At 34.1% G+C, this 72,089-nt stretch overlaps 3 protein-coding genes across 10 annotated transcripts; 1 reads left to right on the forward strand and 2 right to left on the reverse strand.

Moving 5' to 3' along the window:
• Nucleotides 1-1,898: 1,898 nt before the first annotated feature.
• On the reverse strand, nt 1,899-11,653 carry LOC101251877 (uncharacterized). 8 transcript variants are annotated; one of them, XM_069297141.1, is made up of 12 exons: nt 11,463-11,653; nt 10,983-11,082; nt 8,832-8,959; nt 8,607-8,757; nt 8,357-8,466; nt 7,200-7,283; nt 6,918-6,966; nt 6,715-6,806; nt 5,157-5,289; nt 3,862-4,885; nt 2,680-2,790; nt 1,899-2,579 (listed from the first exon to the last, which is right to left on the reverse strand). In XM_069297141.1, coding segments are annotated over exons 1-12 (2,580 nt in total). In that variant the 5' UTR covers nt 11,465-11,653; the 3' UTR covers nt 1,899-1,983. The 8 variants fall into 8 exon arrangements, with proteins under 8 accessions (XP_069153242.1, XP_069153241.1, XP_069153240.1 ...); XM_069297140.1 differs by having other exon boundaries at nt 5,151-5,289; XM_069297139.1 differs by having other exon boundaries at nt 6,906-6,966; nt 11,463-11,630.
• Nucleotides 11,654-27,377: 15,724 nt separating this feature from the next.
• Nucleotides 27,378-28,292, reverse strand: LOC138348125 (uncharacterized). Its single transcript, XM_069296735.1, has one exon. The coding sequence runs from the start codon at nt 28,290-28,292 to the stop codon at nt 27,378-27,380; it is 915 nt and encodes a 304-aa protein (XP_069152836.1).
• Nucleotides 28,293-40,423: 12,131 nt separating this feature from the next.
• LOC101252383 (protein RETARDED ROOT GROWTH-LIKE) lies at nt 40,424-49,607 on the forward strand. Its single transcript, XM_004237478.4, has 7 exons — nt 40,424-40,976; nt 41,049-41,160; nt 43,312-43,471; nt 44,597-44,745; nt 44,832-44,983; nt 48,793-48,907; nt 49,151-49,607. Exons 1-7 carry the CDS (start codon nt 40,579-40,581, stop codon nt 49,286-49,288), a joined length of 1,224 nt encoding a protein of 407 aa, XP_004237526.1. The 5' UTR covers nt 40,424-40,578; the 3' UTR covers nt 49,289-49,607.
• Nucleotides 49,608-72,089: the final 22,482 nt, after the last annotated feature.

Genomic DNA, 72,089 nt, shown 5'->3' on the forward strand with positions numbered 1-72,089 from the left:
TCAATTTTGAACCTAAAGATGGATGAGAAGGGTATTTTGGAGTCAATAGGTGGAGGAGAAGGGCATTCTGAAGCCAATAGATGGATGGAGGATAGTTTAGTACCATTTCCAATACTTTGAGGATATTTTAAGCCATTTTGCTTTATTTTTTACATCCTTGAGTTAGTATCTATTTATCATGAAGCTTTAAACATTTTATTTTTTTTTATTACTTTTGTATTAAGTTGAGGCGAGTACTCTTCTAGTCTTGTTATTACTTGTATGTAATTATTTTCTAATAGTTCTTCTATATGTATTTTGAATTCTTTAGGTCTTGTCCAGCATCCATCTTGAACTATAGAAGTTGCATAGATAGTTGAGGAGTCTTTCCGTAATTACATGCTCTTGAGTTGTTTTACAAAATATAAACATTGTTATTGAGTATTTTCCAAATGTTATGAGTTGAGTATTGGAGTTAATGGATTTAATTCAGATTTAAGCCTATTATTACTTGAATAAGTTTTTCATTTATAGTCAATCAGAATGAGGGTTCGCTTAGAACCAACAATAGTCTTCGAGTGTTAGCCACGTTCAGGATGTAGGCTCAGATCGTAACAGTAAGACAAGAGTCATAAAATATTTTATAAATCAAACAATAAGATAGTATCATTTTTTTCATGGAGCATAACTTGTTATTTTGAAGTTCTTGATCTAAGTCTTACGTCTAAAGCAAGAGTTACGGAACATCACATAAATCAAAACACAAAAAGGTAGTATCAACTCTTACACATGGGACATAACTTTTTTTTAAAAGTCCTTGGACTAAATATTGCCTCTAAAACAAGGTATATATATATATCAAGAAAGAAAAAATAAAGATAACAAAAAGGGTAAAAAGAAATATTCTAAAGAGAAAAAAGAAAAAGAAAAATAGAAAATAAAAGGAAAAAGATGATAAAAAAGAAAACCAAAGAAAAGAAGGTAAAATAAACGCTTCTAAAATATAGAAAAAGAAGGGGAAAACCAATCAAAAGCTTCTTATGAATAGCAATTATTTGAACAAAGAAGAAACCATAAAAACAACAATTACATTTCTCTTTCATCATTTTACACATTATTACAAATTATTTTTGACAGAAATCTCAACATTCAATAATCAATTATATTGACGCATTATTAACATCAAATTGAGAATACCCAAAAGCCAAATTGAAGTGAAAGTAAGAGAAAAAATATATAAGAAAAAATCAACCCTACCTATCAACGAAGAATGTCATGAAGATCAAAGAACACAAAAACAAATAAAAGAAAACAAAGAACACCATTTTTTAATTGGCTTTTTGATCAGAGATATTTTCTTAAGTTATTTTTCTGCTATTATTAGTTTGAAATATTTTTAAAATCTCTTTGTTTACTTCATAAGTTCTGGTTAATACTCTTTTGAATGGAGTAGAGAAAATAGAAAAGGAAAACGGAAAATTTCAAATGACATGTAATTCTATGTGAATTCGTTTGTATCACATGCACATTTATCGGATGAAAAAACTGATTTAAAAGATCGAGTTTCATTGGATTTAATTATCCAGTTGACAAAATTATGAATAGAAGAGTCTAGGTGACAATCCAATCCAAGTATAACGAACTCAGATCATTCTACCTAATATTAAATCCCCTTTAATTTGTTAGACTTAGAAGGCAATTTTGTCCAAAAAATTCATAAAATGAATGAAAATTACTTTTCTAAATTATGGAGACAAAGTACCAGGGAGCGGATTTATGAACTTAACCTAAAGTTGACCCAGAGTTTGAAGGGGAGGGGGTAAGTAGCCCTTAAACCCAGAAGATATATAAGACCTCTACCACTATACCCACCCACCCACCCATCCCCAAATAGAACCCAATAACAGCCAACAACAATGTTAAGTATTAACATATTTATGATTTCCCCACACTACATAGCAATAGAGTAACTAGAACAATTTCATTTTTCAGAGGAGAGATAATTTACATCCCAAAAACCCTGGCAAATACATCGCCTGACCCAGACCCCTGGACTGTTTGATTTCCATACCCATTATAGTATTTGTTGAAACCTAACCTCTCATTTCTCTGGAGTTCTGCCATACCATCCACCTCATTTCTACATTGGAAATTTCCCAACAGGTCATGCTGAAAGCCGTTGGAAATGGGACCATTACCAAACTTCTGCGGGGGAAAATGTGTGTACAAAGATTGGTCAAAGTTTTGGCCTTGATCCACCAGCCTTGGTCCAAACTTCTTCGTGCCAGTATGCTCATCTTCACCATTAAACCTCTGGTCCTGATATGCAGATGGAGTTTGTGAAGCATGAACATGAGACGACTTCCCATCTTGATCAGCATGTTTTCGTTGCATCAGAAGCCAGAGTCTTGCCTCAGCCTCCAAAGCTCTACCCTGTGACCCAATTTCCAGACCTGAGATACATAAACCATTTGTTGTTTTGCCTTTACCAGAGCTTAATATGGCAGGGTCAATAAAATCAGTGTCACCAGCACTGCTAAAGCTTCTCATTGATGAGGGGTAGTGAATCAAACTTGATGAACTATTTACTAATTGACTTCCTGCATAGATAGAAGCAACAGAAATAAACTACTTTCAATTATATTTAAAACAGAAGAAAGCTTGGAATTAAAATACACAATGCCAGGACAGGTGAGTTACCAGAGAGTGTACGGGGGAATCCACCAATTTCATCAGACAACGGAAAACCAGGAGGCAGCTCCCTAGAGGATATTGAGAAACCAGGTGGTGCCATACCTTTTGGTCTTGAGACTGTTAAGGCAGTTCAGCAAATTCAATTTGAAAAAATTAGTTGCGTGTAAAACTTATCAATGCTCAGCAATACCATGGTACATGTTGGTAAGTTCCATCACATAAGTCATGAAATGCACATGCACAATTAAGTAATATGTGGTTCCTAATTGGAGTACAATTTGCTGTACTGACCCCTACCTTGAGATCTATTACCAAGCAGAACCAGAAAAACGATGTATTTTTTTTTTTTACATTCCTTGTAGTGCTGTCAAGAGTTTTAACTTGTTGAATGAAGAAAAGTGACAATCAAAAATTGGGTAAAATGCTTGTCAGAAACATACCAAAGCAAATTAAATTTTGAGTGCCAAAAGAATAACACATATGCAGCAGTAAGGTTAGAAAAAACTAGTTTATCCCTGGTTTAGAAAAACGTATGCATGGCAATTGGGATAGGCCAATGCATTTGCTTCTACCAATCCCACCCCCACCCCCTCCCTCAAACTGACACCTCCTGGGTCCCCGCCCCTTTGACTCTTGCTAATTGTATTGAATACTTAAAACTCTGTTTCCTGAGTTGAGCTTGGTCCTTTTGGCTCAATCAAGACATGGCAGGAAGAACAGAACTTTATGGTCTAGAGTAGTGTATAGTATGCTTGAAACAGCGGTAGATGGAGTTTTAGCAAGCAACAGTGGCAAATGAGGAACTTGAGAAGGCACGGCCTGAGAATAGTCGTAATAACTGAGTCCTGGTTCAATTTTTACATCCAAATATTTCCTTCAGGGCCTTACAATTTTGTATACCCAAACCTGTTCTCCACCCCTCTCTACAACTGCAGGAAAAGAAGTTATTCAACCTGGACCAGCCCTTCAAGTCACTCCCCATCCCTGCTGGCAAGTCCAAGCTATTGCAGCCCCATTCCCATCCCCGTAGAAATCTTGTCTAATTGGTACAGAAGAATATATCATAAAATAGTAAACAGTGTAGGACATAGCCACTTGAAACCAAAAGGAAGACAGGTCCATGAATGAAAAACTGAGGCAGCAAAGATCAACTACTTTAGTCATAAGGAAATTTATGTTAACTCTTACTCTGATACTGAGAATCAAGCATATGCTGCTCTTTATTTTCTCTGAAGTCATCAAGGATGGATGCCTGTTTAGATATCAGACTGATATTACTAGACGAAGAATTCAAATCAGCCCTTTGACCTGAAGATCCATCTTGCTTCATAAATGAGAATCCTTGACCACTGTGTAAGAATTTCCAGGAATCATGCTGCCCATTAGGTTCATTACACAAGCCAGTTATACTGTGACGCAAGGTCAAGGAATCGTCACGTGAACCAAGGTTCATAGCTAAAATGTTCAAATTCATACTGTTCTTCGCAGGACTGAATGCGGAACTTTTATCATAATTATTCAAACAATCATTTCTAGTCCTTCGCAGGTGCTCTACTATTTCTTCATTGGAGAATGAGTTAGAACCTCTATAAATTGTATCAGATTTGACAGAACTTTGAAATTTCAAATCATGTAATCCATCAATCATTGTCGAATTTACACATGAAAGTGGAGGAGAAGCTTCTTCCACTTCATTATGTAAGGATCTATGCACTGTGCCATTATTACTCAGGCTACATGTCCTCCTGTGCATTAGCGAATGGCCACCAGAATCCCCTGTGCATTTAGCAGAATGAGAGGACATAAGGAACGCCCTTTGGTTAATACTATTTAAATCCTTCAATCGTCGACTGTCAATAGATATAGAGTCTTCCCTGAATGGTTCATCTGAAATTTCTATTGAATTTTGATCCCTTGGCAAATGATTGACAAGGTGGTTAGAAGATGGAACTTCAAAAAGCAATGTATCAGAATATGGCTCTTGAGCAAGATTATCTTTGTTAATTGTTTCAGGAGATAAATTAGAACACAAATCCAAAGTTCTACTGTCCCCACTGCAATTTCTAACTTTCTCTGCACCAGAACTATTACACAGTCCAACATCTACAAAAGCTGACATTCTGTTGGGGTCACCAGCATCTTCATACTTATCACTACAAGGGATGACACGAGCCATATAGCTATTGTGATTCACTATATCACTGGCTGCACCCTAAAATCGCACAAAATAAAAAACATCAGGTGAGATTGTTTGCAGGTCAAGCAACCAGATATCAAGAAATAGTAGCTTCCATAATATCAGAACTTAATAGAGAAAATATGTGGGACCACACTGGGTATTGCTGTTTTTCTTGTTGCTGTTATAATAGAGAAAAAATATAGCATACTTCACCGAAAACTAGAGCAACTGGTCGCCTTAGATGCTTTGATAAAGCAATTTACAACCAACAAACATAATTAAATTCCAAAATTCTTACACTTACTGCACTTTGAATGGTAGAACTCTCAGTAGAAGTAAAGCTAGTACAGGATAATATATTAATTGGAGGTGGCAAGATATTTCCTGAGCGCTTCATTGCACTACTAGACGCACCAACAATTTGTTGAACTCTGCTCCTGTATAACCACCAAAGTGAAAAACCACCAGTTAGCTACACCCATGGGGAAATTAATCACCCAATTAAGATGGTATACAATCAATCCTTCATCTATGCAAGTAAAAGCCCAAAAAAAACAATAAGATTCAACTTCCAGAACCACTGAGGGTCCAATTAAGAATGATGTAAAAACATTCAATCAGAGATTTATGCAAGATCAGATCTCCAATTACCACAACATCCATTTAGCAAGAGACTTTGTAACTTCCTAAGAGAAGACAGCAATATATTCTGAAAAATGAGATCAAAGCATACTGTGACCTCATTATTGTTCCAAAGTAGTTTGTAACTTTCTAAGACGAGACAGCAATATATTCTGAAAAATGAGATCAATACATAGTGTGACCTCACTATTGTTCCAAAGAGTAAAATCCTTCCATGGATGAACCTAAAAATGCAAAGGGGAGTCAGTTTTAGAGCCTTGGCGGATGAATTGATGAGGCAAATCCAAGGTAAAGTCCCATGGTGTATGTTATTTGTGGATGGTATTTCTGTTCGACGAGTCTCGTGGTGGAGTTAATGCTAAGTTAGAGGTTTGAAGACGGACCCTGGAGTCGAAGGGGTTCAGGTTGAGCAGGACGAAGATAGATACTTGGAGTGCAAGTTCGGTGACTTAACGCATGATGCTGATGTGGAAGTGAGGCTTGATACACAAGCCATCCAAAATAGAGGAACTTTTGAGTATATTGGGTCGGAAATGGGAAGATAGATGAGGATGTCACTCACTATAATGATGCAGGGCGGATGAAATGGATGCTCACACCTCAGGGATGGCCCATTTGGTCAAACTTTGTATTGCTTTTTGTGAAAAGAAAAAAAATCAAACCTGTTTGTTTATACATTTTTTAACTCCAAACTTTAAAGAAAAGAAGTTTTCAATGAACCAATTTTTCAAGTACCAAAAAAAACACAGCTTCTAACAATTTTTCAAGAGAAATACATGTCCAAACACAACTTCAACTATCAAATACCCTTTTTCAACTAACTTCAAAAACTACTTTTTTTTCAAATATCACTCGATTTATGTCCAAATGCCTACTTTAAATAATCTTTTACATGTAGTTGTACAATATAATATCTATTTGGATAAACCAGAAGTATCTATCTTGTCGAAGTCAGCAGCTAGAAAACATAATAATGTAAATTTTGCAGGATTGGATTTGGACAGATCAATTTCACTCAGACAATCTGAGATTCAATGTTTCTTTGTGTTGTGTTGTGTTGTGTTGTGTTGTGTTGTGTTGTTACCACAGGGATCCAGTAATATACCGCTCTCAATCAACTTTAATTTGAGGATCACAGAAACACTTCAATCAGAAACAGAAATACAACCAAGAAAGCATGTCTAAATTTGGAGGGCAGCAAATGTTTGCATGACCAATACCTTGTATGAATTGCAGCTACCTCATCTTTACCAAAACTATCTTCATCGGCACCAAGGCTATGCAAATATAGACAGGAAAGATTATTGCAAGGCTGGAAAAAAGAAGCACCATGTCAACATTTCTATTGTGTTGGTCGCTTTCATATTCCTCAGCAAAGGGCATAACAGTAAAAAATGAGGTTAAGAAGCACCATGTACTGTACCGTGTTTCTCAACCAAGCATGACAATATTTTGCAGTCCCAAACGATGCTCTGCAAGGGCCATTTCACATTGTCAATAAATTAAAATCAATCAATCAACTAGCCTTAACCCGAAACCTGCTAGAGTGATATGAATCCTTTGTATCTACTCCGCTCTATTTGAGCTTTTTTCAATAATAAATAACTACCTTTGATAAGACAAATTAGAGGTTCTCTAAATTGCAACTCTCGCTTTGTCACTAAAGAATAAATTTGACGAAAATTTACGACGGGTAAGTCCTTACCTCAAATACATTCCTTCCAGAACAAAACCATGTACAGATTGAATACACTGTATGGCCTCTTCCTCTTTAGAATATGTAATATATCTGCGATTAAGAAAAGAACAGAAGAAGAAAAACAACTATCAGAAAGGGGAAAAAAACAACCAAACAATAATTGTAACACAGGTTGCGATGTCACGCACACCGTAGAAATAGACAAGTCCAGACAACATGGATTTTATCATGTGATTATCATCTAATAAAACCTACAGCTCAACCCTTTTGACTTCCATAAATACTGGACAAACTACAAGTATACATCTAATCAAACCTTCCATTGACCACAATATATTTTATTGACAACTCTAACAATCAAATTTTTTTATAAGTATTGACAGCTCTCACATTCTATCATGTAAAACATTTTAGACTCCCTACTACAACAAAATTCAAACTGCATGATTCTGCAAAATTACTTTTTTCATCTAAGGTAATAGAGCAAAGCCACTCATTTAGATGCCTTCATAGGTAAAAACTAGAGATCTGCATAATACAGCCTAAATAGTCAGGGTTTCCAGTGGAAATCAACCAGAACATCACTGTTGTGATGTGTCATAACCACTGAAATTATAATAAAATGGTTTTCAATTTCAGAAACAGGTTTCCGTAAAAGAAATTTGTATGCCAAAAAGTCAATATATTCAACTTATATCATAGCTGTTTTGAAATTTCCATATTGCAATCTACCATTAAAGCCAGAGATAAAATGCAAAGAAGTTGGGTCAAAAAATATAAGTCCCTTACAATTGCAAGGTTTCACACTCTAGAACTGTGTTGGAACTTGGAATCCAGATTTTAAAAGAATAATGTAACCACATCAAACTAACACAAGAAAGAAAAATTCTCAAAAGGACCTAGAAACTAGAGCCAGTAAACTGTCAAGTAAGGTTAACCTTTAAAATCCTGATTGCAGCAATAAGATTTGCACCAGGAAAGAAACAAAGCAAAACGAGAAATGAAAAATGAAAAATCTGAAGACAGATGACAGCAAGCAAATGAAATTTCATCACTTGTGACAGCTGGAAAAGTTGCATCATCCAAAAGGAATAAACAAATCCAAGAAAACCCATCAGTTATAACAACACAAAACCAAGATGATAGATGTATGTCAAACTTACACACTAAAAGTATCATTGGTAAACAGCTGGATTGAACCACCGGCAGTCCTAGATAGAGAAACTTTAGAAATTTTCCCATATTGCCCAAAATATTCTTTCCGTTGTAACAGCTGCCCAAGAAATATAAGACTTTTTCTTAATACATGAAAAATTTAAGATATAGAAACCTTCTTCAAGCTAATGGTAAAGAAGAATTCAATGAAGTGACATTTAAAAGTAGCAAGCGGATAACAAGATAAAAGTTCCATACATCTTCATCCGCAATACCAAGAGGCAGCCCAGTCACATATGCCATTTTACGTTGAATGACCCGAACATTTGTAAGATCCTTCCTGACTTCATTAGCTTTTGTCTTTGCCTTTGGTGGTTTACTTTTCCGGTTCACATTTGTGTTCCCTGCCCTGTTTTAACTAATTGTCAATTCCATTCTGTCTCCAACACCTTGAGAAGTAAATTAGTCAATCAAAGAAATTACCTTTCAAAATTTGCTTGCATTGCCACAACTTTATCCTTTTCATATTTAGTTCGACATGCAGGACATCGTCCCTCTGACACATCTTTCTCTGCTATGTCCATTATGTGATGCCAACACCAAACACACACCTATAGTGAACAAAAGTTAAGAAACCCACAAAAGCAGAATTATTTTGACAATCTTGATACATCAAATTTGATGTTCCTTTACTGAAAGCAGGTTGTCTCATTAAGTTCCTAAATTTCCCTGAATAACGAGTATGACATCTCCAGAGCTATTTGGGAAAATGGCAATCAACTAAGAGGCTTGAAGAAGACACAAACTAGTACAGCCTATTCACAAATGAACTATGCTAGTTAGCATATAATCAAAATGTAATTTCACATACATAGCTAAAACTTTTGGACTAGATCAAAATTGAAGTATGAAAGCATCATCTGCACTCCCCAGCACAGAATATCTCCATTCCAGTCATAATTATACGCTCAAATGTCTCCTTCAAATATAAGTCTTTACTCGATCAACATTTGAGAGGACTCTATGCCCAAAAAGATACCCCACCACACTAGTGCCGACTAAGATAGATCTCACATAATTCAACTTCCAATCCACTACTCATTTATAGAGTAGACCTACCATTGATTTACCCACTAATAGAGATCTTCCAAAACTGGCAATTTTGTGAGTTCAGGATTATAGTTTATGACAATAAGGAGACTCACAGAGTAAGTAGGACCATCCTTATGTGGACCAGGATAACATGAGTACATGGAGAATGACATTTTACAAACTGGCACAAAAGCCACTCTGATAAATGTCCATTGACCCATCCATATTGATTCGTAAGTAGCCCATTATGAAAGTATTTAAAGCAATAGTTTGAATTTGATAAAGACATTTTTCGTCGCTTAAAGAGAGGAAGCAATACAAAGCTAGGGGTGAAGCTGTGGCTTCAAACATCAGGCGCACACTTGTCCAAATGAGAAGCAGTCGGTCCTTTGAATCTCAACTTTGAGGATTTCGACTAATGTTAGCATACTATAAATTAGATGCTCAATTAGGTGTATTAATTGTAATTTAATTATTGTAGTAGTAGCACAATGAAATTCATATGTATTTGGTACTTAAGTTCTAAATTTCTGTGCACGTCTCATTTTCATTTTAAGCTCATGGACCCTTTTTATTTTTTGGCGTTTTTGCTTTTAAAACACTAATCTGAATATTCACCCACTTGGATAAGTTTTATTAGAAGCACAAGAACTAAACAGAAGCTATTTTGCTGGACTCATCAAGATGTTGTTTTGTGGGTGGGAAGTACATGGCTTTGTTTTTAACAGGGCAGTACATGGCCGTTGTCGGATGACATTTATAATGCTTAAAATTTGAAAGAAAGGATGACCGTTGGGTGCGGTATTTGCTAGAAAAAGATGAAAATTTCTACTTTCCTTGACATTTATCTGCATCCCCATCCCATCTATTAGTTATCATTTAATCAAAACAAGCTCATAAAACATTTATTTTTATCTTCTACAATCTAAAAAAAGTAACTACAACTAAAAAGTTACTGTGACAAGAACCAACCTTTTTTTGAAACTGGTAACATGTGACAAGAACCAACCTTGATCAATAATTGTTTAAGATACTATTCTATTCATTGATCATTGAAGAAAAAAAAATGATACAGTTCTACTAACAACAAACATCAAATTTCCAAAGCAGTCAAAACATGTTCGCAAAATTTTTCATAAACCAAAACATTGCAGACTGTCATAATACATAAGAGTTTGAATTAAAGAAAGGAAAAATAAGACCAGAGCTAAAATTCAAAAATGGGTGATTTCTTCTCATTTGTTCAAGCTTTGTGGACAGAATTAACATGTAACTGTGCTGGTGGAAGGTATAAGATACCCCATAGAATTAGTCCAAGGCCTAGACACCAGGGTTATAACTTGAAAAGGCCCAAAATTGAAATTCAGCTGATCTCTAGGTTAATTTGAAGTTGTGTTCTATCCACCATCTATCAAAACTTGAAACACATATTAAAATAAAAAGACCCAGCACAACTCTTTATTCTATCATTTTCAATTCGACTGAAAAATGGCAGGAACTTATAAAAGGAATATTTCAGAAGAAAAAAAAAAGAAATAAAACCTGATAACCGCATTTGCAAGGCTTAAATTGCTGGTCGGTCCAGTCCATTTCTTCAGCACAAAGAGGACACCTTTTCTCTTCTTCATTGCTCATCATTGTCCTGTCATGCAATAAAATTCAGTCATTGCTACACATAAACAAAAAACTCAATAACACACACCTAAAATTCTCCAACAAACCAAATTCCAACTCTTACAAACCGTAACCAGCAAATAACATACAACGAGTCAAAAAAATTCTGATATCCAAATTCATAGAATTTCCAAATTCCGAACATGCAGATGAAGAAAAATACAATATTTTCCATAAACACAAAGGAAAAGATAACAAAACAGTGCATCAACATACATTTTTGGCGTCAAATGCAGGTAGTTTGAAGAAAAATGAAATGAAAAAATTTGAATGGAGATTAGGGTTTTTAGATAAAATGTTTTTGGGGTAGTGATAGAAATATTTTTAGAACCAAAAAATGGAACTTACATATTTATTCTTTATGTGAAATGAAAAAAGGGACGCGAAGAACCAACAGAGGATTGAAAGCCACAGGTTTTATGGATGGATTTTGATGTTCCTCTTTATATATTTTTCATTTTCTATTTTTTCCAGAAATCTAAAAATAATAATTCTAAGAATTTTCTCCCACTAACTAATCTAGCAAACCGACACACACTAATAAATAGTGTCAAATTACTTTTCTTTTTTATTGAAAATTGAAATGGACATTTTATTCTATTATTATGCATCTTATTGTATTAGGTCGAATTAACTAATCTTAGTAGATAAGTCAATTCTAAACCTACAAAATCATAGAAGGTAAGGTTGATGTCCCTCTTTTTGTAAATTTTGATTTTATAAATATTATGGCCTGGGGGTGTAGCTAAGCCCCTGACCCACCACAAGAGTCGTTTACCAAAAAAATATAATGATTTAGAATTTTTTAAAAAAACTCACTTTATAATGTAAATAAAACTTTTAATCCGTATCATTATTTTTAAATTATTTATATCTCATATAATAATCATTCTCACCAACAAAAAATTATTATTACTTTAAAATTCAAACAAATTCTTACTTTACCATTTATATTGATCAAATGTATTTACCAATTAATGTTCAATTTTTATTTTTTTATTGAATTAAGCTTTATCAATAAATATTGTATTTTAAAAAAAGAATAGTTTTGTGAAAGTATAGCATGCGAATTTACATATTTTTGTTTATTTGGTTAAATTGTATAAAGATTTGGACAATTTTAATAGTTTTACAACTTATAGAGTTTTAATGTTTATTAGAAAACATACAACAACAAAAAATATGTTCAAACAAAATTTCAACTTCATCTCATAATTTCATATCTTATGGTTAAACGGGTTAAGATAATCTCTCATAGATAAGGATGTTTTACTAGGTTTAATGCATTTGAGCTTTTTTTGAAGTAGTAATAAATAGCGTACACTTCATTTTATCCATACCCCACTTAGTAGAATTTCACTAGATACGTTACTTTTAGTATGATGTCTCAAATATTTGCTTTACAAAAATAAACAGATTTCCCATTTTAGTCATTCTTCCACTAAGTAGCCAGTTAGCTCAATGATTTGCTTGGGGACCAAAAATAATTTTCAAGTGTAAGTCATGTCCACGATGTAAGCTCAGGGCGTGACATCCAAATAATTGTGACTTTTCTAAGAGTTGTGACTTTTTTGGATGAGTTGTGACATTTTCTGAACGGTTACGCCTTTTCTGATAAGGCATAATAAGCACATGTTCAAACTACCTTTGTTGACTATAAACAGAAGTTTCTTCACATTTTTAAACTATGAATTTTCTATGTTTATTCTTCTTCTTCTTCTTCTTAGAACACTCTCTCTCTCTATATATATATATATATAGAAGAGCCAAGTTGAGGATAACCAGGGTAAATTTGTCAATTCATAAAGATTCTAGAATATATGTTTCTATATTATGATATCAAAAAAGTGGTAATAGATTTGTAATGATCAAACAACCAAATATATTTTTCTAAATGTCATGTTAACTCTAATGATGTGACATTTAATATGGACCCGCATTTTCAATCACACTTTTATCTTAAATTTTTTGAATATAGACTAATAATTAGTCTATTTTAATGAGATCTTACACTTCTTATAGATTCATTTTCTATATAGTATAAAATTTTCATTAAACCAAAAATATCTATTAAGCAAATGTAGAATAAATTTTTTTTTACAACATACTAATGATTTTTATAGGTCTAAAGGTAATTAAAAATTAATGATTTGTTAAGACCTAGAAAATTGATTTACGTGGTGTTTTTCTAAAAATATTATATTAATATATTACAACTAATATAATTAATTGACGTGATAATTTATTTTAAATAATATTTCACTATGTTATAAAGTAAAGAACTACTTACTATGAGGACATATAAAAATCTCCATACCAATTTTTTATAAAATATCATACTTGTAAATTTTCATAATAAAATAAATTACATATTAAAATAAGTAAATAAATTTATTGTGTGAATTTTCTTTGCACTAATATGTATAATATATAATTTGTACTCCATTTTTCATAAATAATTTTAACTATAAATAAATTATCTCTTATAATTTTCATGTTGTTTCATTATGGCAATTAACATATGACATATCACTAACGAGTGACAATTAACTCATAATGACCTTCATATAATAGTGAGTTCTACTTTTTCTATTTTGTTTTATACTTCTTATAAGTTTAAATTATGATAAATTAGTGTCATCCGTCGAGAGTAAAGAGCATATTAAATATTAGATTATGAATGCTTTACAAGTGTTTTCTCATTTGAATCAATAGTTGAATTTCAAAATTAAATTACTTTATTACCTTATTTTTATTACAATTTTGACATTATCGACAGAATATTGATTAAAAAATGCTATAAAAATAATTGTGAAAAAACTTTAGTATTTTCATTTTAAATTTTGTTAAAAGGCTATAGTTACAAAAAACTTAAATTTCATAAATATAAAATTGATCTAAAGTTTCTACTCACTCCATTTTGATTTATTTAATGTTTATTTGACTTAACATGAAATATTTAAAAAAAAATACTTTTAGAACTCGTGGTTTAAAACAAACCATAGATATTCATATGATTATAAATCATCTTACTAAGAATAAAATGAATATTTTTGAAGTCAAAATGTTATTAAATATATTGATACATCATTCTTTTGAAATTGACTACAAAAGAAAAATATGCCACATAAATTTTCATAATGTTAAAAGTTAATTACATTATACCTCTACTATTTTTTTTAATTACAAAAAGTTCATAGATTCATCAGCAAAAATACGGAAAGATCGGTCGCGATACTACTCAAAAAACTTGCAGACACATATCTCGTGTATGAATTCGAGAGGGAATATAGGTGTAGCTGAAAGGAGAGATATGTATCCAAGAGAGGATAGAGATGTATTAAAGAGGGGATAAAGATGCATTCGAGAGAAGACAGAGATGTATCCGAGAGGAGATAGTGATGTATACAGAGGATAGGAATATAGCTGAGAGGGAATTTTTATATTTTTAAAAAAAGTTATAAGAAACTTTAGAAACTATAATAAAATAAGATGTGAATTTAGGTAAACTTTTTAAATTAAAATTGAAAAAATAATTGATTATATTGGGCCCGTGAAGGGGCCTTCAATTATCTAGTATTATATATATAGAAGAGTGAAGTGACGGACGACCAATGTCAAAGTTGTAAATAATCTCATTTTCGAGGGTAATATAAAATTGTAACTATAATGACCATGTGTCTATCTAAAATTGTGGGACCCATTTTTTTAGAAGAGTACTTATTATTTTATTATGTTTCATTAACACCTTTTCTTTTTGCACTAAAAAAAATATGATTTAAAATGTATAAAATGACGGTAAAAATATTTTAATTAGGAAGCATTAAAATAATAAAATAGATAGATAGATAAACTAAATGAAATTAAAGTATAGTCATTAGTGGCGAAATAAGATTTTCTTCAACTATGAAGTACATTTAAGCATAGAGACAATGGATTTGTCACTGGTTGAAGTAAAATAACTAGCGAGAATATAATTTTGTCGGTAGTAATAACTTTTTTAGTGACAAAACATACTATTAACTACAAAAAAATATACGTAGTTTTTACGACAAATAAATTTGTCACAACTGTTTAAGGATTTGGAGACAAGTTTTCTTTTTGTAGTTAATATAATATTTTCAGCGACAAATCACTAAATCGTCTTTGTATACTTTTAGTGACGAATTATTTTTCGTCGCACAAGATTTTTAGTGACGAAATATGATTTATAAATGACGAAATTATTTGTTCCTGATAATCAATTTTTTGTAGTGTATAGACATGAATTTCTCAATTCAAGGACCTTCGTGGTAACATGTAGTAGCCCCATGATTAGGAATATAATCCTTAATGATTAAGAACTCAATACTCAAGATTTATACCTTGAAGATACTAATCCTCTTAAAGAGACTCAACTTATGAAGTTCATGTCAAATTTATGGGCATGAACGGCTCGACTTGAGGGTCTAATAACAATATGGAATTTATGTACATGATTTTTATGATCTTCATACTTACTTCATCCAAACTTAGCCCAAATCAATAGTTGATCTCGAAGGATTTCTAATTGGACTCAAAGACTTTTTTGAACTCTATTATTAGATCTTTCTTGGATTTGAATTATGAATTATGAATTATGAATTAAAGGGTTATGATTCACGATATGAAGGATCTCGATGACAATGTAGACTCATGAATACATTTTCATCATTCTCATAATCACTTAGTCAAGTCTTGAAACAAGTTATTAGAAATTAAAGAAGACTCCTCAAAAGATTCTAAGGGACTTTCTAAAAAAGATTCGAAAGAACTCTCAAGACTTAACTCTTAGCTCTACCTTGAATTTGAATTATGAATTAAAAGTTATTATTTGTGGTAGGAAAGATATCGTTATGATTAAATGAGTTTTAGATAGTTAATCATGATGAACGGTCAAGAAAACACTATATGAGAGTAAGTCAGCGACAGAGATATGCATTATAATATTTAATCTCGAAATAATAAATTTAAGATGAAATATTGGGCCCGTTAACGGGCCATTTTATATCTAGTATATATATATATATATAAACACTTTCACATTATAAGATTGTGTCTTTTAAGGAGGATTAGTTTTGTTTTGTTATTTTTTTTTTTGTGAAGATCCAAAGTAGACTTCCGAGAAATCGACGAAGTTTTACAAAAAGTAGAAATGAAATTTGTCACAATGAAAAAGATACAAAACAAGTATGATTTACCTAGCTTTTTTAGATAGTTCATGAAGACCTGCAATCGAAGGGATACAATGTCAAAAAAGACACTAGAATTACGAATAGGTATATAGGTACGCATAAGTTAGGGTAGAAAAAACTTTAAAATATAAAGAAAAATATAAAAGTAAACTCTTTGAATTCTAAGGATGCCACATAGGTGGACCTACGATTCTCTCTCAATATATATGTAACATTTCGAAAGTCCATGACCTAAGCTAGATCCTCACATGATTAACTAAACTTTATCTTGTTTCTAAGCCTAAAATAATGTTTATAAATCATTTAGGAAGTTTTAGAGTCAAGGCGTCAAGAAACGTCCATAACATCCGGAAACTAGCGAAATTGAACTAGTAGACGTCCCTATGATGTGTGAAGGTTTGAGAATGGAATATGAAGTCTAAAATTGGTAAAAAGAACGACTCCCTAAGGACCCCTTGAAGAGTCCTTGAGGAGTACCGGAATATGGGCAAGCAGGTCGTTGCGCGTTTTGCAGCCAACACGGGGAGGCAGAAAAGTTACCTCGCTATTCAGGGTCTACACGAGGCTTACTGCCTCAACCCGGATTTCAAAAATAAAATGTGAAATTGACCCCGCGACATGCAGCCACTTCCTAGATTCATTAGTGTCGTATTTTAAGCATTTTAATATCACAAAATGTCACGACCCAATTTCTTGAGCCATGAAGGCACCTACTATAACCCACCAGTAGGTAAGTCAAACCGTAACCCAGAACAACACGTAATGGGTGTGAGGATAGAAACTAAACAAGACTAAGCAAAATTACTATAACAACATAAGCAAACCAAAACATAAATACAATTAAGGATCCCTCCCAGAGACTGGAAGTCACTAATACGGAACTACCAACAAAACGAGTGCAAGTCCCAACTGTGGACCACCGAAACTAGACTGTCTCAAAAAGTAAAAGACAAGTCTTTATATAAACAGATGGAGAATGAAATAGTACAAAATGTTGTGTGCTCACCCCTGTCTCCAGACCAGAAATGCTCCAAACTCGATCAACGCTGACTACTGGTGCTCGGACCTGCATCACGAAAATAGATGCAGAGCGTAGCATGAGTACCAAATAACAGGTACCCAGTAGGCATCATAGGCCGACAGAACTAGAAAAGTAAAGCAATATGAAAAGACAGAATAACAAAACTAGAGGTCAAGAACGGAAGGCTAAGTTACACAATAATGCACACGAGTATATAAAGATCTAACTAAATTAATATAAATAAGCTAACTACACCTAACTGGACCCACCATAAGTTCAGAAGGTACACTCGTGCGCAAGTTTAAATAAAAACCCGAACAGACCCCCATAAGCTCGACGAGTACACAAAATAACTATAACTTAAGGAGAATAGAACTTGAGGTCAAAGATTACCGAACCAAAAAGTAGAATCTGACGGTACGGAGGTCGGGCCTTGAAGCGGATGCTCACCAAAATTACACAAGTAGTCAATTGCAAAATACAAGTAACTGAGGCCGGACCTCTAACCGGATGCTCTATATACTTAAGACCGGACCTCTAACCGGATGCTCTACATAAGTATGTGGATGGTCGAGGTCGGACCTTAAATCCGGATACCCGACAAAGATGTCGATATAGCTACTGAAAGAGTCTTTATCTATCCATAATCATATATACCCGTGGAACACCATCCAGACCTAGCTAATCAATGTAAGTCCTTAAAGCCGAATCGAAACTCAACTTTGAATCACGTTCATTGTCACTAACGTAACTCGAGAAGCCGTAACATCGAAGAAATAAGAGTAACTATCGCTAAAGCAAGCTCATCGTCTAGCTAAATACCAAACTATCAGACTCAAGTCTGCTACATCAATCTACAAGGATTTAAGCCTGCCGAGCGACATCGGGGCTAAACTAAGTCCTACTGACTTTGAATCATGTATTTCTAAGGAAAACCCTAGTCAAACCTAAACTAAGGCCCAACATACTTCTGATAACCAGTATTCAAACATACAAGTAATCCATATAGCAAAGAAGGTCAATTAATAACAATAAACATGCTCACAGTTATCCGATAAATCTCAGAAAAAGGCTGAAAATATGATTTTTAACACCTATGCATGATCCAATAACTACCCAACCCAAATCCCAACTAATCAACATGCATTCACATGTCCGAGTTCAATCTAAGAAGAGAAATTGTAGCCCATCTGAACGCAGATCACACGCGCTCCAAAATTCACTTCCCCGTATCTTTTACTTTCTAAAAGGCCTCGAAACGTTGATACACTATCAAAAATAGATTCACAATGTTATTACGGTCATTTAAACACTAAAATCGCAAGAAATGGAGACGGGTCAATTTCACGGTCAAAATGGAAAAAGTGGAATCCGCGTTGAGAAATCCAGAATTAACCCCAAATAAAAGTCCTAAACAACTCTCGAAACTTGTGTACCAGAATGGAACACAATTCAGGACTCAAGACAGTCCCAACATGAACATGCAACAAAAAACCCAAATTTTACGCTAAAAATCAGCAACAATGGCAGCAGCTACTTACAAGAATTTACCAAAAATGAAGGTCCAAAAGCCAAAACCAATCACACCACGACGATCCTCACGAAAACCCCCACAATATAGGCTCTTAAATAACTACATTCGGACCTAAAATGGCCAAGAAATCACCTTCTAAAAGTTTCCAAAAGTTGAGCTTGAAAATGAGCTATGACAGCAGTTAAAACACAAAATTTACATCAAACCAGGTCCCCAAATCAGATTCCAAGCTCACCAATGCGTTTCCCTCAAAAAATCTCACAACTTAGCCTTTTGAATCGCCCAATTTGGAGTTCTATAGCTCAAAATATCGAATTTTTAAAGTAAAACACTAAGGCTGAAAATTGGGTTTTTATAAGGACAAAACTAGTCGCTAATAAACCCAAAAATCTGGTCATTAAAACCCCAATTTCTGGTCGTTAAAGGGTTGCCCCAGATTTCAGCTTTGTCTAATTTCTTTAAAGTCTCCGACGGGTGCTCGGAATCCGTTCGGAACCTGATAAAAATAAAACAGATATGCTAGCCTACCAAAGTCGACATTCCGGACTCAATGGCGCAGTCGAAATTTCCATCAGAGGTCATCTTAATAAAATGTGGGTCCCACTTCCATTGGCCATTTTAAGTCAAAAACAAGGCTCAGAAAAATATCAAAAACCTCAAACCCGAAAGAAGGGTCAAACTAGACCAAACTCAACATTTCGGAGCTAACCGCGCTGATGGAATTCTCATCCGAGCGCGTTTACTCAGAATGTTGACTAAAGTCAAACTTAGCCTTTAACTTAAAGTTAAACGCCTAATCACACCAACTCACACTGAAAACTTTGGGAGTCATGTCGACAATGCTACTAGCTTAAAATGACCCTTCCGAAACTGATGGAATCGTCATAATTGGATTCTGATGTCATTTTCTTAAACTTTTGATTGAAAATGATCGTTCAAGGTTCATAAGCTCCAAAAATACTAAACCTCACACAATAACCAAACGAATGACGAGGTGACTAATCTGTCAGTCCCAGCAAGTCATAAATGACTTGGAATCGCAATAGGAATGCTCTAAACGATGCACAGAAGATAAAACACTATAAATGACAAGAAGGGTCATTACACAAAAAGACCCAATTAAGTGAGGGGTCATTTGGGTAATTTAGGGGGTGACTATATATTGACTAAGGGTCAGTTTTAAGTCATTTTTCACTCACCTAAATAAAATCCCCAAAACAAAACCCAAAAGATCTCATCTCTCTCTACTTTCTCTCCCCAAAAATTCTCCATTGAAGAAGCAAGAAAGCTTGAGGAAGAAGACCAATTCCTCTATGATTTCACTTGGATTTCATGGATTAATTTTCATTAAGGTATAGGTTCTTCACTCTTGGGATTCCCTTCCCCAAGAGGTCCTTTCAAAGTTAATTTCTAAATCACGTAGTTCCAAAGAGTTATCCTCTTCTAATAGGTTTTCTTCTAAACCTGAAATTGATTTTTGATTATGACTAATTGTAATAATCCATGGATAAACAAGTGTATAATTTTGAGTATTTGATGATAATTGTGGAAAATTTGTCTGGATCATGACCCCTTTCCCAATTTTCCCAAATCTTAGATTTTGCTTATAAATTGATGGGAATTGATGAATGTATTGATTGTTAGACTTGTACTTGGTGATGAAGTTCAATCGAAGTATGTTTCGTAATTGGATTAAGTAGGTGTAGTATGATAATGCAATTGAAATGTCTTGATTATGTGATGTGAGATTATGCTTAAGATGCAATGATATAAGGTTGGTTATGGAGTACCTATGTACCTTATTATGATATGATGATGTTAATGTGCTAATCTCACATATAAGAGTTGTATTGAAAGGATGTTCTTATGCAATTCTTATTGAGCTAATGACTAAGACTCTACAAGGAGCTATTCTCCTATGACCTAAACTAAGTTATAATTGTTAAAGAAAGACATTTCAAAAGGGGACTCTATCTTAGCACCGAGTGAACCAGTAGTGAGAAGTGTCCTTTCCCAAGTAGGGAAGGTAGGTTCACTATTGTACTCATGAGATTGGAGACTATAATGCCAAAGGCATAAAGAGGGTCCCAAGTAATATCTCCTAGTTCTTGAACTATGTTTCCCCCATAAGAATACTAGCTAGAGGATCCACCTAGATGCTATGTTCATGTCTTGGTACTACCTTGGCAAGTAGTCTACCTTCTTTCGGTGTAGCACATTAGTTCATGTGGTCTATGTCGGTTAAGGCAAGATGTTCCCAAAAGTAAAATGAAGTAATAAAGTGAACTCTAACTAATATGACTTTAAGGGTTTAACTTAGTTTAGGTAGGGTATGAGACTCTATCTATACATTGCACTAGTTAGCCTTGACGGAAGTCTTAGAAGGATGTTCTTATGTTCTTATGCTCTTATAAAGTGAATGATATGCATATGTTGACTTTACATGTTGATGTTACTATATGATGTTAGTTTCATATATGCATATGATATTGGTCTATATTGCCAAACATGATGATGACTACTCTTGATGCTATATTATGTGATGTTAGGCATTGCTTATGATCTGTAATTTGATTTACTTGGTTGAGTGAAGTTATGGAGATTTACTTGGTCATTGCACTTGTAGACTTGATGTGGGGTTATGAGTAAGAGTCTTGTATATGTTGCAATGTTATGAACTCTTATACATGTTTTGTTATTATAACATGATGTTAGAGTTGCTTTGGCTATGGTTCTAATATGCTACTACATATGCTGACTTGATTATACTTGATGATGTTGATCTCTTGATATATATAATCTTGCCTTAATAAATATGTAATGATTATCTTAGATTGATTACCGAATGTGCATTGAAGGCTTTCAAATGACTAGGCATATCTCTAAAGTAAATGTCCCATTTTCATGCATGTTTCAAATGTTTTTATGTGCATATGTCTATACTTAGTACAAGTGATGTACTAACCCATGTTTCTATGTTTACTACAAAATGTAGATTCCGGTCATTGGCTTTTAGAGGTTCATTGAAGAAGGCTTGGAATCCTATTCTCCAAGTTCGATAGGTCCTCACTTTTTGAGGATGATGCCAGTATCTTACTATTGGATATTGTTTAGTCTTAAAGACAATTTAGTTCATTTTCTTTCTTTGATGACTTTGTATATATATTATGTGTAAGCGAGAGGTCTATGTAAACCTCAATGTAGAAGTAGATGAATTTTTTTTAATTTTCCGCAATTTAACCTATGATATATAATGACGAATACTAAGAGGTTAGTCTTAGTCCTCTTCGAGGACGATGACACCGGTTAGTTTTAGGGGGTGCTCCCCGAACGTGATAATATATATAGCGGTTGTCTTGGGGCATTTTAAAAAAAATAGAAAATTATTTGAAATTAAGTATGTGTTTGGTAGAAAGAAAAATGTTTTTCATGGAAATTTTTTTTCTAGAAAATGTTTTCTTGAAAAACAAGTGAATTTTTAAATTATTTTCTCATAATGGTTGGTGAGTAGAAAATATTTTCTATAAAAATACTTTTTAATGTTTGGTTGGTGAATGAAAAATATTTTCTAGAAAACATCTTTTATTTTTGTCTTGAGACTAATAAATACTCTTTATAAAAATAATTTCTGATATGAAAATCAAGCCCTATAATTGATCTAGGACCTGACCTTAACACTCAAACTAGAATAAGACCCCGATGACCATTCCAAAATTTGATCCCAAGATCTGAATCGGACTTTTGACCCAGGACTTACCAAGAAAAATATTTTTCAAAAACAAATTCTTTTTTACGGAGTGATGGGGAGGCAGGAGGCGGTTGAGGGATGGGGTAAGGGTTGAATAAAAAAAATGAAATACTTTTCAAAAATAATTTTATTAAAAAAATTGAAGGAGTGGCCTAGGTTTAGGGGTAAGGGGCGGAGGTGGCATAAAAAAATTAAAATTTGAAATATTTATCAGAAACAACTTCTTTTATTAATTTTTAACTAGAAGGGGTGGCAGAAGGGGGGTAGGAGGAGGGTATGGGATTATAAAAATATTTTTTCAAAATTTGAAATTTTTTCAAAATTGTTATGAAATTGTAGAATAAGAAGAAGAAACTAGAGAGAAGAGAAGACTTATTATTTCTCTTAATGAATGAATTTACAATGAAGACAACTCTCTATTTATAGGAGAAATCTAACTTGGTCCCCAAGTAGGACTCTTAACCATATCCTAAAAGGACTCCACATGATAAACATTCACTATAATACAAATACTTTATAACACTCTCCTGAATGTCTAATTCATAGATGATGTGTCTCGTCAAAAACCTTACCTAAAAAAACTTTAAGAAAATAAAAAACTTTAGTAAAGGAAAAGAGTACACATATCTATTAATACGCATCTAGGCTGCCTCATTAATAACCTTACAAGAAAAACCCGGTGGGATAAAACCTCGTAAGGAAAAAAGAGTAGAGCGCGTATTAACTCCCCATAATGAGAAATCAATCCTGAGATTTGGATCTTCGCATTCCAAGCCTGTGCACCGTCTTCTTGAAAGTTGCAGTTGGTAGAGATTTGGTGAATAGACCAGCCACGCTGTCACTTGAACGAATCTGTTGCACATTTATATCACCATTCTTTTGAAGTTCATGTGTATAGAAAAGCTTTGGTGAAATGTGTTTTGTTTTATCTCTTTTTATGAATCCTCCCTTAGGTTGTGCTATGCATGCTGCGTTATTTTCATATAAAGTGGTGGGTACTTTATCACACTCCAAATCACATTTCTCTCGAATGAGATGTATCATAAACCTTACCCACACACATTCTCTACTTGCTTCATGAATAACTATTATTTCAGCATGATTAGATGAAGTGGCTACGATGGATTGCTTTGTAGATCTTCAAGATATGGCAGTCCCCCCACATATAAACACATAGCCTGTTTGGGGTCGAGCTTTGTGTGGATTAGATAAATATCTTGCATCATCATAACCAACAATATTGGGGCTACAATTATTAGAAAAAAATAAGCTCATATCAGTTGTTCCTTTAAGATATCGCAAAATGTGTTTGATCCCATTTCAATGTCTCCTAATAGGAGCAGAACTATACCTTGCTAACAAATTTACAACAAAAGCTATATCAGGCCTTGTAGTATTAGCAAGATAGATTAATGCACCAATTGCACTAAGATATGGTACTTCAGAACTAAGAATTTCCTTATCCTTTTCTTGAGGTCGGAATGGATCCTTATTCACATCAAGTGAATGAACAACCATCAGAGTACTTAATGGATGCACTTCATCCATACAAAATCTTTTCAACACTTTCTCTGTGTAGGTAGATTGATGAACAAAAATACCATTTGTCAAATGCTAAATTTGCAAACCAAGACATAATTTTGTCCTTTTCAGATCTTTCATCTCAAATTCATTCTTTAAATAATCAACTGTCTTTTGAAGCTCTATTGGATTACAATAATATTTATGTCATCAACATAAACAGCAAGTACAACAAATTCCGATATTGTATTCTTTATAAAGACACATGGTCAAATTGCATCATTTGTATAACCTTTATTAATTAAATACTCACTAAGACGGTTATACCATATGCGTCCAGATTGCTTCAAACCATATAATGATCTTTGTAATTTTATTGAATACATTTCTCGAGATTTTGAGTTACATTATTTAGGCATCACAAATCCTTTAAGAATTTTGATGTATATATCATTAACAAGTGATCCAAAAAGGTAGGCTGGAATCACATCTATCAAATGCATTTCAAGTTGCTCATGGAATGTGAAACTAAGGAGATAACGCAATGTTATTGCATTCATAACGGATGAGTATGTCTCTTCATAATCGACGTCAGGCCTTTGAGAAAATCCTTGTGCCACAAGGCGTGCTTTATACCTTTGTATTTCATTTTTGGCACAAAAATCTATTTGCAACCAAATGGTTTAATACCATTAGGTGTTTGAACTGTAGGTCCAAAAATTTCACGCTTGGCAAGTGAATTTAACTCTGATTGAATTGCTTCTTGCCATTTTGGCCAATCATTTCTTTGTCGACATTCTATAACAGATTGAGATTCATGATCCACATTATCTTGCATGATATTTGTTGCAACATTATATGCAAAGACATAATCAACAATTATTTCTGATCGATTAATATTAGTTTCAACATCTCTTAAATTTATGGATAGTTCATTATTTCTTTGAGTTTCAAGTTCATTGAATCTTTCATGAATATCAGACTTATTCAAATTTTAAACTTCCATATGATTCATAGTGTCATTTTGACATTTTATCTTTCGTTTTCTAGGATTTTGATCGTTAGAACTCAATGGTCTACCACACATTAGGAGTGTTTTTGACTCATTAGCTATGACACTAGTGGATGGTCCTATAGGGACATCAATCCAAATTGGGACATTCTCTGCAGGAATATGTGATTTAGTAATTCTTTTCAAATTTGTAAATACAGTCTGGCATTTGATTTGCAATTTTCTGCAAATGAATAATATTTTGTACTTCTAATTCACATGTAGAAGAATATGGATCAAGACGAGACAATGATAAATTTTTCCACAAAATTTCTCATTGTATTTCACTATTCTCTCCCCCTAATTTTGGGAAAACTGTCTCATCAAACTAACAATTTGCAAATCGAGCAGTAAACATGTCTCCGATTAATGGTTCAAGATAGCGAATAATGGAGGGTGACTCATACCCAAGTATATTCCTAACCTTCTCTGAGGGTCGATTTTAGTGCTATTTGGTGGTGTCACAGGCACATGTACAACACATCCAAAATTTTTTAGATGGGATATATTAGGTTCTTGATCCATAACCAATTGCAATGGAGAAACCTTATGATAACTTGTCGGTCTGAGACAAATAATTGTTGCACATTGCACAATTGCATGTCCCCACACAGAAGTGGTCAACCTAGTTTTCATAAGCAATAGTCTTGCTATTAATTGCAGACTTTTAATTAATGACTCAGCGAGACCATTCTGAGTATGAAAATGAGCAACGAAGTGTTCAAATCTTATCCCAATTGCTAAACAATAATCATCAAATGATTGGAATGAAAACTTACAGCATTATCAAGACGAATGGACTTAATATGATTATCTGGAAAGTGTGCCCTTAACCTTATTATTTGTGCCAATAATTTTGCAAATGCCAAGTTACGAGATGACAATATACACACATGAGACGATCTAGAAGAAACATCTATTAGAACCATAAAGTATCTAAATGACCCACTAAGTGGGTGAATAGGTCCACAAATATGCCCATGTATATGTTCCAAGAACGCACGAAATTTAATCTCAACTTTCGTTGGTGATGGTCTCACAATTAACTTGCCTTGATAACAAGCAATACAAGAAAATTCACCATTTAAAAGAACTTTTAGATCCTTTAATAGATGTCATGTCCATTCGAATTTTCTATAATTCGTCTCATCATTATTGACCCAGGATGTCCCAGAAAATCATGCCAAAGTACAAATGTATTGAAATCTGTAAACTTCTTCTTTACTATAAAATGTGCCTCAATTGCACTAATTTTTGTCCAATACAAGCCAGAAGATAAAGCAGGAAACCTTTTTTTTACACATGTCTGCCCAGAGATATTCTTGGTGATACCAAGATATTCAAGATTTATTTCATCCATTGATTGAATATGATAACCATTTTCACGGATATCTTTAAAACTCAACAAGTTTCTCTTAGATTTTGGAGAAAACATAGCATTATTAATGATGAGTTTAGTTTCCTTGGGCTAAATTACAATGGCTCTTCAAAACACTCAATCATATTAGTACTACCGAAAATTATAGTAACATTTATTTCGCCCATACTTAAATGAGAAAAATATTTCTTATTTTTAAATATTATATGTGTTGTACCAGAATCAATCAAGCAAATATCTTCATATTTCGATAATATGTTCTTAGAATTATCCATATCTTCACATGAAATGAAATACACAAAATAAATATATATTAAATATTAGTGTTGTCAAAAGGGTACAATATATTCAAAGCAATAAATTAATAATTAAATATTAGAAATTGAACCTTAATTTATTATTTCCTCTAAGTAAAAAATGAGTTATTAGGAAAATAAAATAAAATAATTATTTAATCCTAGTTAATAACAGACTGCATGGTTTTAATATTAGATCAAGTTAAAGACCTAATATAATACAAACACATGATAAATCCTAGTTAATAACAGACTGTATGTTTTTAACATTAAATCAGGTTTAAAGACCTAATATAATATAAACACATGATAAATCCTATTATTTGACTAACACTATCATATTAGAATCATACAATTAAATCAATGAAAAATATATATTATTTAATTAAGATGGAACAAGCTAATGAACTATAAAAGTATGACTAAACTAATTTAAATTACTAATACTCATGCAAACAACTATCATTACATGAAATTTATTAATAAATACTATTAAAAAAATCACTTTTCCATGTTTACAGAACCATCACCAATTAAGTGATCTATCTTTCCTTCAAGATGTGCGAAGAAATCTGCTACATCCAAGTGCGTGATGTCAACTTGATTTTTAGAGATAAAATTTACCTCAGGATTTTTCTCTTTCTTCTTTAGTGATTCTTGATTAAGCTCAACCAAGTGTTTGGGAGTACGACAATCACGTGCATAATGACCTCTTCCACCATATCGAAAACAACCTTCCTTAGTTGCTTCACGTTTCTCATCCTTTCTTTTTTCCTTTTTATTTGATGAATGATTAACACCAGAAAAAGAATTATGTTCTTGACCATAATCACGGCCATGATCGCGTCGACGTCCACGACCACGATAAGGGTCGTGACCTTTTTCATGCCTAGCATGGTGGGCGTACGCCTCATTCACTTCAGGAAGTGGTTCAGATCCAGTAGGCCGATTCTCATGATTTTTCAATAATAAATCATTATTTTGCTCAGCCACAAGAAGATAAGAAATTAGTTCAGAATACTTTTTGAAACCTTTCTCTCGATATTGTTGCCGCAAGAGCACAATTGAGGCATGGATAGTGGAGAACATATTTTTTATCATATCAATCTCACTAACCGTTTCTTCACATAATTTCAACTGAGAAGTGATTATGAACATGTCAGAATTATACTCATGTATATTCTTAAAGTCTTGTAGCCTTAGATGCATCCAATCATATTGTGCCTTTGAATGTATGGCCATCTTCAAGTGGTCAAATCTTTCTTTTAGGTTTTTCCACAAAACAAGTGGATTATTAACTGTCAGATATTTGATTTTCAGAATCTCGTCAAGATGATGATGCAAGAATATCATTGCTCGTGCACAGTTTTTATTTGATGCCTTATTTTCTTCTTTTATGGTGTCTCCAAGACCCATTGCATCAAGGTGGATTTCAGCATCCAACACCCATGAGAGGTAGTTCCTGCCCGGACTTTGAAGGGTAATGAACTCTAGTTTGTAAGATTGACCATTAAAATTAAAAAAAAAGAATAAATAATACCTTTATTAATTCAAATCTAGCCTTCACTTTTGAGAAATTAGAGTTTCGTGATGATATTGTGTTATGAAACTATAGAATAAGAAGAAGAAACTGGAGAGAAGAGAAGAGGAGACTTATTATTTCTCTTGATAAATTAATTTACAATAAAGAGGAGCCCTCTATTTATAGGAGAAATCTAACTTGGTCCCCAAGTAGGACTCTTAACCATATCTTAAAAGCACTCCACATTATTGACATTCACTATAATACAAATACTTTATAACAAAAATATTGTTCTTTTTTTTACCAGGTGGCTTGGGTGGGGGTGGCAGTGTGTCCTTAGTGGTAAGGTAAGAGAAAAAATATTGAAGGAACTCTAAAAACCTTAAAGTTAATTCTACTTTCTGGAGGCGCTATGACCATTGCTAGAGATGGATGGTGCCTCTTCCAGGTGGTGTGGAATCACCAATACTCCATAAAATAACATACCTAATAATTTTAACTCCACCAGTCAACTAATATGTCAAGCCCATCCCAACGTAAGAACACATATGTTGACGAAGAACCTACCGTAGTTTGGGAGGAAGAAGAGGTCTGATTATAAAGATTTGAAATTTGCAATTATTAACAAATTCTTTTATGTATGGCCTGAACTAGAGAAGATTCGAAAAATTATGCCATTACAGTGTGTAATAAAGAAGGAATGCAGATCTTTTTTTGGAGAGATAGACACATACTAATTTGTCTTTCCACCATATAAAATTACGTTTATATCATGTCAAAGTCTACTTATCCTTTTCGGGTCAAAGACTATTCTATTAGACAAGACCTTTCAAATCGGAGCCTTATTTTAATTTGAAATAAGAAATATCAACTACTTTAGCTTGGATTTTGTTCTCTCTCCCCCCCCCCTTTTTTTTTAAAAAAATCCTTATTTATGATGACAAAAGCGGTTGGAAAGTCGTTACATGTTGATATGACTATCAAAAATAAATTTAGACCTAGTTGTGCTAAGGTGAAAGTAGAAGCAGATCTTTAATTTTGAGAGAATTTCCCATTAATGTTGGAATTGAAAAGGCCCATACGGGAAAACCGTCTCAATATGGATAAAAATTTGTTATGATTACATGTCAAATTATCGCAAAACTTGGAAGGGCATAATGAAACAGAACATTTTGTACTTCGTCCAATATTTAGAGCACAAAACGAGAAAGTGTAGAATGATGAATAACATCAACACCAGGAAGGTGGATCTAGGACATCAACTAGTGGAAATACTATAGGTTCATCAAATCAGATTCGAGAGGAGGTACCAAATGCATAATTAAAGAAAAATGAAGCACCGTTAAGAGGAAGAGGTTGTCAACATACAAATCAAATAATTAAATCAAACAATGAAGAGATAGAATGCCATTAGGATAATTGAGTCTTTATTCCTAACAAGGGAACGAGACCTCCACAAGAGAATCTCAACGACACAGAATCAACATTGAAAATTACAAATTCATTTGTTGCACTAGCTAGCATAAAGAAAGAGCACGACGTCAAGGATCCAAACCCAGTTCAGATTTAGTCTTGTAAAGCTTGTTTGAAACTTTATTTGTTGATATCACAAATACACAAAAATAAAAAATTGAAGATCAACAAAGAATAGGAGGTTACTCAGAAAATCATAATGTGATTGAGGAGGCAAACTATTTGAAAAAGGTCCATGAACCATCAAGAATAAATACAAATACATTAGAGACAGATACAAATGAAGGTCATGATCGAAGTGAAGAAAATCAATCAAAAAATCAAGAGGTGACTAAAGAAACTAACTTTCCAGTAATAGAGCAGGAAATATCAGAATCCTACATAAGGCACACAAAAACACAAGCCAGTGAGCAAACAATTCTAGCGATAGAAGTAAATAATCAACAGTTTAATGGTGAAATCACAACACTGGAGGGAGTATAGAGAATATAGAGACCTTAACATCAATATTGAAAAAGAAACTATGATAAATAAATATGAACATTTGGGAGATCACAAAACAATGACAACATCTCTGTATAATATAAGTTTAACATAAATTAGGCAACAACAGATATAATGGGAGTATAAAATAGTTCAGAATCTACACCAAGAGTAGAAAAAGAAAAAAGAAACCTAATAGAGGTGGATGAATCACATGATAACATCAATTCCAAGCAAAACATACCTCAGAAAATAATATACCAACATAGATCACAGAAACTCACGTCCTCAAGTTAATGTTAGCACGTTAAAATTTGGAATAAAACAAAATGAAAGAAAGGATCTAGATAACATAGGGGGGACTTAACTAATAATATCAAGAAAGTGTCAAGTAGACAAGATCAGGGATAACAACAACAAGCACGAGACTAAAAAGGATAAAATGAGATTGATACTCCCGTTAGACCTTTATGAAAGATGATTATAAAAAAGAACAATATTGATGATGAACAAAATATTATTTTGAAATATCAGGTTACTTAATACTCAACAAACATTTGAGAGATTGACTAATCCAAATGGAAGGAATAAGTATTGGATTATTTGTTTGATGGAACTCTTTTCAAGATTCATCAAACATAGATTTCTATAGAAGGGACCTTGGGCATCATACTATTATAACCAAAAACTTGGAAAAAATTTGACTATTTACAAAAGATGAGATTCATGTCGACATTTTGGATGATACTAGACAACAAATGATTGTTAGAGTACAATATAAAAATTGGAGAGAAGATATTTTGTTTACTTTGATTTATGTTGGCACGTAGTGGAAATATGAACTTCATCATCACACATTGCAAATCAACATTATCGAGAATAGTTAATTGGTGGTGAATTTAATGCCATTTTATCTTAAGAAGAAAAGCGTGGTGGTTATCGATTTTTTTTTAAGAAACAAGAGACTTTGCTAATGAATAGGGCCTATTTAATTCTATATATAGTGAAAGAATCTAAACTTGGCGGAATGGAAGAACAGTTGAAACTGCATTTTTAAGATATGAGACAGTTTCAAGCAATCAACAATTTTTGAATAAATTCCTTTCTATTCAAGTGAAGCGCTTTATGAAAAAAATGTTCTAATCATTCTCCTATAGAAATGCATTGCTATCATAGTACACAAGTAATAATTAAAACCTTTTAAATTCTTAAATTTTTGGGTTAATCATGAGAAATATCATGCCAAAGTAAAGAAAATTGGGTTGTTGATTTTGAAGTAAACCCCTTTACGATATTTCAATGAAAAAACAGAAAGCTCAAAAGAGCCTTAAATAAATGGAGTAAGGAGGTCTATGAAATTTTTTTCCAGATAATTAACACCCTTGAAAAAGTAATTCTGATACACAAACCAGGTTTGAGACAACCCCCACACAACAAAACATGAAACACTTACATAAGTCTCACGCATATCTTATGAGATATTTACATGTCGAGGAAGAATATTAAAAATAAAAAACAAATATGAAATGGTTTGAGAATGAGGATTAGAACACTAAGTTCCTTCATGCTTATGTGAATGGGAGAAGAAAAATGTTATATTTGCACAAGATTCAAAATTCTCAAGGAGAATGGATAAACAATCAATTGGACATGATAGAAGAGACAATTAGATTTTTTCAGCACCAATTTACAGAATACTGTTACCTAGACGACTTTAGAATTCTGAACCATATCCGCGAGAAGACAATTGTTGATCACATCACTTTCTTGACTTGCATGATTAAGAAAAGATCAAAGCATCAGTATTTGCTTGACCAAATGATTTTACAGGAGCTTTTTTTATTTAGCTAACTGGACATTATAAAGAAGGACATCATTGCAGTTGTTCAAGCTTTTTTTGGAGGATACAATTTACCTAGACTTATTACTCATACAAATCTATTTCTACTTCCAAAAAACAATCAAATCAACATTTTCTCATATGTTAGACCAATCAATCTTAGTAAGTTTATTAATAAAGTTCTTTAGAATCTTACATGAAAGACTAGTGAGCCTACTTCCTAAAATAAGTATTAGTAATCATATCAGTTTTGTAAAAAGAAAGAGTATTATGGAGAATATTCCGCTAACTCAAGAAATTAATTGAGATATGAGAATGAGGACTAAAACTGCAAATGTTGTGATTAAATTGGATATGACAAAGGTCTATGACAAGTTGTCTTGACTGTATATTATCAAGGTAATAAGAAAATTTAATTTTAATGAAGTGTTAATAGATATGGTGTATAGACTTTTGACCAATAATTGATACTCTATTCTTATGAATGATCAGCCTCATGATTTTTTAAAATTTACTAGAGGGATCAAGCAGGGAGACTCATTATCTCCAACATGTTTTATTTTAGCAGAGAAATCTTTATTAGGGGAACTCAATGCCTTAAATAGAAGGACTAACTTCAAAGAAGTTAGGTTTTCAAAGTGGAGTGAACAAATAGATCACCTAGCTTATGCAGATGATTACTTTATTTGTGTCAGTAGACAAAAGGGTTATCAAGTTGATGATATCAATGTTGAAAAAGTATGTGCCTCGTGTTATAGTATCAAGAATAAAAAACATAACTCAATTTAGAAAAGATGTTTTTATATTCATATACCTTGATTGTACTATTTTTTATGAAAGGAACAATATCTCCCAGTATGATTTTTTAGTAAAAATTTAGGAAATAGGATCTTAGGTGTAACACTTCAAAAATCCAAGACATGTTCTAGAGCCTAACATAAGTGTCCTAAGGTTTACAAACTATTTTCAGGTCCATTTTAATGATTATAAGTCATTTAGGAAGTCTAGAAACCAAAACGTTCAAGAGTGCCCGGAAGTAGTTTAATGAGGTACTAGCGTGCCTTAGCCTAATTGACTAGCTTTTTAAAGTCGGAAAATGATGAAAATTGGTGGAAAGGTGTCTAACATGTGTTTAAGTTGATCCATGGTCGGAACGTCCGGCTACGACTCCCCAAGGACCAACCAAGGTCCCTTGAGGAGGACCCTTTCATTTTTGGGGTCAAAGACTGCCTGGGTAGTGTGCATCCACGAAGGCAGTCGAGAGGCGTGTGTGGATCGATAGGGATTCAATGACATACTTCAACCAACACTTGTCCATTTTGGCTAATGGTTCATATGGACAAGTGTCTGAACTCATCGACGAAGTGTAGCACGGAAGGAGACATGGCTCGTCGACTCACAGACAGACCGTTGGTCGAGGTCTCGTCTGTGAGGGCCTGTCTTTGCTACACATTTTTGGATTGGTTACAATTAATTAATTAATTAATTAAGGGGTTAAGTCATTAGTTGGGGGTTAAGGGAATTCTAATTAAGTTAATTAACACCCCATATAAAGACCCCAACTTCATTAAGCCCTCATAACTCACATAATTCCCAAAACCCAAACTCTCTCCCTTCTCTCTTATTTCTCTCTCTAGTGAAGAACACCATTGAATATCAAGATAGGGGAGGGTTTAAGGGATGAAAAGATTCAATTTTTTCATCAATTATTAAGTTACATGATCTAATTCATCTTTGAGACCTCTTTCCTTAAAGGGTTCCATCAAATTGATTTCCAAAATTAAGTTTTCAAGTGGGTTTCATTCAATCTCGAAATTGATGTTATGAATCGATTTGTTTATGATTTATTTTGGATATTATGAATATATTAAAATGTATTCTAACTCAATAATGTTATTTCTTGATGAATTGGTCTAGTTTGTAGAAGATGACCCTTAACCCTAGGTTATGATCTTGATATGAATGATATTATAATAGTTCAATTGACTTGGTTATTGGTTGAATTACTAATAGATGATGTTGTCATACTAATCATGAATTAATTAGCGTTAATTGTAGTCCTATCATGCTAGTTCTTGAGAAGTTGATCTAGGTTATGAAGTATGGTGTGAATTAACCTAAGTATCTTGTCTTAAGCTATGATCTAGTATTGAATTTTGATGTAGTGAATCTTCTAGCTTTGTTATCATCTTGGTCATTGATATGATGATGATTATACCCTAATTAGGCTGAATTAAGGGTTGACGGTAAGACCTTGATGATAAATTATGAAGGAGACTTGGTAAGTCTTGTGATCTCTATCATTTACTTTAAAATTTTGGTTAATTGTGATTAAGTCATGATGTTGTATTGGATTATGCCTTGTATTAGGATTGATAGGGTTGTATGATATTGAATTGAAACGTCTTGACTATGATTTTTTGAGGTGTTGGCTTAAGATGTAAATGCTATAAGGATGGTAAATGATTTACCAATGTGCCTTATCATGATATGAGAATGTTAATGTGTTAACCTCACCTATAATGAATTGTAATGAAAAGACAATACTCATGAAATTCTTATTGATCTATGATTATGATGATGTTTATACAAGGGTTAGACCCTGTGACCTACAATAAGCTATGATGATTAATAAGACATTAAAGACATTTAAAAAAGGGACTCTAGCTTAGCAACGAATGAACTAGAGTGAGGAGTGTCCCTTCCCACATAGGGAAGGTAGGATCACTAATGTACTCTTGATATTGAAGACTATAATGCATATAGCATAAAGAGGGTCCCAACTATATCTCCTAGTTCATAAACTATGTTGCCCCCATAGGAATACTAGCTAGTGGATCCACGTAGTTCATGTGTTCATGTTTTAGTACTACCTTGGCAAGTAGTCTGCCTTCTTTTGGTGTAGGGTTCCATGACACCGGATTCCACATTATTTCATGTGGTCTATGTCGATTAGGGAAAGATGTTCCCAAAAGGTAAAATGAGCTAAAAGATTGAACTCTAACTAAGATGACCTGAGGGGTTTAGCTTAGTCTAGATAGGGGTATGAGACTTTACCTAAACATTGCACTAGTTAGACTTGAATGAAGTCTTAGGAGGATATTCTTATGTATGAATATGCTTATAATTCTATATGACATGTATATGATGAACTTACATATTGTTGATACTATACGTTGATTCGTTTCACTTATGAATATGTGTTGGTTTGTATTGTTAATGCATGATGCTATGTACTCTTAAATGTTACGATATGTGAAATAGGATGTTAGTCATGATTCTTGTTAGGTTTACTTGATTGAGTAAGATTATGGGACTTTGATTGGTCATTACACTTGTTGACTTGATAGGGGTTCATGGGTAATTGTCTTGCTTTAGTTATGTTTAAATGTACTCTTATTCATGCTTATTACTATTATGACTTGATGATAGAGTTATTTGGCTATGTATTAAACTATATGATGTGAATGTTGACCTGAATAGACTTGATGTTGTTAGTCTTGTGATGTACATTTAATGAATATGCCTAAGTGATTTGGTATGGTCTTGTTGAATATGCATATGTGTTTTCAAAGTAAATTGTATACCTTTATGAAATGTCCCTTTTCTTAGCATGATTTTAAAGTATGTATGCATATGGTCTCATACTTAGTACAAGTGGTGTACTGAACCCCATTTCTTCCCTTTCCCCAATATTTAGGTTCCGCTCGTTAGTGCTTTTGAAGACGACTTGAAGAAGGATTGGATCTCTTGATCATCCAAGTAGGGTAGGTCCTCACTTTCTGAGGGTGATGCTACTATCTAGCTAATAAAGTTGTTTTGAGTTTAAGACTTTTATGTTTCTTTCTTTTCCATTTAGTATAAAACATTGTATAGCCCACGTGAGACATTCTTACTTTGATGTTTGAGTTATGCCCAACTTATTACACTCTTATTAGATGGCTATGAGATGAGACAACCATTATGACTATGTTATATTTTATATACTTATGTGCAATAAAATTAGAAGACTAAGTAATCTTCTTATACGAAGGGTCTATGTATACTCGATATATACATATATACTATGTGTATGTAGATGCCTATGTAAAACCTTCGAGTAGAAGTAATGAAAAGTTTTAAATTTTCTGCTAAATTTGACCTATGAATATAATGATGTAAGCTAAGAGGCTAGTCTTACTCCTCAAAAAAGACGACGACACCGGTTACGTCTACGGGCTATTCCCGAATGTGACACTGGACAACAAGGAAAAATCTCATCTTTCCGAGGTAAGACGGTGCTTATTAGTCATGTCCTTCGAAATATTCCTATACACTTGTTGTCATCTATTTGTCCTCCTATTAGTGTTATTAAGAAGATACATAACATATTTGCTAAGTTCTTGTGGAATAACAATACATAAAAGAAGAGTAGACATTGGGTGAATTAAGACAATTTATGCTTACCCAAAGAAGAATGATGAGTAGATTTTAGATCTATCTTGATGTTTCTAATGCCTTGTTTTGTAAGTTGTGATGGAATATAAGAAGTAGACCCTTAACCTGGGGAACTTTCATGATAAATGAATACCATAAAAAGTTACACCCTATTATTGAACAAAGTAAGGGGCCCTCACTAATATGGAAGAAATTAATCAAGGTGAGAGAACTCATTGAACATCAGATAGGATGGCAAATTAAGAGAGTAGACTATAATTTTTGGTGTGACAATTGGACAATATGAATATACTATATCACTTACTATCGGAAACATAGGAAGAGGAAATAGAAATAAGTCAATTTGCTAACTCTAAAGGTTGGATTCAACAACACCTAAAAAATAAATTGTCTGAAGAGTATGTTCAATACATTTTAAGGAATGTTCCTCCTCCTAACCCTAGAAAATGTCTTGATAAAACATCTTGAATATTGTAACAGAATAATAATTTCATTATGAAAAGTTCTTGGGATTACATAAGGCAAAGAAGAAAACGATACTGTTTTTGAATTCATGTGGGGCTAGATGGTGCATTTCAAAATGTCAGTTTTCTTATGGCGAACTTGAAAGTTTAGGGTGGTCGTGGATGATGTTTGAAGCATATATATATCAATATGGCTTCAAGGTGCTGGTGTTGTGCATAATCTAAATCAGAGATAACGTCTCATCTTTTTCTAACATCCTTTGTAGCTGCAATGTTATTGAGAACATTTGTTAATTTTGCAAAAATTCAAATGGGAGAAGACATACAACTCTTACAAGTCATCTCTAAATAATGGACCACAAGCTTTAGCACAAAAATTGAAACTACTTATGAGAGTTGTATCATCCATCATCATAGAAAATTTGTAAAAAAAATAATAAAATAACTTGAAACATGGTCGACAATGCTCTTAGAACAATTTATTCTACAATGTGGTTTGATGGGGGTAAAATAGTGGAATTCTTAGAAAACTGTGGACGTCCTATCTATTACATTCCAGTCAAGTGGAAGCCACCTAATGGTACGATAATGAAGAGCATCTCAAGAAAATCTTGAAGGTGCTCCTGTGATTTTTGTCTAAGAAATCGAGATGGGGATCTAATTTGTGCTCAAGGAAAGGAGATACATGAAGGAACAAATATCGAGGTTGAAGCCATACCTATAAATGAAGCATTGGCTCACTGTGTTACAGAGGCGATACCACATATTTGCTTGGAAACTGACTCTCTAGTGTTAACAAAAGTTCTTATTAAAGTAAGAAAAGTACCTTGGAATATAGTAATCATAGATAAAAATACATGATACTCATCATAACGTTGCAAAGTTCAAATGCAACGTGTTTACTGAAAAGGAAATAATCTAGCAGATTGTATAGCTAATTATGCACTAGACAAATTAAGAAGGTTTGAATTTAATTCCTTTGTTAATCTATTCAGGCAAGAAAGATTTTTTTTAAAATTTAAGCAATAGGATCGTGAATTTAAGCATGATTGTGAGAGGGATGAAGGAACGACAATCTAAATAAGAAACTCACAGACCTTATATGCTAATTCATATCAAGTTTAAGGCTGAAATCACAACTTATTATGAGACTCAATCACATAAATTACAACAGTTCAATCAATTTTTCGCAAAACTAATAAAGCTACAAGGACTCCAAGTGAGACGAAGTAAAGAAGAAAACATATCTAACACACATAGAGTACAACACAACAACTTCGAGACTTATGTGCGATAAAATACTAAAGAATGAAGGAAGAATTTAGAAGATTACCTTAGGAGAGAACCACATCAGACATATCCGGCGAATTTCATTCAAATAGAACATCGGCGATTGGGAGTTGAAAATGAAAGAGTTTTCACTTTTCTAAATCTACAGTTTAAGCCAACAACATTTCCAGAAACAATTTTAGTTGTTTTCTTTTTTACACTTTTTTTTTTGGACTTGACTAGATTTGTTTCTTTTTTATCCCTTTCCAAAATTATATAACTATTTTTTTTTGTATATTTATAGCGAAATATACATATTTATGTTTATTATGGAGCGTAATTGTGCAAAATAACTTACAAATATGATTTTTATGTTTGCTATATGTGAATGTTACTCATAAAAAAATTCGGTCAATAGGCCTTTTTTTTTTAAAAAAAAAGAGTTTCGAAATCTTTTTTTCTTAATTTTTGAAGGAATGTCATTTTTCTTAAATCTGAGAGAATAAATTAATTTGGAAAATAATAATCCAACTAAATAGGGGTGTGCAAAAACCGAATTGAAAAAAATATTATAGGGTTGTTGTTATTGGGTAACTGGGTTATTGAATTTTTAATGGGTTTATAAAAAAGTTATTGGGTTATTGGTTCGATATTGGGTTTTACTATTGGGTTATTGTGTAAACCAATAACCCAATAAGAAAGTAATAATTTACTATTTTACCCTCCCTAATAATTTAATATATTACTAGACACTATAACTATATCACATTATTAATACTCTATCTACTTCAAACTAGGCCGCTTTACTAGTTTTTATTGTTTACTAAAAACCTAAACTAATGTAAGGTTTCACAATTATGGCTTTTGATTTTAGTTTTAGTTTTAGAGCTTGTTTGGCTCAACTTAAAAGCTGGTTTTTGACTTATTTAGCTGTTTGACAATACTCAAAATAACTTATTTTAAGTTAAAAAAACTTATTTTAAACCAAAAGTTAAAAGCTGGGCTAGGGGTGCTTTTTTTCCAGCTTATAAGTTGTTTTAAGTTGACCACAGTTTTACCTTTTTGCCCTTAATATTTTTATACAATCTCCAAGTTACCCACATAACCCTAACATCTCTTTCTCTATTTTTCTCTTTTCACGTGAGGATGATAGACAATTACTATTACTAATGAATGAAAATAAAATAAATCTTAAATCTTTCAAGTGATCTATTCAAATTATATATTAATAAAATGTAAAATAAGTTGCACATATAACTTAAATAAAAATTTATATTTCTCTTATAAATAATTTGTGATAATAAAGAAATATGTGAATGATAGACAATTATTATTACCTATGGATGAAACTAAAATAAAATCTTAAATCGTTCTTTAATCTATTCAAATTATATATCTTTAAAATTTATAATAAGTTTATATTTCTCTTATAAATAATTTGTGATGAGAAAGAAATATGTGAATGATAACAAAATATAATTATTTATGGCTGTAAAATATTAATTAATTAACTTTTACTATGTTGACAGCTTTTAAGGGTATTTCAGACATTTTGATTTAAAAAGCTGTTTATCAGCACTTATTTGACAAACACATCAACAATTTTTTTAACTTCAGCACTTTTATCCAAACGCATAACTGCTTATTTTAAAAATAAGTTTCAGCACTTTCAAAAGTACTTTTTTAAAGCTGATTTTATTGTAGCATTTGCAAGTTTGTAAAGGTCCGTACTATATTTTGGCGGTGACATGTAATTATAAGCTTCGTACTATATTTAGCTACGTATGAAGTCATATAATATTTTACGGATATTTTTTTATTGAATAAATCGAAAACCGAACCGATAACTATCAAAACCGATAAATAATATCTTATTAGTTTGTTATCGGATTAGCTTATTTAAAAATCAAAAACCAATAAATCAAACGAATAATACATAAAACCAAATCGAACCGACCGATACACACGCCTATAACTAAATATGAAAAAATTAAAAAAAATTTCCTATCTTACCAAACACACCACAAATCTAAAAAGGAAAGTTACAACTTAACTAGAAGAAAAAGCCATTTGTGGGGAAAAAAGAAGAAAACTACTATAACACCCAACCTGCCCATTCATTTAGAAAATGCGGCTGAAAACCTTGAGGACAGTGTGGAGAGTGGAGACCCATAAACCACTTCATTGCTTCTCTTTCTTCTCCAAGCTGCGCCTATGAAGTCTGTTACTTCCATTCCTTCTCTCAACAAAGCTTTTCAAACTCTCTTCACTCACTCCACAACAAACCCTTCTCTTCTCCACACTCTCTCTCGAAACCTACAAAATTCTCATCGTCCGATTACTCTAACTTTTTCCCTCATTCTCCGACGACAATCGCATTCTTTGAACCACAGTTTTATTTCCTCTAGTAAGAAGCCTAGTTACGGTGTGGCTAAATGTCTCTCTTCAATATCGTCTTCACCGCACACGGTCGATTGGAACGACGCCGTTTCGTGCTCGGAGATCGCAGAAGCTGAGAAATTGTGTTTGGAGAGGGAAGAAGATGATGATGATGCTAGTGCTACAGCTGTTAAGCCGTATATTCCTGTTAGGGCATTCTTTTTCTCCACTAGGTTTGTCTTTATCTGTTTCTTTCATTTCGTTTTTGTTCAAAATAGGAAAATATTGATTGGAAGTTTTTGCAGTGTGGATTTGAGGAGCTTAGTGGAACAGAACAAGCAGAATTTTGTTCCACCTTCCTCTCGAATGACAAATTATGTTGTTTTAAGATTTGGGGATACTAAGAAGGCTGCCAGTGTGAGTGTGTCTTTTGTCTATCTTCTGCGCTTTTATTTGTATAATTTTGCTTACGATTACATCCAGTGTATTTGCACAAGTAGTTTGGACATACATGATTATGAAGGTTACTTTGATGTTTTGGACCTTGTTTGGTTGATTTTATGGAAATGTATTCTGTTAGAAGAGTAATGGAAGAAAAGGTTGAGAGAATGTTTGTTACTCTTTATACTTACACTCTGTGGTGTTTATATTTGCATTTCTTCGTTCGCTATGTGTCTACTCACTTTTCTATCCAAGTCCAATTTGTTTTCACCCTCTACCTGTCACTCCTCTTCAGGTTGGTGAATAAAAATTATAGGGACCGAGTTTGTTATATATATGGCTAGTTCGGGTGCCGATAGAGCGATTTTGTGAATAATTCTACAGGCTGACCATTTGAAATTGCAATCTTCTAGACTATGTCTCCCTAAGCTATCTTTTCCCTTGCAAATTCACAGTCAATTATGTGTTTGATTCTCTTATAAAGCATTGGATTTGATACAATATGAAGTGATTGATAAATATTACAGTCAACCTCAAGTAATATCTTACTTATCCAAATTTTCGTTGAGTAGTTGCTTGCTCTTTATACATTTTCCACCATTATAGTTTGATTTTCTGAGTTTGCACTGCACAATAATATGCAATCACATATGTTTCCTCCTTTTCCATGACACTAAATTATCTCCAACTAAGATATAGAGTATCCAGGAATAGATCCTTATCACAGTGTGGTCCTGCTCATTCTACATTAATGTACTCAACACTCTTCTCTCCTCAGCCATTGTAGCGTTATCCTTTTGCTGAAGCAGATATATATATATATCAAAAGTTACTATAACTACATCTTGATGAGCATACGAGAATCTAGAAGTAGCTTGTGATACTCACTGAAAGATAATATCAAGTTGAGTCATGGGGAGGTAGTTTGGCTCATCAAACACTCTTGTATCTTCCAGGATAAAGTGGGGTTTTTCAGATGTGGTTGAAATTTTTGTCCTGAAAATTTGGAAACAATAAACACTTACCAATTTTTTAAGTGAAGATCATTAGTATTTTATTTTTTACAAAAAAGAAGAAGAGGGTAACCAGTACAGAGGTGTTTGATGCAATTGCCTACAAAGTTGCTGATAGATTGTGGCATTCTTTCACTTTTTATCTTTAAAGTTGTAGGAACTTGAATTGTGATTTTGTAATGCATGAAGCTATAGATTTTTATGGACCATAACATGTATGGATCTGTTACATGTAGCATGATAAGCACTCAAAATGATAAAGCGTCAGCAAGATGAAATATATAAATTACCCTTCTCTGTTCTTCTTGTGCTAGACTTGTTTGCTATTTTAACTGGGAGTATGATGTCCTCTTTATCTACTTGACAATAGTGATTGGAGCATCTTCAATGTTCTCAGCTTCAAATTCATGCTCTCCCAAAAGAGGCATGGACTGGTGATATGTTCTTGAAGTATAAATGTTGAAGATTGCATATTTACAGAGGAGCACTTATATGTCTAACTGCCACAGTGCAAACCATGGCTTTACTTGCCATTGTGCGTATGATGTGAATGTTCTTCTTTGGTTTGTAGTTGAGATCATTTTGTATTTGACATGATTGACCACATCTGTCTCATTGGAAATTTTTGTAATATCTAGGAGTTTTTAACAATATGGTTGAAAGAGTTGCATGTCAATATAGGAAGTGAATGATGGATTTTAGTAGTTTTAGATAACTCCTGATTTGTATTAAGAGACTAATTTGTTAGTATTGCGATGAAATAGATCTTATTACAATAGAATGGATATAGTAGATATACATAACCACCCCAGCCAGTTTGCAATCAAGGTGCGGTTGATTGATTGATGTTTGTTCTGTTTGAAGGCATTGGGCTAAAATTTTTTTTGCCTGACATTTTCCTTTCCTTTTCCGTGTTATACTTTTTTCCCCAAGCTTGCTCCTGTGCAGATTTGTTTTTGAAGATTTCTGTTTTCCTTTTAGTGCAGAAGTTTTTGGATTGAGATGGTCTTGTTTTTGTTTGTCCTTGCTAAATAAGCATATAATAAATTCCAATATTACTTGTTAGTGTTATTGTATTTTTTCCTAATATAATTCTTATGTGTTATGCTTTCAGGCATTAGGTGCCAACTTAAGTGGCAGTGACTGCTGTTACATGGTAGTTTTTCAATATGGCTCGATTGTCTTGTTTAATGTTTCCGATCACGAGGTTGATGGATACCTGAAGATTGTCGAGAGACATGCTTCAGGGTTATTGCCGGAGATGAGAAAGGATGGTGAGTTTATGTGAGAATGATTCAAGCTACAAAATGCTTTATGATGCGTTTTAAATTTGTTATATTGTTTGTTCATTTTTCTTGTTCTTTTGGACAAATGTTTATTATTCTTGTTCTTTCTTTTACTTCTGACACCATCACTAATGGAACTACATATTTTTGAGGTAGTAAATGTTTTATGATAAGGTTGCATGTTGATATTAGGAATTTGGATTTGAGTTGGTTTTGGTTAAAAACAAGAAACAGAAGTGACCTGGATCTTCAGTTCTGCTGCCAATTCTAACGTTTGCTTTCTCCTCAAAGGATTGACCGAGTAGAACTTTCTGGGAAAAAAGCAAAGAGAAAGACATTTCTACTTTCCCGGGGAGGGGTGGATGTGATTAGGAATTTAACAGTCAAATCAGCCCCCTTTTATTTTTTTTGGGAGAGATCCAAATGACAATTTTCATTCATATGCTAAAGTTTTTTTTTTTTTTTTGGCATCAATAGTGACTTTATTTTCAATTTCATACCTCCATTTTTTTCTTCTTCTAACATGCTGATTCAGGCCTGTTGTAAATAGAACAGACAAAAATTATGGAATTTCATGGAAGAATCTCTTCACTTCCTAAAACTCAGTTTCCCATTAATTGATGACCTCTCTGGGAAGTGTCACAAACTGAATGTCACTCCTATTAGGACTTGGAGTGCATTTTAATTGTTTTCCTTTATACTAATCAACTGAAGTGTGTGTCATACTGAGGTTGCATGTTAGTTCTTGATCTAGCAAATTTTGCCTACTTTAAATAATTTTTTGTTATTAAGTACATTGGACAATTGTGTATCTAAATGATCATTCCCCGGGTTAACTCTCCTGGGTGGTTTGCGAGCTATTGCATAGAGAGGGGGTTTCACCCTATGGCGCACCCAAAGGGTAGAGGCTGCGGATTTCCCTTGTCATAAAAAAAATGTAACTGATCATTCCCTTATTTGTGTAGATTTGTGTTCTTAGTCTTTTTTGGAATCTAATATTTAAGTCATCTCATGTGTTTCTTTACCAACTTTGAGTGAGATTCAATTCTCTCATCTCTTTTAAGAACAAAAGTTTTCTGGACACTCACTGATGTCTATTTTGTGGAACTTTAGAATATGAGGTAAGAGAGAAGCCAACTTTGAGCACATGGATGCAAGGTGGATTGGACTACATAATGTTGCAATATATGAATATAGATGGTATCCGAACCATTGGCAGTGTTCTTGGTCAAAGTATTGCTCTTGATTATTATGTTCGCCAAGTAGGTGTCTTCCAACTTATATGTGATCAGCCTTAGAAGGTTCTTAGTTGTAGTAACTTTCTGACTGGTATCCTCTGCCATTCCAGGTTGATGGAATGGTTGCGGAGTTTACGGACATCAATCGTGGAATGGAAAAGACTGGAACTTTCACAATGGAGAGAAAAAAGCTTTTCCAACTGGTTGGCAAGGCAAATTCTAATCTTGCTGATGTGATTCTTAAGCTTGGACTTTTTGAGAGGTATATTTGCATCTATTTAGCTATGTCATGAATTTCTTTATTTCTTCTTCCTTTTTCTGTTTCCCTATTATATCAATATTGTGATTTGGAAGAGTATGGTATAGAAATTAACTTTTTCCTATCTGGAAACTAGGGAACTTTTGTAAAGTGGAAGTGGCCTGGAAATGTGCTTTGTTTTATTATAATACTTATTATTATTTCAATCCAAGAACTGGGGGCCGTTTTTATGAGAAACAGAGGTTAATTGTTGACCCCAATTAGTCATTCATGTTCTGGAAAAAGTTCGTCACTTTTTCGTGTCTGCTCTTTCAATCTTTCTTCTTTTATAGTTGAATTCATATTTTGAAACAGGTAAGGTTGTATTATTCAGTATTAAGTATTAAGGGCATGCTGGCCACCTCCAAAATGGAATATTATCAATTACAAGTCTCCTATTTGGTCTACTATCTGATCTATATCAACTGTACACAATTGTTTACACCAAAAAAGTAAGGATTCAATGCAATTCATTTCACTTTATGAATGAAATTGGGCCTATTTTTCAAAAAATATACCACTTCTTTACAGCCATACTGACCACCATATGCATGATGGGACTAATCTTCACCATTTCTTCCGACTCTTACTACCTCCCCTCCTAATCCAACTACTTGATAGATCTGATGTGTGCTCTGGCATGGTCCAGATGTAACTTGTTATGTTGAAGAAGAGATTCCACAACTGAGTAACTGAAGCCGCAACATAGGAAGAGATGCTTGTTTGTCTCTCCTGTAGTGTTACACACAAAGCACCTAGGAACTGTCTCCCTTTCTTCTACAGAACTTCTTGAGTTAGACATGCCCTCTTAATCACTGGTCAAGTAAAGCACTTTACCTTGGTGGGGATGGTACTTTTCCAGAAATAGTTCCAATGGTAGAGAGTACAACCCCCCCCCCTCCCCCTCCCCCCCAGTCTGCCTCTATTGTGACAATGTTGCTTCCTCCTAGATTTCCAAGTAATGAGGCCACTCCGTCAATCTCTCAATCATTTAGTGTTCGTCTGAACTAGATGTTGTAATCCTGTACTGACCAGCACTCACTCACTCTGGCCTCAGTGTTACCACATATCTGAAAAACATCTGGACATTTCTCTTTGAGTGGTGATTGATCAATCCATCCATCGTGTCAAAATTTTGTCTTGTTTCTATTGCCTATCTTAAAGCTAAGATTGGCTTCTCCATCAGTAGCCTCTGATTGTTCTCCAAACTCCCATACCATAAGGATCAGATGCCCTCATTCTGCAATCTGAGATTTCTGACCCCCAATCCTCCTCTTCCTTTATTCAGCATTACCGTTTTCCAGTTAACCAGGCAGTAACCCTTCCCTTCTTTGTTTCCATGCCAAAGAAAATCTCTTCTAAACTATTAAGTTTCTTCACAACTTGATGGAATTGGGAATAGGGACATCACATAAGTGGGTAATTCATCTAGGACAGAATTGATAAGGATCAGTCTACCACTTAAGGACAAGTACTGAGCCAATTGATTTGGATCAGTCTACCACCTAAGGACAAGTACTGAGCCTTCCATTTGGAGAATTTCTGTTCTGTTCTTTCCAAGACGCTCTCCCAAATCTCTTAAGGCATATGTTTGCTTCCCAGGGTCAATCTGAATAAGTTGTGGGTAAATGCTCTCTTTTGCATCCCAGGATGCTGGCCATATCTTGAGTCTGGTGAGCCTCATTCACTGAGATTAAACTGCTCTTCCCCCAGTTAACAGTTAACTTTCAACCCTGCTACAGCTTCAAACAAGACAAGGATCACTCTAATATAGCTTATTAAATTCAGCCCCCAGTTAACATTTAACTTTCAACCATGCTACAGCTTCAAACAAGACAAGGATCACTCTAATATAGCTTATCAATTCAGCCACTGGTTTACAAAAAATGATGGTGTCATCTACATACAACAGATAACCAACTTCCATCTCTCTCCCTACACTGTCCCCAACTTTGGACCCTCTGATCCATGTTTTTTGAGCTGCTATTCTCATCATGCTATCAAGACTGCCATTGACAGAATGAAGAGGAAAGGAGAGATAGGATCACCCTGTCTCAAACAAACCCCTTTTGATGCTAAAAAACCCAATAAGTTCTTCATTCACAAGCACAGAGAACCTGACTATTTTAATGCAGTATTTTATCCACTTCACCCATCTGTCTCCAGACCCCATTTTCCTGAGAATATTCAGTAAGAAAGCCCCAATTCACATGGTCATAAGCTTTTTGAATATCCAATTTACACATTATGCCTGGGACCCCACTCTTCAATCTTGAGTCGATGCATTCACTGGCTAGGATGCTGCATCCATTATTTGTCTATATTTAATGAATGCCATCTGGTGTTTGTTGGCCGATCTATCTATACTTTCTTTAGCCTCTGTGCCAATCATCTTGTGTTACACCCCCAACTAGGGTAATAGGTTTGAAGTTTTTTAGCTCCGAGGCTCCTTTGAGGTCAGAGCAATGAATGTTGCATTGAAGCTTTTCTCAAAGACCTGATTTAAATGAAAGTGTTGGATGATGGTTTGGTAGTATCTTCCTTCAGTAGATTCCAGAAATTCTAGAAAAACACCATTGGGAAGCTGTCTGATCCAGGTGATTTCTCCATAGCACATATATTCAAACACTCTAGTATCTCTTCCTCCTCAAAGGCTCTCTGCAGCCAGATCTGTTCCTCATCAGTACTTCTTGAAGACTCATGGAGTCTAAAATTAGGTCTCCAATTTTCAGACAGAGATCTTTGTAGTAGTTTTCTTTCTAAAAAAAAAGACCTTTGTAGTAGTTTTGCACAGCCTCCTTGATACTATCTAGATACTGGATAGTAGTACCATCCACTTCTAATTGCTCCATGCAGTTGAATCTCTTGTGAGAAGTTGCAGTTCTGTGGAAAAACTGTGTTTATATCCCCATGCTTTGACCATTGGACTTTAGACCTCTGCTTCCAGTCAATTTCTTCCTTTTTTGCTACCTCTTCAAAATCTATGGTCAAATTGGCTTTTGCAACAATTCATCATCTGTGAGAGGCCTCTCTTCTCGAATAGTTTCCCAATTTGATTTTATAGTTGAATCCTTTTGAATATGGTTATATCATGAATTTCAGAGCAACTTTTCAATATTGATTTTAAGTGAAGAATTGACCTTTCTTACAACTATTAACTTTCCCAATTTTAGTTGATCCAGTTTGATTGCTGCAGAGAAGAAAGATCATAGTATCAAGTATAAATATTTTAAAAACTAGTATATATATATATACACATATATATACATAGGTAAATAAGCATGCCTAGTCTTAGTAATTCATTTTAGAATACCCTTAGCAGCCAAGGGCATGGAGTATTACTGGACTATAAAGGGGGTGCAAACTAGACTAGGGGTGTAAGTCCAAGCAGTGGCAAAAAAATAGGTGATTTCTTCATGTATGCCTAAGCCTTGGTGGATTGAGTAAAGCCAGTTGGTTTTTGAAGTCTTGGTAGATGGAGTTATCTGGTATTTGATATTTTGGTAGATAGAGTTATCCGGTATTTGATGTCTTAGTGGTATGTTGCAGATACATATTACATAAATGAGGTATGCGCAAGGTGACCCTCGTACCATTATTATTATTATTATTTTTAAACATGTCTTTCTTGGAATTATTGATAATTTCTGTTTGACGTTGCGTGAATTCATTGCAAGGCAACACCTGGTTTTACATGTACAGTAGTTTTCTTGGTAGGGAACACTTTGTTTGCTCTGTATTTGGTATCATATGGAAGTTTCTTTTGTTTTCAGATCGGATATTGCATGGAAGGATGCGAAATATGCTCAAATTTGGGAATATCTCAGAGATGAATTTGAGTTGACTCAAAGATTTGCAAGCCTAGACTTTAAGCTGAAATTTGTTGAGGTATGGTATTCCATTCTTAATCAAAATCACTGAAGCTTCAACTTCCAAAAATTGGTTGAATTACATGAATTCTCTATAGTCAATTCGCATTCGGTTCTAAATTATTCTTTTTACTGATTTACCTTAAACCAAGACTAGAGGTTCTTTAAATGTCAATTTTTTTCCCTTGCCCTGACATGTTCCATGTTTGCAGCTCAACTGTTGAGTAAATGCAGTAGTTAACAATTTGATATTTGTGTGCAGCACAATATACGATTCCTTCAAGAAATTCTTCAAAATAGGAAGTCAGATTTCCTCGAATGGCTTATTATTATACTGATTGGTGCAGAGATCCTCATCTCGGTTTATGACATTGCCCATAAGTCATCAATCACTCTGTAGGTATAATAGAAACTTGATATATGGCATCGTACTCTAATTATGGCGTGGAGTTTGTTGTACATAGGAAATCCTCAGACAATATATCTATCTATTTATATGCTATACGACACTTGTAAATGCATTTATCACTTTACACTAGGGGAAGCATACATCATTTAAGCTTGGTGCCTAGGAAATTGCATATTTAGTCAACTTTCTACTGTAATTTTTTTTTTAAAAATTGACTTCTTGCTCATTTTTGTTTTGACAATTTGACGTTTTCCAAGTGTGAATTCTTGGGGCCCGTTCGGCCTGCCATATGAAGTCATAATTTTGATTTCTTGCTCTCTCTCTTTTAAAAATAAATTAAAAACACTGTTGTACGGAACCACGAAGTACAACAGGAATGCACCCATTTTCAATTAAGCGAGGATCTGTTCGTTTTACTTGTAATAGAATTTTCTTTGAGGTTATAGTAGCAATGGGCAAAATAGAAGTTTAGAAGTCTAAATTATTATGGCCTAAGTCATATACAAGCCTTTAAAGTTGTCCGCATATTTCATTTAGACACCTTAACTTAGGGCAGTACTTATTGAACACTTTAATCTTAACAAATTTATATCTATTAAACACAAAATGAAAATTTATGGAAAGACATAAGTGCGCGTGTCTCAAACACAAATACATAGCAGATAGACCAATAAAATGATGACACGTGGCAATTAGATAAAAAAATTAAAGAAAAACATAAATTATTTTATCAACCCCCATTCATGTTCTTCTTCGTCAAAATTTCCTGCCATTTAAAGCTTTTCGCCCATTTTGAATTTTCTTTGATTACTTACTACCATAATTATCTAAAGAAAATAACGACTTGAATTTTCTTTAATCACTTGCTACTATAATTATCTTAAAAAACAACAACTTTTGATTAAAAGAATAATTAATTAATATTATTTTTATAAAAAAAAATGAAGCTTTGCTACAACATTTGAGTTTTAGATCTATTAACTTTTAATAAATTAAGGTAAAAGCAAAAGAAAAATAAAAAAGAATTAGAGAGTACTTAGATGATGAATGCTGTGAAGAAGTGAAGAAGAAGACACGTTTTTTCATTTTTTTTATTTAATTTTAAAAAATTAAGTATATAAGTTGGAAAACAAAATGAAAAAAAGAAAAAAAAAAAAATTTTAATAGCTATACGCGCTCAAGGAGAGTGGAACACACTCTTTTTGCCATGTCATCATTTTGTATCTAATAGGAATGATTCATGAATAAATAAAGTGTTCAATAGGTACAAGCCTTAGTTGAAGTGTCTACGTGAAATATGTGGACAACTTTAGATGGCCGTGTATGACTTAAGCCAATTATTATCTATTTTATATTTTTTTAGGATTTATCGTTTCATTTTAATTTTTTTTTGAATTGAAATTTAATTTGGCTTATAAAAATTAAATAATAAGGGAAAATTTCATATATGGCAAATTTATTTGATTAAATAACATTATATGGGTATAGTTTACCTAATTACATTCTATGGGTATAGTTTAGTTATATCTTTAATTTTGTATATAAGGTTTCTTTTATTTTTTATTTATACGATTTTATTTTAAAAAGTGATTTGTAACTGAAGCGTTAAATATGCTAACAATAAATATAGATAATGTCATAATTTAAGGTAAACGTCCTTTTTTTAAGGTAAACATTCAAATTCAATTTTTTTCTTCAAAAAAATAAGAATTATACAACAATTGAAACAAAAGATAAGCTTATTTTTGTTGTTTATGAAACATCAGTTCATCAATTTTTTTTTATTTTTTTCTTTGTAATCGAATTCAGGTAAGTGTTCATTGGATGAAAATTTATGTTTATTATTGCAATAATTATACAATGTTCTATTGGATTTACAAATTTTGATTTATGTGCGTTCGTTATTGTGGTGTCATAATTTATTTATTTTTTTGAAAAGTTGGTTTCAAAATATGATTATTTTAAGCAGAAATTTCGTACTATACAATTATATACTTTTTGTTGATGTAGTATTTGTATATTATAAAGAAGATCAGTGTAAGCGAATACATGTAATCGTTGGTGATAATTATATATAGCCATAAAGTAAGTGTTTTGCTTTTGATACAATTATATACTTTTTTTTGATGTAGTATTTGTATATTAAAAAGAATATCATTGTAAAATCAATTCAGTAATTTGATTGTATAATATATACAAAAACAATCAATTTTAAAAGAAGTCATGTACAAATTAATTTTTGTATATGTCTACAAACTTACCTTTTTTGTATATTAATATGTGTACATTAACATAGTAATTAAACATGACAATATATACAACTGTCTAATGACTTTGTATATACTCCAATAATATATAAACTTAATATATACTTACTTCAATAATTTGTATATAACTACTAAAATATACAAATTATAATTTTTGTATATGTATATAAACTTAATATATACTAACTTCAATAATTTGTATATAACTAATAAAATATACAAATTATAATCATATATGAAATTTTTTCATCTGTATAACTAAGTCCAATTACTTTGTGTATATATATACAAAAATAAAAATAATAATGAGCCTTTGATATACAATCTGCTACTACCACTATTAAGACTTATTATATTATTCATTATACATAACTTAAAGTATGTATAAAGTAATCACGTGAATACAAAATTTACTTAAATAATATTTTTTTATATATTGACATCTAAGTAACAAAAAAAAATTGTATCTAAATTTGTGTTTTAAACCACTACCTCATGATTTGTACAATTTTAATGCCTCTAGTTTTAGCATTGTTAAAAACTTCTTGAACTGCCGTAGGATCATATTTTTTCTTTGATCTCAATTCTTCCATTGTTTGTTCATGTTGAACTTGTTTTGATTTTACCATAGACCCTACATCAACTCCAAAATCTTGAGTTAAACCCATTGAAAACGATGGTAAATTGTCAACAAAATAGACATGCAATGGAATACCTCTGGTAATCCTCATAGATGAAGATGATTCATTCATTCTGTGACTAATTTGAGATCTAATAAGAACAAACAATCGATTATTTCATAAAAAAATATGAAAAAACATAAGAAACACAATACATATACAATTGTTGAATAAGGAAAAAAAGAGAAGGAAAACGACTAAAATTTAGGAGTACCTATGAAAAATTGAATTCAACTTCGGGAGGGAGTAATTGAATTCTGGACAATTTGAAACTCAAATCGGATAAAGGAATTAATTGTAGGAGAAAAAGGTGGAATATGAATAGGAGAAATAATATTGTTTTGTGTAAAATTATATATAAAATTAAAAAAAAAGGTTTTTATATTATTAGTTATATAATAGGTGGTGGACCCCATTAATTATAGCAAAAAAGAAAAACTATAATTATCGAAAGTAAATAAATTAAACTATACTCCTATTATATAATTACTTAGAAATGTTTGCCATTCCATATAATTTTCCCAAATAATAATATGTTAAAATTAATGATTTGGAGTGGATAAAATTGGACGGATCATGAACAACTCAATTTTTAGTTTAACTCATTCTGCCTAAAGTAAATTTGGGCCTCCATGACTCGATCCAATGTTTACTTCAACTCATTTTAATATTTCCAAGTAATCCAATGTTTACTTCAATTCATTTTAATATTTCCAAGTAAGTGGAGAAGAAACAATAATTTGGAATGATATATATGCAATTTATTTTTCTTTATTTAAAAAAAAAAGCATTTCCTTATTAAAAGAAATGGCCATTCGGCTATTTCCATTACCAAAATTTAAAATAGCTAAAATTAGTGAAAACTACTTAATCTTCCTTCCCAGTTCGCCATTAATGGCTTCAAATGACCTCTATTTCTTTTTCCTTGATCCTCCTTTTCTTATCTTAGTTTTTTTCCCCGTATAGTCTTCTTTTTCCTTTTTTTCATTGTTTCTTTTCTTCAATATATGACGTACCACAAACATGAATCGTTTTGAGCAAATTATATATTAAAAGACTCAAAACATTGAGAGAATTTCATAATCTAAACTTTTTGACTAATTAGAGGTTATTTTGAGTTGATCGAGATTGTAAAGTCAATTTGTCCTTTTTATAGTTAATGTTTGCTTCATGTATAGTCTATCATAATGTATAGTCTAGGTATACCTCATGCATAGATATGATATATTGTATATTTAATGTATATTTTCTATGACTTTTGACAAGCTTAATGACTTAACTTTTGCCTATTTTTAGTGTAAATAAAAAATAACGTAAAGTAATTACTGTATTATACATCTTTCAAATTATCCCTTTTTAATATATATTTGTTTTTTTTACATTTTCAAACATTTTGATCAACCAAACATAAGAAAATTGAAATATATTTTTTATAGGCTTAAGTCATATGCTGCCCCTTAAAGTTGTTCGCATGTTTCAATTGGACACCTTGAGTTAGACTTGTACCTATTGAACTTGAACCTTAAGAAATATATACCTATTTAACATAAAATGACAATCAGTTAAAACATTAAGATGCGTGTATTTCAAACGCTGGCACACAATAAATATACCAATAAAATGATGACACGTGGCATTAAAATTCAACTTTTTAAAAATATTATTTAAATAATCCAAAATGTTTTTTTGAGAAAATAATTCTTTTCTTTTGAATAATCCCCTAATCTGCGTCTTTTTCTTCAAAAACCATATCCGCTCTTCCATCGATCAACGCCGACGCCGGTCCCGACAACCCAGTAAACCATCATCCCATCTCTTCCTTCTTCTCCTTTGATCAACTCACATCTTTTTTTCCTCCATCAAATCTTACTCCTTTCATCAACGTCGGTAATACACCATCCACCCAAGCTAAATACCTATTCTTTTTCATTTTAATATCATCAAAACCTTCAATTCATTGCATTTATCTTTTTTCTATTTGTAATTATTTATTGCAATTATCATAGATAATAACAAATTTTTATTAATCCATATTTATTTCGCCGGAATAAATGAAGTTTTGTCGAAATATTAAATATGCAGATCTACATTAAAAAATAAAAAAAGAGGAAAAAGCAGAAGAAGAATTGGAGACGGTAAAAGAAACAGATAGGTGAAGAGGGTGGGGTGTGCTGTGTATGTGTAAAAAAAATTATGAAAATGGTAGATGAAAATGGCAGAGGAAGCGGGGAAGAAGACTTCATTTTCAAAAGAAATTATTTTTTTACTTTTTTACTAGTTTTTGTATATAAGTTAATAAAAAAAAGAAAAAAAATTATTATTTTCAATAGTTTTACGTGCCCAAAGAGAGTGTGATATACATTTTTTGACATGTCAGCATTTTGTGTCTAATAGAAATGGCTTTTGAACAAATAAAGTATTCAATAGGAACAAAGATAAGTTGAGGTGTTCAAATGAAATATGCGGACAACTTCAAGGGGCTGCATATGACTTAAGCTTTCTTCATATAATGTGTTCCTCTACCAAATAGATGAAATTAATTTTTTGCCCAAAAAAGTAACATTAAATTGACCGATCATTTTTTCTTTGAGAAATTAACTTTTTGCCGAAGAGTAAAACTTACATAAATTCCACAGTTTTAACATGAAACTACAATCTACCCTTCTTTAGTTTGTAATTACATTAATCTCTTAAAAAGTAACACAAATAGGATACATAAATGTGGCTCTGATACATTAAATAGTATCTCAGATACATTATAACATCAATCTGATACATAATATGTAGCTCGGATACATTAAGAACTAGATCGGATGCATAATATGTAGCTCAGATAGATTAAAAACTAGCTCAGATTCATTATAAAGTAAATAGGATACATAATATGTAGCTCGGATATATTAAAAAAAAGGAATTTTAGTGGTTTTTAGAAATTGAAGGGGATATTGTAAATAAGGGAAGCATAAGACGTGTGTTTTTTTTATTGACTTTTCCAAATTAAATTGATCGATCCTTCATCTTTGAGAATTTAACTTTTTCAAAAGAAGTATAAACCTACTTGTACACAGAATGAAAAACGCTATATTGCGTAGGGGTGACAATTTCAGCTCATATAAATGAAATGGATCCTTTTTTTTCATGATAGTAGATCACTCATATCTTTTCTTAAATAGGTAAAGGAAGCTTACATAAATATACTACAAATAAAAAATATTTACCACTTATAACAATAACATTTTTTTCCACTTTATCACTTTTAATACATTTATAATACATCTTTAATTCATATTACAAAAAGCAATTTATTATTCACATATAATACAAATTTTATTCATGGATAATACATTTATCACACATTTTAATACACTTATAATATAATGTGTCAACTAACCGTAATATATTTTTAAAAATAGTTATATACATATATATTGCATACTTAATTAACTTAAATACATATTGTAGATTTACCATAAAAATTACTATAAATTAGTAATAAATAAAAAATATTGCTAAAACCAATGATTATTTATTAAAAGACATCATCCAAGTAATTTTTTCATAGGTAAAAAAATTTGCTTCAACCTATTTAACCTCATATAAATATGGACAAAATGGAAAACATGAAAATCCACATGAAATATACGAGTTTAACATACATAGTTGTATTTAAGCTCATAAAAATATTGACTTCAAACTTTTTACATTTATTAATAATTAGGATTTAGTTGCATCTAGAAAAGAAAAAACAAACAAATGAAAAGTATATAGAGAGTACTTCGTCATATTATTTGTAAAAAAACTTAGATTATTTTTGAATTTGAGTCTAGTTTAGCATACGTTGTGAAATTTTTACTCTACATGGTGAACATAATTGTCAAAAGGAAAGCAGGGTAACAACTATGTTGGAAAGAATTTAAATAACATGGATATTATTTATAGTTCTTTAAATTAAAAAGTAGTAAACTATGTGGCATGTTCATTTGAGGTATATTTAAAACAATTTTTTTTTACAAAGCTGTGTAGATTGAAGTCTTTAAAGGTTTATACGAGTTTACCCCGCAACTCCCTCACCACTCCATTTGCCATCTCTAGTGGTGTGGTTGGGGGCAAACTTATATGCAGACTCTAACTTGTCTTTCATAGATATTTTTTTTTGTTTCAATCTATCCTACCCCACATGCATAGACAAGTATCTTATACATCTTCCTTGCAATTTTTTTAAAACTTTTTTAACACAAAATTCATATAATCTACCCTCTTGCATCTATTTTTGGTTTTCCACTCAGTGTGCTCAAATTAAATATCAATTAATTTGAATTCGCATTGTATAGGAGTTTGTAACGATCCGAGTCTAAATCCTGGACGTGATCGAGAACCATTGCTGATTCCCAAGAGAATCTTGATTGACTAGAAACGAAAGACTAACTCAAGCATACAAAATCTTCAAATTGAATAGAATTTATTGAACTCAAATACAAAGCTTAACTCAAATGATTAACTATGAATTTAATAAAACATTGAACTAGCCAAAAATAGGTAACTCAAGTCTTAAAAACATTTAACAAGAAATATGAAATAGACTTCTCAAACTCTAGCGTCTATCTATGAAGCCTCTAAATGACAAAGATGGAAGTCGGAACAAGACACATGACATCCTGACTAAACTGAAAGTAAATGGAATCCTCCGAAAGCAAGGAGGTTCACCATAGATAACTCAAACTGCAAGTGGTATCAATGAAGATTCAGTTGATGACCCCGATTACGTGTATCTGCATCAATAACGATGCATGCCAAATGAGGTCAGTACATGAAATGTACGAGCATATAAGAAGAATTCAAAAGCATAAACATAAGCTTGAACTGATGGAAAATAAACATACTTACCTCTTCTCAACAACTCAACTCAACTTTACTCAATGAAACATAGTTCAACTCAACTCAGAGAAATAGGGCTCAACAATAATAAGATGTTCAACTCAGTGAAACATAATTCTACTTAATAATATAATACTCAACTTTGGATACTTAATTTTGGATACTCAACTTTAGATATTCAACTCTGGATTCTTAATATTGGATACTCAACTCTGGTTACTCAACTCTGGATACTTAACTCAAGATAAAACAACAATAAAAGATGCAATATATGAAAAGATTTTAAAACATTAGATAACAACTCAATGTATCGATGAATACAGTAATAACTCATCTTGCATAAAAAATTACAATATAACTCTATGGGAGATTCTCAAATCGACAACAATCACTATGAGCTATGCGAATGCTGCTAGAACTATCTTATACTTTGCCGGGGTATAAGATCTACTAACTAAGTGGATCCATCTGTCTATGTTAAGTAGCAATAATAAATCATCTAAAAAGTATGACCCTATCTACCCATGTTGGTTACATGGTTTATGGGTGCTGTGAGTTATCTGAGTTCTCTCTCATATCAGTGCTCAATACTTCTCCAAAAATATAACTAGATCATAAGTTTTAAAGCATAAATCTTTATGTGGTTTGAGTTATTACTAAAAAATCTTTCTCTTAAAAGAGATGGTACTCAAAACTGCTCAAAACTCTTTAGTAAATTGGTATTTCCATTCATCTTTAATGTGAAAACATATATGTTGGGGAATACTTAGTTCCCATATATCATTCTAAAGAAAATGAACTCTTCTATTAGTCAACTCAAGTGCTCAAGCCTTAAAACAAGTTTAGAAAAAATTGTAAAAGACTTCTCAAGATATGGTTCATGTTGAATTATGGACGTTAATGACTCAATTCAAGGTTTTCAATCGACATACATAGAACTCAATACTCAGAACTCAACAACTTAGAACTCAAGAACTTAAATAATACTACTCAATTAAAGAATGTTCAACTCATAGGTTTCATGCAAAATTATGGGCATAAACAACTCAAATCAACGAATCCATGATACTACTCATCTCAAGAATGCTCAACTTATAGGGTTCATACGAAATTATGGGCATGAACAACTCAACTCAAGGATCTTTATGGATAACATGTAATAGTCCCATGATTAAAAATATAATATTAAAGGGGTTGGGAACTCAATACTCAAGACTTAAAACTTGAAGATACTACTCCTCTCAAAGATACTCAACTTATGGAGTTCATGTGGAATTTATGGGCATGAACGACTCGACTCAAGGGTCTAAAACACAATAAGAAACTCATGTGTACAAATATTCTCAATCTCATACTTACTTCCTCATAACTTAGATCAAATCAATAGTTTATCTCAAAGGATTCATAATTTAACTCAAAGACTTTCTTAAACTCTACTATTAACTCTTTCTTGAATTTGAATTATGCATTCAAGAGTTATGGTTAATGATATGAAAAATCTCAAGGATAATGTAGACTCATAAATACATTCTCCTCATTCTCATATTCACCTACTCAATTCTTGAATCATGTTATTAGAAATTGTAGAAGACTCCTAAAAAAGAATCAAAGGACTTTCTCAAAATGTTCTAAAAAATCTCAAGACTACCTTGAATTTGAATTATGAATTCAAGGTTATGATTAATGTTATGAATGATTTCTAGGTGTTTATAACTATTTTAGAGTATTTAAAATTATAAGGGAGTGAAGATACACTTCAAGCTCTCAAACCTCAATTGACTTTCCTATCTAATGCTTTAAGGAGTAAAGTAGTTTTGTAAAGCACTAGGGAACACGTCCCCCTCTGTACGGGAGATTCTACTAGTTTATACCTTATAAAAGTCCTCCACCACTCTTTATCTCATCTACAAAGGTGAAGTACAACAATCCTACACCACGATCATCCACTTTACCCTATTCCTCAAGCATCTCATTTCACAACGTCAAGAACTCATAAGCATCTTAACTCTTACCACCTTGAAATTGGTTTGGTTTCATACTCAAAAACCTCTTATAATACTGTTGATCAACCACAATCAAAATAATCTTAGGAGCAATTTTGTACCACCAGAGGTGTAGGAACCATTGGTGGCTGACCCACCTGATCAACAATAACCAAAGCCCTATTTTTAGAACCTTGTGGTGTACCTGTTGCACTACACTAAAATAAGTTCTCTAGCACGCAAAGTATTCTCGACAAAGTCTCCTAAATTAAATGAGATCCAAACTAGGGAGGAACCTAGTCTCAACAATATCAACATGTGTCTCAAGAGAGACCTCTCTAGCTCGACCTTTGGCAGGTACTGGTCCACATGCACGAACTCTAGCCAGTGTTACTCTACGATCTTGGCCTCTAACTTTGTCCCTATATCCCTAGTTGGGGTCTCAATATCATTAAAAAAGGTACACCCTAGATGTGAGATGGAGAATAATACACTAAGAGGCTCTACACAAGACACTTGACATACATATATACGTAGTAATAGATGTTGCTCCCAAATATACATGCAAATGTATGTGGTCGCGCAAATAATATAGATTCTTTAAGAAATTAGTTATCGTTCCCAAGGGACTTGTGATGAATTTATATTTAGCACTTTATTGTACAACAAAATTAAATTTAACTATTTCAAGAGTTGATGATTGATTGTTAACTACGACTAATAATGAACTAAATAAACATAAGTAAATGTGAATGACATTAAGATGACGTTTCAAGCAAGTAAAAAATAATTTCAGGGTTGCATCATGTATTAAATCTCATTTAACGTATTATTGGCTTAGAACTAAGTTCATTTCTCAAGTTACTAGTTTATAGGGTTAATTGTATGAGTTTCTCTACACATCTCTCTTGGCCTACACCAATTAACTACCTAACTACATCGTTGAGCGGAAATAAATAGACTGATTAGTGAGCATTTATATTTCATCATATTTTGTAACCAAGCGAGTTGTTAGTCCGGGCGTCACTCCTGAACACAAATCAACTCAACTTAATAAGTCGATCAATATCTTTATATTCTCTGGTGTATCTTTTCTCGTCTGTCTTTATTTTAATATCAGACACTATATTTATCTTATGCCGCTCAAGCATAAAGTAGTAAACCAAGAATACAGAAGTAACTTGTTTGACAACCAAAAATCAATTCATAAACCAATAATATTCAACAAACAATTCACAGAAAATAGAAGAGTTAGAAGGTCAAAACCTATTACAAACATGGATTCTTGCTCTTGCACACCAATTAAAAAGTTGAACCCTAACAATGAAGCCCTAAGGATCTAATTATAATAGTTGGGAACACTATTGTCGAATTCTACTTTAACTAGGAGTTCCTTTTAATCAACTTTCGCTAAAGCTCTGCACAAAACTAGCACGCCGCGCTTCTCGTGTGTCCAAAAGTTGCCTCAATGAAGTTGTTGCGCTAGTGGTGCTGGGGCGCCGCACTTGGCTCTCTATCCTAGCATTGTGGTTCAACTTTAACTCCTTTTCCTTCCTTGAATCGAATCTGTTTCCTTAGTAACCTGAAAAAATTACTAATCATTTATATTAGTATGCAATCATCACAAACCTTAGCTAAAACATGCTAGTTAGATTAGTGAATGTACTAAAACTTATGTTAAAGATGGGTATTTTGGTGTAATTTGGCATATAAATATGCCCAAGATCTTTACCCCACACTCAAACATTTGTTAGTCCTCGAACACACTCTATCTCATCAAATCACAATCTTAAACCTTTAGATTCTTCACCTTGTTTTACAATTGTCCATACATAATTAATCATGAACTTGTGGTACACACGAAATACAATAATTTCAACTCTTCTTGATAGTCTACCAATCAAGGATTCACAACCTCGATAATGACTCTTCTTAAATAATTTTGAGCTAATGCAACATTATAGAGACAAATTAAACAATACTAAGCACCAAACATGTTTTGTGAATGCCCTCACCAATATAAGTATACCCTTTCTTTCACACAAATAACAAAACATTACAATCATAAGGCCATTTTTCATAACATGCACTCTCACACTCACAAATGAAGTTTTCACATATCCTAACATGTCATAAGCTTGCCCTTGGTGTACTTTAATTTCCACAAAGTGTTCTCATAGAATCAAGAGGACTTTCATTTGGTTGTAATGTCAGCTTTAGGTAAGGAAAGATACATTTGGGTAAAATTTAGTGACTCATCCTCTCTAATGCACATGTTTTGTTTTCCTTGCTAACATTCACACCTTTTTCTTTCCCTATTATATGTTTTCCAATTGAATTCAATATCTTTCCTTCACTTTCACTTGAGATCTTATTTTTGTGCACACCCCTTTTCCTCTTCTCCTTATTTATATTATCATTTTCTTCGGACTAACCACCTTTCACTTAGGCTTTTTAGGCTTGTCGAAGTTCATAATGTCCTAAGGGACCAGGGACAATAACAAAATTTTAGAACTTATGGGGTATCATTTTTGTACCACTTCTCTTTCTTATCCACAAAACCAAGAATTTCCACCCTATCCATTTTAACCAAAGTTATCATTTTCTTCAACTCAACATAGTGCATTAAGGATTACTTTGGGATCAAAATAATGGTATCAATGAAATAGATTAGACTTAATTAAGTGGATTAGAACAAAATCAAGGTTACAAGGCTCAATGAGGATAAACTATAGATATTTTATTTGGATACATATGATATGCTCAAACTTACTTCTCAAATAAGAAGTAAAGCGGTCGTATCAAGTAAATAACCCAACTAGTGAGGTTGGGATCGTTCCCACGAGGAAAGTAGTTTAGACTTAACTTCAATTTATTACTACTATTGTTCAGTCAATTACTTCCTTGGAAGGAAAAAATGATAAAAAGGGGGGTTTCTATTCCTAAATAAATGAAAATAACTAGCGAAATAAAAGGAGACAACTAACAGCTTCGAATGTTGGAGTTTAATCAATTAATCAAGTAACTAGGGTTTACGTGTTCCCCACAGATTCATAACTTGATAAGTCTAACTATTAAAATTCTTTCCTAGTATCTTGCATGCAAAGTGATAAGTTATGTATTTCTAAATCCTTGGTCCGGCATCTAGAAAATTTCACCCCGCACCTTGGTCCGGCTATGTGTGTTGCTGTACTAACCCTTATCTTTACCTCATATTAAGCATCATTTTCGATATTTGACTAAGTTATTACCTCGTACCAATCAATACTAGCCTATTAGATAGTATACACTAAATCTATGTTGATAATTCTTATCCTATTATCTACCTCCTTAGTCTGGCAAGTAGCATTAAGGCAAGTTCTAACGTTGGTCATCTGTTAAAAAGACTTCTAAACGAAAAAATTATCAATACATGCAAGACACTATTCTAGAATTGTTATTTTAGTTAGGTTTTACCTCATTATTAGCCTATGGTTCCCACAACCCTAGTTATGGAGTTTAGTTACCCATAGTCATAATTACAATATTCAAATATGTGATATAAGAATTCATGCACTTACTTCGATGAGAAAGAGTAAAATCCAAAAGTTCACTTGATTAATCAGCAAAAGTCACCAACAATCATTGATAAAAGTCTCAAGATAATCAATAATCTCTCAAAGAGTCTACAAAATAATCAAGAGTCTCCCAATATTCAAAGGTCTAACAATGATCCAGAGTCTAACCTCAAAAACGAGGGTTTTCGAACTATTTATAGAAAATAAGAAAAGGCTTTTGGACACACTAAACTTAAGGAAAAAGTATTAATAATACCGTGAAACCATAGGATATAAACTCCCTCAACTTAAATTCGTTGTTTGTCCTCAAGCGACGCACTACGACTCAATACACAATCTTTGTACAATAGTATCCATGTTTTATCCTTTGCAATCATTTATCTATCAATCTCGATTAATCTCATCATATTTATGCATGCTATCATTATTAGGCTTGAATTATGTGGAATCAGTTCATGGCACAGACTCACTATGCACTAACACCTATCCTCTTCAATTTCTTACCGAGGTGCTAATATTTCCGGTAATGCAACTAGTGTCCTCACTTCAAAACAAAATCCTCATTTTTTACACAATGATTTCAATTTGAGTATACGGATTACTTTTCAACACTCACTCTCAGAACAAATTCACACTCATTCATACCTATTGCCATAAGCTTGCCCTTATTTTCACTGTTTTAAGTTCGCTATACAACCCTTGGGATCACGATAGGACTTTCTTAGCTTGTAACATAGGATCAGAGTCAGGTAGGGTATATTTAGGTAGACTTTAATGACTTTTTTCCCTCCTTGACATATCGGCTAAACATACCATTTTCTATTATTTTATTTTGCCCAGTTTCTAACATTCTTTCACCTTGCTATTTTCCCTTTGTTTTTTCATTTGTGTTAATGAATCTCTTCTTTTCTTGCTTGTATATTTTTTCTTCATTTTTACTTTTCTTTAAACTAATTTTTGAGTCACTTTACTTTTGTTCTTTTTCTCTCTTTATTCTTTCAACCCCACTTTCCAGAGCATTCCTCATAATAGCCACCCTCAACTTATGGCTTTGCCATGAGTCAAAGTACACAATACCCAAAGTTGGGTCAGGCCCATAAAAAGGTTGTTTACTGCATTAGCCACCCTCAACTTATGCTTTTGGCATAAGCTGAGGTGCACATGTCCAAGGAGGGACCAGGGCCAACACATTATTCCCAGAAAAGATCAGTTGGGGTGAGAAAGAAAGGTCTAATTTAAGATCAAATCATTTGGATCAAAGAAGGATAAATTTCATTTGGTTTTATTTTATTTAGGCTAAAAATGGGCTATAAAAATAATTACCTATGATCCTTTCCTAGTTGTCTATTACAACTTACTTTTAGCAGGACTAACCAGGCAAGTTCTAGCTCAGTACAAATAGTGGACTATTCAAATCTTCCTCAAACTCACTTGACATCTCATCACTCTACCAGATTATCATACACCTACTTCAAATTTTAGACTTAGGGTCATGCAGTGGTGTACCTCTATGTCATGCTTAGAGCCACACATTTGTCAATTATTATGCCTAGTCATACGTCATTTACCATTTTATCAGGATATCATTTTAGCCTTTATGCTTCAGAATTAAACTATGTACACAAGATATAGACATGCCGGTTCAACGGAAAAAGTAATCTGTCTTTTGAGGAAAAAGAACACAGGCAAGAAAACCCCAAAAACGGATAGTGAATTGGGCTACTCAAACTTCACCCTGGAACTCACTTTCCATTTATCCCACCCCCAACAAAAGACATGCAATTGTCTCCAATGCATAAAAAAAATTTAAATACTAGAGTGGTAGGTGAAGCAAGCCTGGGGTGCCAAGCGCCGACGATCAGCAAGCTGGTGGGTCCGGTTCCCCGAAACCCACTGCCTTTATAATCTGGACACTCTCAGTGGTGTCCTCAGCATCAACAACACTATCAGCAGTGCCTCTCGCTATCTCCACAGTTCAGGAGCTAGACGCCTCAGCAGCTAACTCTTCTGCTCTCATCTGACGCGCCTCCTCTTCAGCAAGCAAGGCTCTCCTCGCAGCCTCGATCTCACGGCCCTCCATCTTGCGTGCTCGTGCCTCATCCTCCTCTCGACCCTTGCGCCTCTTGGCATGCTCTCGATGGGGAGGTTGTGGAATCTCTAAAGTGGCGAATAGGGCCGCCATCACTGTGTCTTCAGCAGGCTCTACAGAAGGGGCCTCAGACTCAGACACCCTAGCCTCTAAGATCATATCAATATCTGCGCGAAGACTGTCGACCGTAGGCTGAAGGGTCGACACATCCACCGGAGGGTCTGGACGGTCTAGCACTCGCAACTGAAAGGCGTCCAAGCGCTGATGAACCTCAGCGATCTTCCGCTCTGTGTGCTGGACCATTCTCTGCTCCAAGCACTCTTCTGCCTCGGTAATAGACCTCTGCATCCAAGGCTAGATATTATGCTGAAGTGTAGCCATTTGCGCCTCTAATTTATGGACCCTAGCAAGCGGGACTAGAGCGGGTAAAAGGGCTGAGCAAGAGGAAATTGGGGCGGTGCTACTACCCGGGATAGACTCGACCGGGTAGTGCCAGTGGAAGCCACGTGCGTAGCCATGCGGGCCCGTGCTACCGTATTAGCCAGATTGTCACCAAATGGAGGCAGCTCTGGACAGGGCCGCCCTCTGCGTAAATCCAACTCATTGGCCTCATCTCTGATAAGGCCGATATCAAAAGTGCGCAGAGGGGTCTTGAGCTGATCAACGTGCCATATAGGCACACCAGCGGATCTGCATAGAGAAAATATCATGCATGGGAAAGGGTAAGTAGTTGTGACCTTAAAAGCCCTCTCGTGCATGACTGGCTATAGAATCCACACAAAATACACCTCGAACCCGGCTATTATTGCCGCCACCAGTACTGCTCGATCCCATGTGACGATATTATCAGCGGCTATAGGGGAAAGGCAGTGGCGGACAATCAACCACAACAATTTCGCTGTGAAAGTCAGGTTGACCTTCTTGACAGCCCCCTTTGGCTCGGTCACCCAGTCGGCACCCTCACCATAAACGGACTAGTGCAGAGCCATCCACCTCTTGGTAGTCTCTCTCAGTGATGGCTCACACAGGAATTGGCCATCTTTAACAATCTGCCATCGATAGTCAAACTCGGCAGTGAGAGGGGTCCGATTAGCATCAACATTCTTGCTGTATAGAAACCGGTGGATGGTAGGCAGAGATATCAACCTGAATGCCACATACTCGGACCTGCTCCAGTGGGTCCTGCTTGGCGAGGGCAGACCCTCTATCAATCTGTGATCGGAGAGTCGCTACGTAGGATGCATAGAACTCTCAGACTATCTCTTCACTATAGCATCCCAACAGACAAGATGTCCACTCCAGTCGATGTCTGGTGAAGAGATTGTGGATCTCAGGCATCGTCGGGAGACTTCCCGTAAGGACCCGCCGCTCCAATGTAAGTGTCCTAGTCATAATCCTTTTGTCACTCAGGAACTTTGCATCGGAATAGACTTGAAACTGCTCGTCGACACACCACTGGTTGGGCTGGTTAGTAACCGGGGTGAGAGCACGAGCTGGTGAACTAGGTGTGGATTCTGATTTGTCAGCCTCATCAGACGAGGCCGACGTTGCAGCGGTGGCAGGTGCAGGAACCTCAGCAGATCCGGAGGCTTCCTCCGACCACGAAACTCCCAAGGAGCCTGACGCTCCTTCTTTATTAGTGGCAGACCCAGAAGGTGTGCTGGTCAGTGTGCGCTCCTCATCAGACTGGGAGGCAGTGACTACGCCGGACGCTACCTTTTTGGGTGTGGCTCTGGCAGCAAGTGCAGCACGGGATTGGGTGGAAGTGCCTGGGGGCACGTACTCAGGGTCACGCTCATCATCACAGCCAATGACCAGGTGGGCAGACGGGGCGACAGACTTCGATCGCCTGCGTGCGTAGACTCGATATTATTTTGGTGCCATAATAGATAGTACCTGTAAAGGATCAACATTAGTACTAGAAGGAGCAAACAAGACAAGCAAAACCACACAAAATAAATAAATAAAAAATAAAAATAAAATGGCATTGCTATAGTAAAAGTGAAACACATTAGACCAGGTGAAGGCTCGTCGTGAGTACGATGGACCGTCATGGGGTCCGTCTTGTCTTACTTAGACTATGTTTATCTGGAGAACCCTGAAGGAGAGTCTCTGATAAGTACGGCGGTATGTGCAGGATGGACCGTCACAGGTACGACGGTCCGTCATAGGTGTCCGACAGTGGACACTTGGAAAAAAATATGGAGACCCTTAGGAGAGGGGTCTCTTACCATCGAAACGGTCATGCAGGACGGACCGTCACTGGTACAACAATCCATCATAGGTGTCCGTCAGAAGACACTTGAAAGAAATATGGAGACCCTAGGAGAGGGGTCTCTGATCGTCATGACGGTCATAGAGGACGGATCGTCGAGGGTATGACGCTCTGTCGTAGTTGTCCATTTGAAGGCACTTAGAAAAATAGAGAGAGACCCTTAGGAAAAGGGTCTCTGACAACCATAACGATTGTGCAGGACGGACCGTCGCGGGAACAACGGTCCGTCACATGTGGCCGTTTGTGGACTCTTGGAGAAAAATTGGACAGTGGAGTATTAGGGCGGTTGGAACGGACCCAATGACGGTCTGTCGTGAATACGACGGTCCGTTATTGGGGTCTCGTTCTGTAACTCAGTGACAGAACTGGAGATGCCCCATTCATCCCCTATGACCCAAATCTAATTGGTAGTGTTTTGACCAGCATTTGTCTAACCCAAATACCTAGTAAACTAGCAATGCTAAGGCACTTATTTCTAGGGTTTTAACACGGCAATTTCGGGATTTTTTTAACCTAGGGAAGACAAAATTTGATAAAGAATGAACGTATAAAAAAGAACTAGACTACTACTAATTGCTAAACAAAAATGCAATAGAAATGAGTAGAAATTAGAGACACATACCTGAGAATTTGAGAAAAAAAGAGGAAAAGGTACTTGATGATCAAGTAGACACCTACAACAGTAGCTCTCTGACTAGTAAATGATGGCTTTTAGGATTTTGGAAAATGTGGGGAAAATGATCGGTTGAAGAGAGAGATGGTTTTGGAAGTTGAAAAGGGAGGGAAATAGGAGGAAGAGTGAAGGAATGGGGTCAAATGAAGGGTTGGGGTTTTTAAATTTTGAATTTGTTTTAAAAGCCCCAGCCGGGTCGGGTCGGGTATGCCTCATTTAGGACGCGACGATTCCACGACGACGGTACGTCTCATATGTGACGATCCATCATTTGTTCCGTTGCGTGTGCCCTAGTTTGAAAGTAACAGAAATACGTACCTGGCATAACGGATTCATGCGACGGTCCATCGCTGTATCCGTCAGTGACTGCTGTAGAGTAATTTTTTGCAGAATTTCCATGTGATATGCCTGCAAATTAAAAACCCATTAGTAGTAAATGCTACCATTACTAGAAAGAAAAACTATAAGTATTGAGTTGCCTCCTCAATAAGCGCCTGATTTAACGTCGCGGCACGACTGAGTACACTTGATTACTCAGACTTCATCAAGATGGTATGCCTCGATCACTTCATTCACCGATTCAGCATGCCCGAGATAGATTTTTATACGTTGTCCATTCACCTTGAACCGCACACCATCCTTAGTTTCCAATGTAACTTCTCCATGAGGGAATAGTTGGTAACCAAGTAAGGACAAGTCCATTTGGACTTGAGCTTTCCCGGAAACAAGCGCAACCTAGAATTGAATAAAAGCACCAAATCCCCGACCATTAACTCTCATTTTTCAATTTTTTTGTCATGGTACTTCTTCATCTTCTATTTGTATGGGGCTGAGCTTTCATAAGCTTTCAGGCAAAATTCATTGAGTTCATTCAACCAAGTTAACCGTTGTTCTGCAGCTTCGCTCCAATCCATTTCCAACTTCTTCATAGCCCACATGGCTTTATGCTCTAACTCAACTGGAAGATGACAAGCTTTCCCATATACAAGTTGGTATGGAGACATACCTATGGGATTCTTATATGCTGTACGATAGGCCCAAAGGGCATCATCAAGCCTCATTGACCAATCCGTTCTACTAGCGTTCACTATTTTTGACAATATCTGTTTGATCTTCGGATTCGACACTTCAACTTGCCCACTAATTTGAGGGTGGTAAGGAGTAGCCATACTATGGCGAACCTCATATTTCTCCAATAACCCCTTGAATAATATGTTGCAGAAGTGGGAGCCCCCATCACTAATAAGTGCCCTTGGGGTTCCAAAACGAGAGAATATATTCTTTTTTAAGAATGTAGTGACACTCTTCCCTTCATTGTTTGCGAGGGCGATGACTTCGACCCATTTAGATACATAATCAACCGCTACTAGAATGTACTTCATTCCATGAGAACTCACAAAAGGGCCCATAAAGTCAATACCCCAAACATAAAATAACTCAATCACAAGAATAGGGTTTAGAGGGAGCTCTTGCTTTCTTTAAATGACACCATCTCGTTGGCATCGATCACTTGCTTTAGCAAACTCATGAGCATCTTGATTAAGAGTTGGCCAATAGTAACCACATTGTAATATCTTATGAGCGGTTCGGATACCGCTGTGATGCCCACCAACGGGTGAGGAACGGCATGCTTCCAACACACTCAACACCTCACATTCTGGCACACAACGCCGAATAAGCCCGTCGGCGCAACTTCTATATAAGTATGGTTCATCCCAAAAGAACTTCTTCACATCGTACATGAACTTTTTTCTTTAATGAAAGGAAAAGTCCGATGGAACAATATCTCTAGCCAGATAGTTCGCAAAATCTGTGAACTATGGAATCAAGTCTTGTGAAGAAGCCAATACATGCTCATCGGGGAAAGTATCATCAATGTAAGTCTTATCCCCCAACTCTCTCATAGCTTCATCCTCTAGACGGGACAAATGATTAGCAACTTGATTTTCAGTTCCTTTTTAATCCATCACTTCAAAGTCAAATTCTTGTAGCAGTAATACCCAACGAATCAATCTAGGTTTTGTATCCTTCTCTGCCATCAAATATCTCAATGCTGAGTGGTCAGTATGCACTATAACTCTAGTACCTAGCAAATAGGAGCGAAATTTGTTAAAAGCAAAGACTACTGCAAGGAGTTCTTGCTCAGTCACTGTGTAGTTCTTTTGAGCTTCATTTAGGGCTTTACTAGCATAGTAAATGGGGTAAAGGATTTTGTTCTTTCTTTGTACCAATACTACACCAAGAGAAACCCCACTAGCGTCGCACATCACCTCAAATGGACTGTTCCAATCCGGAGAAATAATGATAGGTGCAGACATCAATTTTTCTTTTAGCTCACCGAATGCTTTAAGACAGGATTCATCAAAACAAAATTTACAATCTTTCTTGAGCAGTTTGCACAATGGATGTGCAATCTTTGAAAAGTCTCTGATGAATCTCCGGTAAAAACATGCATGCCCAAGAAAGCTTCTCACACCTTTCACAGAGATCGGTGGGGGAAGTCTCTCTATTACCTCGACATTAGCTCGATCAACCTCTATGACCTTTTCTGAAATGCGATGACCAAAAACAATACCTTGTTTCACCGTGAAAAGACATTTTTCCCAATTCAGTACTAAACTGTAGTCTTCACATCTCTTAAGGACCTTAGATAAATTGTTCAAACACCGCTCGAATGAATCAGCAACCACAAAATAATCATCCATAAAAACTTCTATTGTATCTTCCACCATGTCGAAAAATATCGACATCATACATCTCTGAAATGTGGCGGGTGCATTACACAACCCAAACGACATTCTTTTGAACACAAAGGTCCCATATGGACAAGTAAAAGTGGTTTTCTCCTGATCTTCTACTGCAATAGAAATTTGATTATACCTCGAATATCCATCAAGAAAACAGTACCAAAGGAAAGTGGTCTTTTTCAGTCCATGAATTTAATTTGCGGTAATCCATACACACCCTCCATCCAGTAACCGGTCTCATTGGAACAAGTTTATTTCTTTTGTTGGGGACCACAGTCATTCCCCCTTTCTTAGGTACACACTGAATAGGGCATACCCAGCTACTATCGGCGATCGGATAGATTACTCCGGTATCCAACCACTTAATGATTTCCTTCTACACGACCTCTTGCATAGAAGGATTTAAGCATCTCTGGTGCTAATACTTGGCTTATGATCAGGCATGAGTTGGATTTTATAAGAGCAAATACCAAGAGGGATCCCGATAATGTCCACAATAGTCCACCCAATAGCTCTTTTGAACATTTTTAGCACTTTCACCAAACTCTCAACTTGTTGTTCATTCAGGTCATATGAAATGATTAGCGGCAAAAGTGTCACCATTTCCTAAGAATTCATACCTGAGCTGAGGTTGGAGAGCTTTTAGTTCTAACTTTGGAGCCTCCTCTATAGATGGATTCATGGGTGGGGACTCGCGATTCTTCATATCTAACTCATATTTCTTCGGTTAAAACCGAACATCACCTCGATCAAGAGCCGCGACTAATGACTCATACTCTTCAATGCAATCGTTATCAAAATTCATTATCACTGCTGCTAATGCTTCTACACCTAGACGTTTTTATATTTGTGTCTCAGATGTCTCACCAATGTTGTGGGATATAGCATATACCGATTGGATCTCACCACTCTTTCTCATGGACCTACAAATATTAAAGGTCACTTTCTTATTGTTCAACCGAAATTTCATCTGCCCGTTTTCCATATCAACTAAGGCTCTACCTGTAGTAAGGAATGGCCTCCCAAGAATAATAGGCACTTCAAAATCGACTTCACAATCAAGAATAACAAAATCTGTCGGAAATATGAATGACTCCACTTTTACTAGCACATCATGGAGTATCCCTACAGGCCTTTTCACTGTTCGATCAGCCATCAGTAGCCGCATCGCAGTGGGTTTTGGGTCACCCAAACCCAACTTCTTGTAATTCGAGAAGGGCATGAGATTTATGCTTTCCCCCAGATCACATAATGCTTTCGCAAAATGTAATGACCCAACTGTACAAGGAATAGTGAACGCACCCGGATCTTCTTTCTTTTGTACGAGAGATCTTGTAGCAATAGCACTACAATGCTGCAGTCTATCATCATCCTCGAAAGTGACCAATCTTTTCTTTGTAACCAGATCTTTCATAAACTTGTCATAATCGGGCATTTGTTCAAGAGCTTCTACCAAAGGGACATTGATAGAAAACTGCTTCAGCATTATTATAAAACACCGATATTTACCATCCTCGGTCTTTTTCACTAATCTATGAGGGAAGGGTGGTTGTGATCTAGTCATGGGAATTACCTTCATAGGGACTTCTGCATCTTTCCCAATGCTCTCTTCTGCTTCACCACTACCTTTTACCACCTTATCATTAT

Source organism: Solanum lycopersicum, chromosome 4, assembly GCF_036512215.1.
Source record: "Solanum lycopersicum chromosome 4, SLM_r2.1".
In the NCBI taxonomy this organism is placed as follows: Eukaryota; Viridiplantae; Streptophyta; class Magnoliopsida; order Solanales; family Solanaceae; genus Solanum; species Solanum lycopersicum.

Coding starts and splice junctions, on each gene's coding strand:
- LOC101252383 (XM_004237478.4), top strand. CDS start 40,579: ATGAAGTCTGTTACTTCCATTCCTTCTCTCAACAAAGCTTTTCAAACT. Junction 41,161..43,311: donor ATACTAAGAAGGCTGCCAGT/GTGAGTGTGTCT, acceptor TTATGCTTTCAG/GCATTAGGTGCCAACTTAAG. Junction 44,746..44,831: donor TTGATTATTATGTTCGCCAA/GTAGGTGTCTTC, acceptor CTGCCATTCCAG/GTTGATGGAATGGTTGCGGA.
- LOC101251877 (XM_010321541.4), bottom strand. Junction 2,791..3,861: donor GCTTGATTCTCAGTATCAGA/GTAAGAGTTAAC, acceptor CTGCCTTAACAG/TCTCAAGACCAAAAGGTATG. Junction 2,580..2,679: donor ATTCCCCCGTACACTCTCTG/GTAACTCACCTG, acceptor CTATCTATGCAG/GAAGTCAATTAGTAAATAGT.
- LOC138348125 (XM_069296735.1), bottom strand. CDS start 28,292: ATGGGTCTTGGAGACACCATAAAAGAAGAAAATAAGGCATCAAATAAA.